Source organism: Perca fluviatilis, chromosome 8 (genome assembly GCF_010015445.1).
Source record: "Perca fluviatilis chromosome 8, GENO_Pfluv_1.0, whole genome shotgun sequence".
NCBI classification, from domain to species: domain Eukaryota; kingdom Metazoa; phylum Chordata; class Actinopteri; order Perciformes; family Percidae; genus Perca; species Perca fluviatilis.
Window position 1 is genome coordinate 2,580,731 of NC_053119.1, and position 69,996 is coordinate 2,650,726.

General features: G+C 40.8%; 3 protein-coding genes across 3 annotated transcripts in view; all 3 read left to right on the top strand.

Annotated features, from left to right (window-relative positions):
• The first annotated feature begins 21,359 nt into the window (after positions 1-21,359).
• LOC120563446 lies at positions 21,360-24,400 on the top strand. Its single transcript, XM_039807612.1, has 5 exons — positions 21,360-21,489; positions 21,609-21,628; positions 21,924-22,032; positions 22,323-22,517; positions 23,005-24,400. The coding sequence occupies exons 1-5, from the start codon at positions 21,487-21,489 to the stop codon at positions 23,647-23,649; spliced, it is 972 nt and encodes a 323-aa protein (XP_039663546.1). The 5' UTR covers positions 21,360-21,486; the 3' UTR covers positions 23,650-24,400.
• An 8,204-nt stretch (positions 24,401-32,604) lies between these two features.
• Positions 32,605-37,753, top strand: LOC120563463. Its single transcript, XM_039807627.1, has 5 exons — positions 32,605-32,668; positions 34,799-34,833; positions 35,109-35,158; positions 35,243-35,625; positions 37,075-37,753. The coding sequence occupies exons 2-5, from the start codon at positions 34,808-34,810 to the stop codon at positions 37,216-37,218; spliced, it is 603 nt and encodes a 200-aa protein (XP_039663561.1). The 5' UTR covers positions 32,605-32,668; positions 34,799-34,807; the 3' UTR covers positions 37,219-37,753.
• Positions 37,754-66,921: 29,168 nt separating this feature from the next.
• The window catches only part of LOC120563473, a 3,086-nt gene continuing 11 nt past the window's right edge, over positions 66,922-69,996 (top strand). The window contains exons 1-5 of the mRNA XM_039807645.1: positions 66,922-67,021; positions 67,142-67,185; positions 67,483-67,594; positions 67,897-68,070; positions 68,773-69,996. The exon at positions 68,773-69,996 is cut by the window's right edge and continues 11 nt beyond it. Of these exons, the coding sequence (XP_039663579.1) occupies positions 67,019-67,021; positions 67,142-67,185; positions 67,483-67,594; positions 67,897-68,070; positions 68,773-69,414 (975 nt within the window). The 5' untranslated portion in view covers positions 66,922-67,018 and the 3' untranslated portion in view covers positions 69,415-69,996. The remainder of the gene's footprint in view (positions 67,022-67,141; positions 67,186-67,482; positions 67,595-67,896; positions 68,071-68,772) is intronic.

Below are 69,996 nucleotides of genomic sequence, written 5' to 3' on the forward strand. Positions count from 1 at the left end.
TCAACAATAAAGCCCCTGCCCTCCATGAACTAATCCTCGACAACACTCTTGACTTCCTTCTGCTCACCGAAACCTGGCAACAACCCAACGACTTCTTCTCCCTCAACCAAGCACCCCCCCCTGGCTACAACTACGCGCGCAAACCCGCCCTCCCGCCCGTGGGGGTGGCCTCGCCGATTATTTTCAATCAGAACTTCCGGATCACAGAACTCACCCTCCCCTCGTTATCATCGTTTAAATATCCCGCCTTCAAAACTCTTTCCTCCGTGACAGTCATCCTCATTTACCGGCCACCTAAACCAAATCCCTCCTTCCTCTCTGATTTTACTGAACTCCTACCCCGCCTCATCTCTCTCCCCGTCTGCTGCTACTCGGTGACATAAACATCCACATGGACTCCCCCACCTGCAAGCTCTCATCAGAATTCAACATTTTACTGGATAACTTCTCTCTCACCCAACATGTCACATTCCCCACCCATGAAAAGGACATCCCCTCGACCTGGTCTGCTCCACAAACCAACCAGTGCTCGACCTCCATCCATGCCTCTTTCCCCTCTCTGATCACAAAACGATACGGTTCATCCATCCCTTCTCCAACCCCGCACCCCGCCTCCTCAGAGAAATCACCTTCCGCAACCTCAAATATATTGATCCCCACCATCTCTCTGACCTGCTCTCCACCACTCCCACCTGGACTCAACCCTCACCTCACCCGATGACCTCACAGACCACCTCAACTCCACCTTGTCTACCTCCCTCAACACCCTGGCCCCCTCAAAACAAAAGCTCGTCACTTTAACACCTCTTCACCCTGGTACACACCTGCACTCCGGAAAAATGAAACAAACTGGCCGCCAACTTGAACGTCTGACAAAGAAATCATCCCTCACAGTCCATCACGAAGCCTATAAATCCCATCTCGCCAGCCTACAAAGATGCCCTCATTGCTGCCAAATCTGCCTACCTCTCCACCATCCTCACCGACCCCTGCCAAAACCCCAGAACCCTCTTCTCCACATTGAACAACCTCATCAAGCCTCGGACCAACAGCCTCCCTACCTCTACTCCGGATCTCTGCAACTCATTCCTCCACTTTTTCACTGACAAAATCAATCTCATTTACAAATCTCTATCCCCTGTATCTGACCTCCCAGGATCTACTCCAGCACCTACCTTGGACCTTCCTCTCCCCATCCCTCCAGACCTCCGACCCTCCTCCACACTTCCTCCTCTCCCAGTTTGACCCAGTCACTCCTCCTGAAATCTCCAAACTCATCAGCTCTTCCAAACCCACTATCTGCTCCCCTACCCCTCCCTACTCCACTTCTGAAGTCCTGCCTCCGGTCCTATGCCCCTACCTCACTAACCTCTTCAACTCCTCACTGTCCCTTGGAACTGTCCCCTCTGCTTTCAAAACTGCCGCTGTCACCCCAATCCTTAAAAAACCTGGTCTGGATCCCTCCTCTCTCAACAACTACCGCCCAATATCCAACCTCCCCTTTCTGTCTAAAACCCTGGAACGCATAGTCGCCTCACAACTACAAACCCATCTTCATGCCAATAACCTATTCGAACCTCTCCAATCTGGTTTTCGCCCCCTACACAGCACAGAAACCGCTCTCCTCAAAGTCCTCAACGACCTCCTCACCTTTGCTGACACCGGTTCCCTCAACATCCTCATCCTCCTCGACCTGAGTGCAGCCTTCGATACTGTGAGCCATAACATCCTGCTCACCAGACTCAAAGACCTCGGTATTGAAGGTACTGCACTCAGCTGGCTCCACTCCTACCTTTCCAACAGATCCCATTTCATCTCTCTCCACAACCACACCTCTGCCACAGCCACAGTCACTCAAGGTGTTCCCCAAGGCTCCGTACTTGGCCCCCTCCTCTTCATCATCTACATCCTCCCTCTTGGTCAGATACTCCGCCACTTCAACCTGGACTTCCACTGCTATGCTGACGACACCCAGATCTACCTCAGCACCAAATCCCCCCACAATCCTCCCCTCTCCCACATCAACTCCTGTCTGTCAGCTATTAAAACCTGGATGCAACACAACTTCCTCAAACTCAACAGCGACAAAACAGAATTCCTTCTGATCGGCTCCAAATCCACACTCAGCAAAACCAATAACCCCACTCTCACCATCGACGGCACCATTGTCTCCCCATCTCCCCAGGTCCGCAACCTTGGCGTGATCTTTGATTCCACCCTCTCCCTTGAGCCCCACATCCGTCAAGTCATTAAAACCTCCTTCTTTCACCTCCGCAACATCGCCAAAATCAGACCCTCTCTCACACCCCCCGCTGCTGAAAGACTCCTTCACGCCTTCATCTCCTCCCGATTGGACTACTGCAACTCACTTCTCCTCGGCATCAGCTCTACCAACATCAACCGACTCCAAGTGGTCCAGAACTCTCTGTTTACCCGCTCCAAATCCTGGCACCACATCACTCCAGTCCTAAAACAACTCCACTGGCTTCCTATTTCCCACCGGATCACCTACAAAATCCTGGTCCTCACCTATAGAGCCCTCCACCATCTGGCCCCCTCATACCTCACTGACCTCCTCTCCCCCTACCAACCCTCACGGTCCCTCAGATCCACCTCAGCTGGTCTCCTCTCCATCCAAAAGTCCAACCTGCGCTGTTTTGGGGACAGAGCCTTCTCCAGAGCAGCTCCCAGGCTCTGGAACTCCCTCCCCCAAGAGATAAGCACCTCTGAGTCCCTCACCATCTTCCAGTCCCGCCTCAAGACCCATCTCTTCACCTCAGCCTACCCATAGTCCACCTGCCCCCCTCCCTTTTTCATCTGTATCTTGTTTTGTTCTACTTGTTTTGTTTGCTCGTTTTGTTTTGTTATGTTTTTATAATCTACCCTGCCTGTAAAGCGACTTTGAGTCTATGAAAAGCGCTATATAAATTCAATTTATTATTATTATTATTAGTAGTAGTACATGGGACCATAGAAACAGTGTCTGATAAACAGTAGTACATTACAGTAGTAGTACATGGGACCATAGAGACAGTGTCTGATAAACAGTAGTACATTACAGTAGTAGTACATGGGACCATAGTAACAGTTTCTGATAAACAGTAGTACATTACAGTAGTAGTACATGGGACCATAGAGACAGTGTCTGATAAACAGTAGTACATTACAGTAGTAGTACATGGGACCATAGTAACAGTATCTGATAAACAGTAGTACATTACAGTAGTAGTATATGGGACCATAGTAACAGTGTCTGATAAACAGTAGTACATTACAGTAGTAGTACATGCAACTATAGTAACAGTGTCTGATAAACAGTAGTACATTACAGTAGTAGTACATGCAACTATAGTAACAGTATCTGATAAACAGTAGTATATTACAGTAGTAGTACATGAGACCATAGTAACAGTGTCTGATAAACAGTAGTATATTACAGTAGTAGTACATGGGACCATAGTAACAGTGTCTGGTAAACAGTAGTACATTACAGTAGTAGTACATGAGACCATAGTAACAGTATCTGATAAACAGCAGTACATTACAGTAAAGGTAGTACATGGGACCAAAGTAACAGTGTCTGATAAACAGTAGTACATTACAGTAGTAGTACATGGGACCATAGTAACAGTGTCTGATAAACAGTAGTACATTACAGTAGTAGTACATGGGACCATAGTAACAGTATCTGATAAACAGTAGTATATTACAGTAGTAGTACATGGACCATAGTAACAGTGTCTGATAAACAGTACTACATTACAGTAGTAGTACATGCAACTATAGTAACAGTGTCTGATAAACAGTAGTACATTACAGTAGTAGTACATGGGACCATAGTAACAGTGTCTGATAAACAGTAGTATATTACAGTAGTAGTACATGGACCATAGTAACAGTGTCTGGTAAACAGTAGTACATTACAGTAAAGAAGGATGATGAAATATTACATCCATAGATACTGTATTCTGATTGGTTCATGCTCCACGCTAACTGGTGACAATGAATCTCGTTATCTTGAAACTTTCATGATCTAAACATGGAATATTGTTTGTCTGTTTCCATACAACCATGTATTAAGAGTAATGCAACAGTTACTTATCATTTTGACAAGTCGTATGGATTAATAGTTAGATGATTGTAATGAAACGAATAGACAATCATCTGAACTGTAATGTGTGAACTGCTTTTTGAAATAGTAGTACTTTGATGTTAAGTTGTGTCATATTGAACAGATGATCTTTGTTAAATGAACAAATGATCTTTGGTTTATGTGGATTGTATGAGTTTTGAAAAATTTGCATTTTGATCATCGGTTGTAAGTTTTGTGTCTAGAGTTTGACACTATAAATAAAGTTGAATTAAATACTGGAACAACCAGGTTGTAATAATACAGCAAGTAAAGCTGGGATACTTGTTTAATAAAAATCAGTTCTTGTTGATAACAATCAGTTATTGTGCAACTTTTAATAACCGTGAGAAAGAGAGTGTTCACCTCTATAGGAACCACACCTGTTAAAGAATGATATGTGTTCTTGGCAGGAGTTTAAGGAAGAAGACAAACACACACACACGCGTGTGCATGCACACACACACACACACACACACACACCCTTTCAGAACATCCAGTCTAATCCTAGCATCATTTATCACAGCATCAATAATTCCATAATGACAGCATGAACTTTCTTCATGTGTCTTTCCTGGTATCAGACCTGATGATCCAGAAGATCAACCTTTGGTTTGTTGTTGTTCAGCAGAGTCAAAGCATCAGCTGTAATATTTGGCTTTTTAATCTGCTGGCTGCATTGACTTGTGTGGTCAGGACCTCCTCTATCTGGAAAGGGTCCAAAATAACTCCTGTTGGGATTTGAAACTATAAATAAAGTTAAATTGAATACTGGAGCAATTTCAAAGATAGTTGTTCCCATCAGTCATAGAAGTTAACCTTTAACTCCACTTATAGAGACCTGGAACATGACAACCGGGTTGTAATGCAGTTTCATATTTTAACATCATGAAATACAGCAAGTAAAGCTGGGAGACTAGTTTAATAAAATCAGTTCTTGTTCAACTTTTAATAACTGTGAGAAAGAGAGTGTTTCCTTCTATTGGAACCACACCTGTTAAGAATGATAAGTGTTCTGTCAGATGATAAATTCATAGAGTTCATTTCAGCCCAAATACAATTTTTTTTAGAGACCAACACTTCCCCAGATATTTCATTTGCTACGTTGTGGGAGACGCTTAAAGCGTACCTTTGAGGCCACATAATAGCTTACTCTTCCGCTATCAAAAAAGAAAAACATTCAAAATTAGGTAATATCTCTCGTCAGATCTTAGACATCGAGTCGAAATACGCTCAGTCTCCAAACCCAGATCTCTACAAGGAACGGTTGAGGCTACAAACCGAATTCAATCTCTTATCCACAGACGATGCAACGCGTCTCATCTTAAAATCCAGGCACAACGTCTACGAATTTGGAGATAAAGCCGGTAAACTACTGGCTCTACAAGCACGGCAAACTGCTACCAACTGCTCAATTATTAAGATTCAATCACACTCAGGTGAAGTATTGACAGACCACGATGACATAAACAAGGCATTTTTTCAATTTTACTCGAACCTGTACACATCCGAGTGCGACAAAGACCTTGACCCCTCGCACGTTTTTTTTAAAGGTTTAAAACTTCCCACTGTCCCGGAGGAACAAAACTCTAAGTTGGCCGCAGATATCACAGTACCCGAAATTGTTGCAGCTATTAATTCCATGCAGAATAACAAATCGCCGGGCCCAGATGGTTTTACAATTGAATTTTATAAAAGATTCTCCTCTCATCTAGCACCAACCCTTCAAGCAATGTTCAAAGTAGCACTCACCATAGGCATCCTTCCTGTGACCCTAAGACAGGTGTCAATCTCTTTGCTGGCGAAGAAAGATAAGGACCCACTGCTATGTACGTCATACCGTCCCATCTCTTTGTTAAATGTGGACTTTAAAGTGTTGTCTAAGGTACTAGCCAAACGCCTGGAAAGCGTGATTCCAAACATTGTCTTGCCTGACCAAACAGGCTTTATTCAGGGCCGACACTCTTACTCAAATCTAAGGAAATTATTCAATGTTATCCACTCGTCCCCGTCCAAGTGCCCTGAAGTAGTTGTTTCACTCGATGCGGAGAAGTGTTTACTCTGCACCCTCCGAATATTTGGCTTTAAAGATGAATTCATAGCATGGATCAAATTGCTCTATTCCTCCCCCCTTGCAGCTGTGATCTCTAACGGTACCAGATCTGACTATTTCTCCCTAGGCAGGGGGACAAGGCAGGGCTGCCCGCTCTCCCCCCTCCTGTTTGCCCTAGCAATTGAACCCCTAGCGGGGGCATTGCGCCACTGTAGGGATTTTAGGGGCATTCGTCGCTCTGGACAGGAATTCAAGGTCTCTCTCTATGCGGACGATTTATTATTATACGTTTCTGATCCAGCTCAATCACTCCCCTACATTTTGAATATTCTAAGCCAATTTGGCAGTATCTCGGGGTATAAGCTAAATTTGCAAAAGAGCGAGCTTTTCCCTCTGAACCATGAAGCAATAGCCCTTTCCTCCGGCATCTTCCCCTTCAAGAAAGCCATAGACGGTTTTAAATATCTGGGGATTGAGATTACCCGTTCACTCTCATCGACCTTCTCAAAACATTTCGCTGCGCTCGTGCATCTGTGCAAACAGGATATGAATCGCTGGGCTTCTCTACCACTGTCCTTGGTGGGGAGTGTCAATTTGATTTTTCAATTGGAGTTTTCATCATGCCGAGACAATCTGCGTTCAGTGGTCTGCCCAACTCTGCCCCTGCTTGGCAAAAACTTGAGCTCCAATATCATAGTTAACCATTCAATACGCATATGGGTTCAATTTAGGAAACACTTTGGGCTTCAAGGAACCTCTATCCTATCCCCTATGAGGTCTAACCACATGTTCCCCCCCTCCTGCACGGATCCTGCATTCATGCTATGGTCCAACAAAGGGATTAGAGCAATTTATAACTTATACATAGAAGGTACGTTTGCGAGTTTTTCCCAATTATCTGAACTTTATGACTTGCCTAAGAACCATTTCTTCCAATATTTGCAGGTCAGGAGCTTCACAAAAAAGACATTTGGTTCATTCCCAGATAAACCCGCTCACATATTGATGATATCCTTGCATTGAAACTAATCAGCAAAGGATTTATTTCGCGGATTTATGATCTCATCAAAAATATTAGCTCATACCCCACCAATCACTTTAAAGAAGCCTGGGACTCCGATCTTGGATTAGTTCTAACAGATAACCAATGGGACTCCATATTGAACCTGATACACACTTCTTCTACATCCGCTAAACATGGCCTAATACAGCTGAAGGTTGTGCATAGGGCCCACTTCACTAATGCCAGACTGGCGAGGATCTACCCAACCCATGATCCCTGTTGCCCTTGGTGTAGGGGCCAACCAGCAGACCTAATACATATGCTCTGGTCATGCCCAAGTCTTAATTCATTCTGGATGTGTATTTTTAGTTCTTTCAGCAAAATGTTTAAAACCCAATTAGACCCCGACCCACTTTGTGCTCTTTTTGGCGTAGCACCAGGAAAATCTCAGGCTCAGCTACCTGATAATGCAGATGTGGTCATAGCATTTACTACACTGATGGCTAGACGCTTAATCCTTTTGAAGTGGAAACAGCAAGCTCCCCCATCCTTTGCTCAATGGGTGAAGAATGTGATGCACTTTCTACAACTAGAAAAAATTTAATATACGCTTTAAAGGTCTTCCCAAACATTTAGAATTATATGGAAGCCCTTCTTTACCTTCTTTGACTCTCTTCGAGTCCCCCTTGATGAAGAATAGAGTGGATACCATATCAATTTTATTATAGCGAAAGAGTGAAACCCTCCCCCTATCATTTACTTATTTATTATTATTAATTATTATTTTTTTTTTTATTAATTTACTTTTTTTTCTTATTATTATCTTTTCTTTCTCTGTGTTATATACATATCGTGTCCGTTTATCTTACCTATTAATTGTTTAAAACAATTGATACAATGATGTCTATGGAATGGAGGTACTGTATGTTTGTAGCCCTGTGGGTAAGAGGGTGGTGGGTGGGAGTAGTGGAGTTTTCTTTTCTCTCTACTTTTGTACTAACTTTGTTCAAAAATCAATAAAACATATATAAAAAAAAAAGAATGACAAGTGTTCTTGGCAGGAGTTTAAGGAAGAAGACGAACACACACACACACACACACACACAGTGATTGGCTCGTGAAATTCATGGGGCTGATTCTGATTAGTTTAACTGAAAAGTGAATGCCTCTAAACAGCTAACTAGTTTTAAGAAGAGAGAGCGGTGATTGAAGTTATTAGAAGTCTTCCTGAAAGAATTTACGTTATGCTTCATTCCTCTCCCTCCTCTGTCTGCAGCGCCTCCTAGACCCGACAACAATCCACGGAGAGCCCGGCGGTCTCGCTATGTCCTCTGGGATGTTGTGCGTATAATGAAAGACACTCAAAATAGATATCTGGTGCTGGTCACGATGTCCAAAAGGTTCTGGCGGGTGTAGCGGATGTTGGCAGATCCCATAGTAGTAAAGCCATTCGTGATTCGTGAGATTTGAGGGCGCCTCCCCCAAACTTGCATTGCTGGTTTGGTCAGCGGCGTCTCTCCCCTGCTTTGCAATCGGGATGATTCACCCTACTACGAGTTTCTTTACCATCGAAATTACTTCAAAGCTGTTATATTAAGGTACAAATCTTTAAAGAGGTTATTTCCATGAACTGGTTTTATATTTTCAATAGTCACCTGTGTTTTCTTTACATTCACGATTGATGAAATTGGTGAAAAAAAGCTTCAAAACTGGGTCAAAAAATTACAAAATGCCAAAACAAACACGCCAAACCATTTGAAGAGGTAATTTCAACAAAGAAAAGACAGAAAGAGGAGGAAGGGGCAAACATATTGGCTCAGAGGAGATAACATCTACAGCAGAATACATATTTAAACTGCATTATATATATGTTTTTATATTTATAACTGTCACTTGAGATTTGCTTTACATAAATTAAGAAATGTCTACCATAAATTCACCAGAATGCACAAAGTGAAGTGTTTAAAGTTATTTTTCCTGCCAAGAACACTGTTAATCTTTAATGGGTTTTACTTCCTCAGAACTGATCAAACCTTTAATTCACTTATAGGGACCTGAAACATAACAACCGTGTTGTAATGTTTCGTATTTTCAAGAAATCAAGAAATAGAGCAAATAAAGCTGGGAGACTTGTCTGATAAAAAACAGTTCCTGTTGATAATAATCAGTTCTTGTTGATAAAAATCAGTTCTTGATAATAATCAGTTCTTCTTGATAAAAATCAGTTCTTGTGAAGATACATGTTTAGTATCTGGTTAAAGGGGAAGACTAAGAGGAAGATGGCGGAGTGGAATGGGTGGGAATCTATGTGTACTGTTTAAAAACAAGAAAAATTTCAAACCAGCTTCCTTTTGAACATCCCTGATACAATCTGTAATGTTTGGAATGCTTTTTGAGGTTTGATTAATAGACATATATTTGAAAAAAAATCGGTTCTTGTGCAACTTTTAATAACCGTGAGAAAGAGTGTGTTCACTTCTATAGAAACCACTCCTGTTAAAGAATGATATGTGTTCTTGGCAGGAGGAAGAAGACAAACACACACACACACAACACACACACACACACACACACACACACTCACACACACCCTTTCAGTACATCCAGTCTAATCCTAGCATAGTTTATGACAGAATTCCAATGAATAATTCCATAATGACAGCATGAACTTTCTTCATGTGACTTTCCTGGTATCAGACCTGATGATCCAGAAAATCAACCTTTGGTTTGTTGTTGTTCAGCAGAGTCAAAGCATCAAAAACACCCACACACAAGCTACCCATAGTTTCACTGTGGCATTGTTGGTACAATCATTAAATATTGTAGTACAAAATAGGTACATGTTTCATTATGGTACTAGATGTAAAAACATCCATGTAAAAGTACTGCAGTAGTAGAGAGAATACTACAGACCAATGTGGTACGAGTATATTTATATATAGTATATTTATTTATTTAACCTTTATTTATCCAGGTAAGTCGATTGAGAACAAATTCTCATTTGCAACGACGACCTGTCACATTCACACAGTTCCACATTCATACCTGGAAGCTGCCCAGTACCACCACAGTCTGATCTGATCACATTCATACTGGAAGCTGCCCAGTACCACCACAGTCTGATCTGATCACATTCATACTGGAAGCTGCCCAGTACCACCACAGTCTGGTCTGATCACATTCATACTGTAAGCTGCCCAGTACCACCACAGTCTGACCTGCTGGCCACTGAGCAGTATATATATATACACAGTACTTTATATATAGTATATATAAATTATACATCTCAATTATCAGTAACGAGTTGGCAGAATTGGACAAGTAATTCCAAAGGCCTGAATTCATACAGTGCAGTACTGTCAATACTGTAAATAGTCTTAAAGTGGTAAATGGGACCATAGAAGCAGTGTCTGATAAACAGTAGTACATTAAAGTAAAGGTAGTATGTGGGACCATAGTAACAGTGTCTGATAAACAGTACTACATTACAGTAGTAGTACATGGGACCATAGTAACAGTGTCTGATAAACAGTAGTATATTACAGTAGTAGTACATGGGACCATAGTAACAGTGTCTGATAAACAGTACTACATTACAGTAGTAGTACATGGGACCATAGTAACAGTGTCTGATAAACAGTAGTACAGTATTACAGTAGTAGTACATGGGACCATAGTAACAGTGTCTGATAAACAGTAGTACATTACAGTAGTAGTACATGGGACCATAGTAACAGTGTCTGATAAACAGTAGTACAGTACAGTAGTAGTACACCATAGTAATAAGGGACATAGTAACAGTGTCTGATAAACAGTAGTATATTACGAATAGTAATACGTGGGACCATAGTAAATGTAAAAAGTGTAATAAAGAAGAACATTACTAACAGTAAAGGTAGTATGGTATAGTAATAGAAGTATACATTACAGTAATGGTATTATGTTTACATAGAACAGGAATAACTGTATTAATGATAATACGTCAGGTACTTATCATTTTGAGTAGTTCTATTGATTGACAGTTTGATGATTGCAATGAAAGTACTTGAAATAGTAGTACTTTGATGTTAAGTTGTGTCATATTGAACAGATGATCTTTGTTAAATGAATAAATGATATCAGCTTTATGTGTATTGTATCCAAGCAATTAACATTTTTTTGGGATAATTTGCATTTGGAATATTGGTTGTGAGTTTTGTGTCTAGAGTTTGACACTATAAATAAAGTTGAATTAAATACTGGAGCAATTTCAGAGATAGTTGTTCCCATCAGTCATAGAAACTAACCTTTATCTCCACTTATAGAGACCTGGACCATAAAAACTGGGTTGTAATAATACAGCAAGTAAAGCCGGGATACTTGTTTAATAAAAATCTGTTGTTGTTGATAACAATCAGTTCTTGTTGATAATAATCAGTTATTGTGCAACTTTTAATAACCGTGAGAAAGAGAGTGTTCACCTCTATAGGAACCACACCTGTTAAAGAATGCTATGTGTTCTTGGCAGGAGTTTAAGGAAGAAGACAAACACACACACACGCGTGTGCGCGCACGACACACACACACACACACACACACACACACACACACACACACATACACACACACACACACCCTTTCAGAACATCCAGTCTAATCCTAGCATCATTTATCACAACATCTCAATGAATAATTCCATAATGACAGCATGAACTTTCTTCATGTGTCTTTCCTGGTATCAGACCTGATGATCCAGAAGATCAACCTTTGGTTTGTTGTTGTTCAGCAGAGTCAAAGCATCAGCTTTAATATTTGGCTTTTTAATCTGCTGGCTGCATTGACTTGTGTGGTCAGGACCTCCTCTATCTGGAAAGGGTCCCAAAATAACTCCTGTTGGGATTTGAAACTATAAATAAAGTTAAATTGAATACTGGAGCAATTTCAAAGATAGTTGTTCCCATCAGTCATAGAAGTTAACCTTTAACTCCACTTATAGAGACCTGGAACATGACAACCGGGTTGTAATGCAGTTTCATATTTTACAGTTTTTTACAATCACTTTGCTACTAATTTCAGAACCTTGATGTGATTTTTCAAAACTCTAGACACAAAACTCAAAACAGTCATCACTTGTAACACAGGCTATCCAATGTTCAAAACATTGGATTGTCCATTCATATCTCTAAAGAAGTCTTGCACTTGCACAACCACTGGTTCAAAAAACAAATTTATTGTGAAATACCATTGAAACATTACTTTAGATCACCCACACACAAGCTACCCATAGTTTCACTGGGTCATCGTTCGTACAATCATTAAATATTGTAGTACAAAATAGGTGATACATGTTTCATTATGGTACTACAAGTAAATACATCCCTGTAAAAGTACTGCAGTAGTAGAGAGAATACTACAGACCAATGTGGTATAAGTATATATATGCTTATATATATATATATATATATATATATATATATATATATATACAGTACAGGCCAAACGTTTGGACACACTTTCTCATTCAATGAGTTTCCTTTTTATTTTTCATGATTATTTAATACATTAAATAGACGAATAAGCATTAGTAAAAAAAACATGTATCTTATATTTTAGATTCCTCAAAGTAGCCACCCTTTGCTTTTTATTAATAAGGGAAAAAATTCCACTAATGAACCCCTGACAAAGCACACCTGTGAAGGTAAAACCATTTCAGGTGACTACCCTCATGAAGCTCATTGAGAGAACACCAAGGGTTTGGAGAGTTATCAAAAATGCAAAGGGTGGCTACTTTGAAGAATCTAAAATATAAGACATGTTTTCAGTTATTTCACACTTTTTGTTAAGTACATAATTCCATATGTGTTCATTCATAGTTTTGATGCCTTCAGTGAGAATCTACAATGTAAATAGTCATGAAAAATAAAGAAACACATTGAATGAGAAGGTGTGTCCAAATTTTGGCCTGTACTGTATGTATATATATATATATATATATATATATATATATATATATATATATATATATATATATATATACACCATACACAGTATATATATATATTTATCCAGGTAAGTCGATTGAGAACAAATTCTCATTTGCAACAACAACACACACACACACACACACATATACTGTATATATATATATATATATATATATATATATATATTTATATATAAATATATATATATTAGGGCCGGGACTTTAACGCGTTAATTAAGATTAATTAATTACAGACTTTAATGCGTTAATTAATTACACACAAAAATTTATTTTTTACACATTTTAATCACACTTATTTTTGCACCGCGGGACATTTCTCACTGGATGAGTTTCAGCGGACCGATTCTACTGGAGCACCAACTAGCTTTCATGACTTCAGACAACAACAAACCACAGTGAACATGAAAGAAGGAGCTGACGAGACCGCTTTGGTTGGCCCCGCGGATGGGACATGTTGTTATAAAAAACCAACGGATGGAAGCGTCGATAAGAGAGCATGGTTGTGTGCAAGCTATGCAACAAGGAATTCACACATCACCGCAGCACATCGAGCCATTTAGCAGCTAGCGTGGACGTTAGCCCGACTCCGAGTACAAGGACCCACACCCAACCTACACTCCACCAGATGACTGGTTTAAGGACCAGGGGAACTAAGTCTGAATGGACTTGAAAGTATTGTGTTTTACTAAAGAAGGTCTACCTACCTATAGGCTACCTGAATTTTTGAAATGTACTATATTTCTAAATATGCTATTGCTACACTTAATGGCAAAAATTGCACTGGTCTGCTGGACTTGGTTGAACAAAAGTAAACAATATTTTGTTGCTTAAGCTTATGTATTCAGTCATTCAATGGTATACTACTAAAATCCATGTGAAAAAAATTACTTCTCACTTGTTCCGAGGTCAAATATTTATGCAATTAAAATGCGATTATTTTCGATTAATTAATTACAAAGCCTGTAATTAATTAGATTAATTTTTTAATGGAGTCCCGGCCCTATATATATATATATATATATATATATATATATATATATATATATATATATATATATATACATATATATTATTATGGTTGAAGGGTATGTGATGATGTGGGGGGTATGGTGAAGGGTATGTGATGATTTGGGGGGGCTATTTTAATTCCAAAGGCCAAGGGAACTTTATCAGGATGCATAGTATCCTGGATCCATGAAATAACTGGCCTTTATAAATAAAAATCTGCCGGCCTTTATGGGAATTTAACATAGGGGTGTACTTATTTATGCCCCCTGTATTTTAAGGAAGAACATCTATTTATTTACGATACATTATTCATTCACAAAGAAAATTGGTGTCCTTAAAGATTGGATTTTTCCTAATTTTTTTAATTAAGGCATTAAGATCAATTTGCAAAAGATGATTTTTTTATTCCTCTTTTTAGTCAACTTTAGCATGGGTGTCCTAATTTTGTAAATTATATATCTCAATCATCAGTAGCGAGTTGGAAGAATTGGACAAGAAATTCCAAGGGCCTGAATCCATACAGTGCAGTACTGTCAATACTGTAAATAGTCTGAAAAGTTGGTACATGGGACCATAGAAACAGTGTCTGGTAAACAGTAGTACAGTACAGTAAAGAATGATGATGAAATATTACATCCATAGATACTGTATTCTGATTGGTTCATGCTCCACGCTAACTGGTGACAATGAATCTCTGTATCTTGAAACTTTCATGATCTAAACATGGAATATTGTTTGTCTGTTTCCATACAACCATGTATTAAGAGTAATACATCATGTACTTATCATTTTGACCAGTTGTATGGATTAATAGTTAGATGATTGTAATGAAATGAATAGACAATTATCTGAAATGTAATGTGTGAATTGCTTTTTGAAATAGTAGTACTTTGATGTTAAGTTGTATCATATTGAACAAGTGATCTTTGTTAAATGAACAAATGATCTTTTGTTTATGTGTATTGTATCCAAGCAATTGAAAAAAGTGTTAGAGTTTTGAAAAATGTGTATTTTGATCATGGTTGTGAGTTTTGTGTCTAGAGTTTTGAAAAATTACGTCAAGGTTCTGAAATTAGTAGCAAAGTGATTGTAAAAAACTGTAACATCAAGAAATACAGCAAGTAAAGCTGGGATACTAGTTTAATAAAATCAGTTCTTGTTCAACTTTTAATAACTGTGAGAAAGAGAGTGTTTCCTTCTATTGGAACAACACCTGTTAAAGAATGATAGAGTTCTTGGCAGGAGTTTAAGGAAGAAGACGAACACACACACACACACACACACAGTGATTGGCTCGTGAAATTCATGGGGCTGATTCTGATTAGTTTAACCGAAAAGTGAATGCCTCTAAACAGCTAACTAGTTTTAAGAAGAGAGAGCGGTGATTGAAGTTATTAGAAGTCTTCCTGAAAGAATTTACGTTATGCTTCATTCCTCTCCCTCCTCTGTCTGCAGCGCCTCCTAGACCCGACAACAATCCACGGAGAGCCCGGCGGTCTCGCTATGTCCTCTGGGATGTTGTGCGTATAATGAAAGACACTCAAAATAGATATCTGGTGCTGGTCACGATGTCCAAAAGGTTCTGGCGGGTGTAGCGGATGTTGGCAGATCCCATAGTAGTAAAGCCATTCGTGATTCGTGAGATTTGGAGGGGCGCCACCTCCCAAACTTGCATTGCTGGTTTGGTCAGCGGCGTCTCTCCCCTGCTTTGCAATCGGGATGATTCACCCTACTACGAGTTTCTTTACCATCGAAATTACTAGTAGTACATTAGAGTAAAGAATGATGATGAAATATTACATCCATAGATACTTTATTCTGATTGGTTCATGCTCCACACTAACTGGTGAGAATGAATCTCGTTATCTTGAAACTTTCATGATCTAAACATGGAATATTGTTTGTCTGTTTCCATAGAGTCATTAAGAGTAATGCAACAGTTACTCATCATTTTGACCAGTTGTATGGATTGATAGTTAGATGATTTTAATGAAATGAATAGACAATTATCTGAACTGTAATGTGTGAATTGCTTTTTGAAATAGTAGTACTTTGATGTTAAGTTGTGTCATATTGAACAGGTGATCTTTGTTAAATGAACAAATGGTCTTAGGTTTATGTGTATTGTATCCAAGCAATTGAAACAAGTGTTATAGTTTTGGAAAATGTGTATTTTGATCGGTGGTTGTGAGTTTTGTGTCTAGAGTTTTGAAAAATGACGTCAAGGTTCTGAAATTAGTTCCAAAGGCATAGTAAAAAACTGTAATGTTTGGCTTATTAATCTGCTGGCTGCATTGACTTGTGTGGTCTAGACCTCTTCTATCTGGAGTGTGTCCCAAAATAATTCCTGTTGGGATTTGACACTACAAATCTATCTATCTATAAATTGCAGGAACGTCTGTCTGTCTGTCTGGGTGTGTATGTGTGTGTGTGTGTGTGTGTGTGTGTGTGTGTGTGTGTGTGTGTGTGTGTGTGTGTGTGTGTGTGTGTGTGTGTGTTGGTTTTAAGCACATATCTCTCGAACCGTTAGTCCGATGGATTTCAAACTTGACAGGTGTCTTGGAACGGGCACGTCTAAGTGCAGTGCCAAGTTTGACGTTGTTTGGATAAGAAATGCAAAAGATATTGTTACATACACTACTGGCCAAAAGTTTTAGAACTCCCCAATTTTTTCAGGTTTTTATTGAAATTCATGCAGTTCAATGTCTTATTGTACTCTGAAATGAAAGAATAGAACAAATGAACAATTTAAGTGCAGAAATCATGGAATCCCCCTTTGGCAGATATAACAGCTGAACACACTCGTGGCATTCTTTCTACAATGGAAATCAAATATTCTTCAGAAAGTTCTTCCCGAATCTGTTGCAGAAGTTCCCATAAATGTGTGTCCCTTGTAGGTTGCTTTGCTTTCACTTTTCTGTCCAGTTCATCCCAAAGCAGCTCAGTGGGGTTTAAGTCTGGGGACTGTGCTGTCCACTCCATTTTTTTAAGCTTACCATCTTGTTCTTTTTTCCTAAGGTAGTTCTGACATAGCTTGGACTTATGTTTTGGGTCATTATCTTGCTGTAGGATGAACCCCTGACCAACTAGGCCCATACCAGAGGGTACTGCATGGCGCTGCTAAATGCTGTGGTAGCCGTTTTGGTTCAGGGTGCCTTTCACTCTGTACAAATCACCGACCCTGGATCCAGCAAAACAGCCCCAGACCATCATGCTTCCTCCTCCATGTTTGACAGTTGATGTCACACACTGAGGAACCATCCTTTCGCCTACTCGATGGCGTACAAAAATCCTGCGTGATGAACCGAAGAGTTCAAATTTTGATTCATCAGTCCATAACACCTTCTTCCAGTATTCAGTAGTCCATTGACGATGTGTCTTGGCCCAGGCAAGCCTCTTTTTCTTATTCTGACGTCTTAGCAATGGCTTTCTTGCTGCAACTGGACCTATCAAACCTGCAGCTCCAAGTCTTCTCTTTACAGTGGAAACTGAGACTTGCTTATTACGACCACTATTAAGCTGTGCTTGAAGCTGTTGTCCTGTGAGACGCCTATCACGCAAGCTGTTGACTCTCAGAAACTTGTCTTCTGATTCTGTTGTGGCTTTGGGTCTGCCAGACCTCTTCCTGTCAGAAACATGTCTTCTGATTCTGTTGTGGCTTTGGGTCTGCCAGACCTCTTCCTGTCAGAAACATGTCTTCTGATTCTGTTGTGGCTTTGGGTCTGCCAGACCTCTTCCTGTCAGAAACTTGTCTTCTGATTCTGTTGTGGCTTTGGGTCTGCCAGACCTCTTCCTGTCAGAAACTTGTCTTCTGATTCTGTTGTGGCTTTGGGTCTGCCAGACCTCTTCCTGTCAGAGTTTCCCCCAGTTTCTAAGTGCCTTTTGATGGTGAAGAAGACTGTACTCACTGACACCTTGACTTTCTTCGCAATTTCTCTGTAGGAAAGACCAACATTCTTAAGTGTTATGATGGTCTGTCTCTCTTCCATTGTTAATTGCCTTTTTCCCGCCATTTTTATAGCAACACACTACTTTCTGCAGTACAATATTGTTCAAATAATGCTCACGAGGGTACGGTACCACAGTGTGTTCCAACAATCCTTTTATACAAACAGAGGGGGTTGTAAGTAATCCAGACCAGTGTGAACACCTGGGGGAATTAGTAGCACCAACTTTCAAAGCTTGATCAACCTCCATTGCTGCAGAACAGCTTTACATTGTCAACCCATTTCTTGTTCCCCAAAAAAGGCCTTTTTGTAAAATACTGAAATGTACATTATTTTCATTTTAACCTCAGGCAGTTCACCACTTACCTTTGTACCATTTCAAGCTATTCATTGGACTTCAACTGCTAAAATTTCAATAAAAAACTTTAAAAAATTGGGGTGTTCTAAAACTTTTGACCAGTAGTATATATATAGGTAAACAAAGCACACAATGGCTTTTGCTGCTGTAGCCGCTGGCCACTCCCCCTCTCACACTGCATGCAAACACTGACTGAGCACCTGTTTGTGTCGTGACTCACTCTCTCTGTCTCTCTCTCTCTCTCTCTCTCTCTCTCTCTCTCTGTGCGCGCACACACACACAGGTTCTAGTGGTTGATGAACCCAGATATGTGCTGTTTAGCGAAGGACCGGTGGGTAGCGCGCTGCCATGAGTCCATGATGCTAATGTCTGATTACTCCACATTTTCATTGTGTAATTTCTGATTGCACACCATTGACCATCTGATTCTGCAATGTTCTCTGTCAGGTAAATCTGTAAGTTAGTAGTAGGCCTACCACCTCGGGCTTGGACCCCTCACACGAGACAACACCATCTCTCTCTCTCTCTCTCTCTCTCTCTCTCTTTCTGCACACACACACACACAAACGGTCCAGTTCTGGTGGTTGATGAACGCAGATATGTGCTGTTTAGCTCTCATAACGGGCAAGCGGGTAGCGCACTGCCATGAGTCTGATTACTCCACATTATCCTTGTGATATTTGGTGATTACATTCTGAATCTGCAGCCTTCTGTGTCAGGTAAATCAGTAAGTCAGTAGTAGGGTATACAGGGGAGGTGCATATGAAGTGGTTTGGGGTCCTTCTGTAAGTAATTTTAGGGTAGGCTACAATTTGGTTTTGATGAATTCTACAAGCAGCAATACCACAGGCCAAGTAATCGCCCATTCCAAACAGGCACATTTTCAACAGGCACTGCACTAGTACTGTTTAATTGAATACTGGAGCAATTTCAGAGATAGTTGTTCCCATCAGTCATAGAAACTAACCTTTAACTCCACTTATAGAGACCTGGAACATAACAACTGGGTTGGAATGCACTGTTTAATATTTTAACTAGGGCCGGGACTCGATTAAAAAAATGTATCTAATTAATTACAGGCTTTGTAATTAATTAATCGAAATTAATCGCATTTTAATTGCATAAATATTTGACCTGAGAACAGTGAGAAGTATTTTTTTTCACATGGATTTTTAGTATACCATTGAATGACTGAATACATAAGCTTAAGCAACAAAATATTGTTTACTTTTGTTCAACCAAGTCCAGCAGACCAGTGAAATTTTTGCCATTAAGTGTAGCAATAGCATATTTAGAAATATAGTACATTTCAAAAATTCAGGTAGCCTATAGGTAGGTAGACCTTCTTTAGTAAAACACAATACTTTCAAGTCCATTCAGACTTAGTTCCCCTGGTCCTTAAACCAGTCATCTGGTGGAGTGTAGGTTGGGTGTGGGTCCTTGTACTCGGAGTCGGGCTAACGTCCACGCTAGCTGCTAAATGGCTCGATGTGCTGCGGTGATGTGTGAATTCCTTGTTGCATAGCTCGCACACAACCATGCTCTCTTATCGACGCTTCCATCCGTTGGTTTTTTATAACAACATGTCCCATCCGCGGGGCCAACCAAAGCGGTCTCGTCAGCTCCTTCTTTCATGTTCACTGTGGTTTGTTGTTGTCTGAAGTCATGAAAGCTAGTTGGTGCTCCAGTAGAATCGGTCCGCTGAAACTCATCCAGTGAGAAATGTCCCGCGGTGCAAAAATAAGTGTGATTAAAATGTGTAAAAAATAAATTTTTGTGTGTAATTAATTAACGCATTAGAGTCTGTAATTAATTAATCTTAATTAACGCGTTAAAGTCCCGTTCCTAATTTTAACATCAAGAAAAGTAAAGCTGGGAGACTGGTTTGATAAGTTCCCGTCAAATATTGTGTTAGATCACGTTATGACCGCAGTCCTCACTTCCCTAATTATATGCAGATTTTTGCAACCCGTTCGTAATTAAATTATTATTATAATTATTATAAATTATGAGTATTATGAGTCTTGTTGCCCAGGGCACAGGAAATTGTTAATCCGGCCCTGCACACACACACACACACACACACACACACACACACACACACACACACACACACACACACACACACACACACACACACACACACACACAGACACATAAATAGAATACTCCCCCTAACAACAAGAACCAAGAGGGTTTATAAATGAAGACATTTTCACGATAAATTGGTGAAAAAAGCCTCAAAACTGGGTGAAATAATTACAAAATGCCAAAACAACACCCCAAACCATTTGAAGAGGTAATTTCAACAAAGAAAAGACAGAAAGAGGAGGAAGGGGCAATCATGTTGGCTCAGAGGAGATAACATCTACAGCAGAATACATATTTAAACTGGATTATATATATATATATATATATATATATATATATATATATATATATATGTTTTTGTATTTATAACTGTCACTTGGGTTTAGCTTTACATAAATTAAGAAATGTCTACCATAAATTCACCAGAATGCAGAAAGTCAAGTGTTTTAAGTTATTTTTCCTGCCAAGAACACTGTTGATCTTTGATGGGTTTTACTTCCTCAGAACTGATCAAAACCTTCAACTCCACTTATAAAGACCTGAAACATAACAACCGTGTTGTAAGGTTTCATATTTTAACATCAAGAAATACAGCAAGTAAAGACGGGATACTAGTTTGATAAAAAACAGTTGTTGTGCAAAGAGAATTAGAGTTTTTTAGAGAATTATAAGACTGTTCTTGGCAGGAGTTTAAGGAAGAAGACACACACACACACACACACACCGACCCTCCCATTCTCTTAATTAGACAGACACACCCACCAACCCCCCAGTATAAAGTTCAGGTCCCTTACGTAGCTCCAAAGAAACTCAGCGTGGAGTCTCCACACAACCAGAACTCAAGATTTAAGGCGCGGCCATTTGAAATATCAGAGAGGACAGCTTCAGTTCTTTCATTTCATTCATAACTAACAATGGTGAGTAGCTGCTTTGACATGAATGTTTGAATATTTTACAGCATTATGATTCAATTCTACATGACTAAATTCATTTATGTTGTCGTGTTGTAATGTACCTTTTATTTCTGATGCATCAGGCTGATCCTGAACTGCAGAGGTGAGTGAAAAACATAGAAACATGTTATTGTAATTATTGACAAAATGTATATAAATCAACAAACAAATTATTATGGAGGATTCTCTTCAAGAGAAACTTATGAAAGGTAAAGACACAATGTAGAGAAAATGAAATGGGAGAGACTGATATAATCTAAAACTTAAAGTAGTGTTTGAATGTAGTAATTAACATGTATGTATGTAGATATATGGATCTATTGTATGTTTGATTTACTGAACCATGTTATCGCTGCATTCTGCTTTTAATTCTCCATTTTATATGTTTATTATTTTAGACAAGAAGAATTGCTGCAACAGGCAGAGTCTTTCAGATATAATGCTCACACGATGATCAATGACATGGAGTTGATGAGTACAAGAAATACTAGCTGGTTAGTGGATGAGGTATGTCTGATGGAGACTTTTTATAAACTATTGAAATGTGTTTGTGAACATAATGCATGACCCTGTCAGTGTATTTAGGATCCATAAAGCTTCTCAGTTCAGCCTGTTCTCATGATGTCTGCTTCCTTGTCAACTAAACTTTAGCTGGCGTCACGTGACCCTCCTAATTTCGTAGGATATCGTAGGAATTGGTGTGCATAACTTTTCATCGTAGGAACCAGTTCATGAGAATGTGTTGCTCGGTTACACACACAATGATATATCTCTCTGAATGTGTTTTGACTTCACAGGTTCTTCACAGCATCTTCTTTTTGGGAAAGATCAACAAGCCGCCATTTACCCCAAAACAGATTCTGAGTGATGATGTTGAAGTGATAAGTCACTTTAAGAACAAATACCCTCGGCCTTTTGACCTCTATTCCTCTAAGGAACCCAGGAGCATTCCAGTACCCAGGCGGGGTCCATTTTCATGTTTCCTCGACATGGTAAGAGGATAGTTTCTCAAAGATAAGACAATTCTTCTTTGTAAAGTTGTAAAGCGTTGCTGCTTCACCTAAACATCTCCAAATATAACTGATTGTTATTTATCTCTCAGTAGAGCTCTGCTAGTAATAAAACTTTAATCGTGATTTTAAATCCATCTCCTAACGATCACAAAAAAAGATTATTCAAGGAAAAAGATTATTTTAAACATTACGTTCAAACAGTAAAAGTATGAAGGAAAATGTCTCATATGTAGGTGTTTTCACTGTTGATTTATTTAACAGCTTTCACTGTTTATTATCTTCAATAAATGCAACATTTGCTAAGGAATCCTGTTAGATAATCCTGATTTTTATAGTGACTAAAATAACCGTGATTATGATTGTTTCTCTGATCGAGCAGCCCGACTGTACATTAACAGACACAAAGCATGACTCGGTGAACGATTGGATGTATCAGCAGATTAATCATATTTGGGATTTCTTGCAGGTGGTCCACCTGACTGGACAAGACAACAAAGAAGAAATCATACAGGAGCTGCAACAGTTCATCGGTACACTGAAGGGGAGTGTTAATGAAAAGCCTCTGGTCTCCAGAACCATCTGTGTCTCTCAGAGTAGAAGCCCAGGTTCAGTCAGGTACTACGGAGTCTCCATGTCCGCTAATGCTGCTAGACGCAAGAAAGTCCTGATTGGTGCTTCCTGTCTCAGGAAGTGGGATAGTTATGTAGCTGACGCAGTGATGACCTTCTATCCAGAGAGAGGTACTGAGGGATTTGCCAGAAAGACATATTTCGATGGAACCATCCAAGTTCCAGAGCAGCATGTCCGGTGCGAAACGTTTGATCTTTATAACGGAGAAGTTAAGCCTCCTTGTAAATCATGTCATGAGTTGTTTGGTTTGACAGGACATACAGGAAGGGTAAACCCCTATGGCAACTGTGCCGAAGCTGAAAGTCTGAGCAACTTGTTTCAAGGTGATAAAGCAGTTAGAAGAAAAGTACTACCACCACCTGGTGGTGACAGAGCGAGGGCTGAAAGAACCGTCAATGATACGGTTAGATCTTTGGTGCGCTCCTTTAAGGCATTTAATAAATGGACAGGTGGAGAAGGTGGTTTCTACACCCCACAGTAAGCCAGATCTTAAAAATAGAAAGACTGAATCAGGGCAGGGATGATGTTCTTTAGTCCTGATTTCATTCTTTCCCGATACAGGAGTGTGATTTTCATTTATTGTGATTCGATAGGAGTATTGGGATTTTCTTTTCCTTCTTTAACAAAAACTAGAATTTAATAAAATGCTTGTAGAGACAATATATCATCTGATGTTGATTTGCTTTGTAGAGAAGAACATGACATGGATCTTCTGCTTTTCGCTTATGTTTTTGTCACCCGTAGATTGAATATGAAATATTGATGAGTAAACTTCATACGGTCCTTTATTACACAGTGAAGATGATTCTTGATCATAAAGCAGAGCTCAGTGTAGAACTGGTTACTGAATGTGGAGGTCATGTGATCCCAGCTGTTAATATATCCTGCTAATGCTCCAGCTACTTACTACCATAACAATAAAGATATGAATGCATTCATGGAAAACATAGTAAACCAAATGTGTCACCAACACATCACTTCCTACTGAACTCTGACTAACAAGATGATGATATTAATAATAATCCTTTCATGTGTCTCTGTGTGTGTCCTATCTGAAGCTGATGTTCTTCTCTCTGATTCTGGCTGTTCTCAGTTTTATCTTCATGGTTCAAGTCTTATTAGAGTCCCTTCACATCAAATCAAATGTGTCAACTGTTTGAGTAAAGCATGCAGAATATATAAACCATAAATATATCATGTTGTTTACAATAAAATGATGGTGATGAAAACTCTGGTTCATAATTAGTTTTGATTTGATCTCCTGACCTCCTCTTAAGAACTGATTCTTTGCCTCTGTGTACAAACCTATTTATTTCTTACAAAATAATTCCTGTTGGGATTTGACATTATAAATAAAGTTGAATTGAACACTGGAGCAATTTCAGAGATAGTTGTTCCCATCAGTCATAGAAACTAACCTTTAACTCCACTTATAGAGACCTGGAACATAACAACTGGGTTGTAATGCACTGTTTAATATCTTAACATCAAGAAACACAGAGACACAGACAGACATACACACACACACACACATACACAGATATACAGACACAGAAACACACACACATACATTTTCTAATGAAGTGTTTTACAGCAATCAGTTGTGTAGAAACCTGCAAAAGAATGCCAGTGTTGCTGAGAGGAGTTTAATGTCATCGCTGCTGACTCAACACACATTTATTCTTCAAACTGCATTCATTAAAGGGGTGATAGAATGCAAAACCGATTTTACCCTGTCATAGTTGAATAACGACAGTTCGGTGGGTAAATAGGACATACATAGAAGCTCAAAGTCCCACTGACACCCCTTTACTATGAAAATCTCATATTTTGAAATTGCCGCTGAAAACGGGCAAATCCCAACAAAGCTGGAAGTTGACTTCAACCTACCAAAATCCAGAACCTTAAGAGAACGGTTACGCCCCAACATTTACATAGGCTACACAACTGACCTGAGATCAGGTAGTCTTCTGAATCTAGCTAGGTCACGGAGATCTCTGCTATTCCATTACAAAATTCACTTCTGAAACTTTTTTATGTGACAAATCAACTATGTAAAGCTCAAATATGGGCCGCTTTACAAAACTTGATGGCTAATTGCAAATTTTGTCCGACTGTCGGTCGGAAATAAGCCCCCCCCCCCCCGCCGCCCTGCTGTGAGCTCGGTCCGACGCTGGCAGCCATACCCGCACCGAGAGTCACCGGTAACACCGCTAATGGACCACTAAACGGCAGCTCTGACGCGCGCTCCCCCTCTTCCTGCTAGCTAAATGCCGGTATGTGTGAGTGAGGGCGCGGTCAGCGAGCTTGTTACACCAGCAATCTGTTACCACAGGTTCCAGTTACTCTTTTAATGTGTGTAATTATAATGTGTTGAGTTATTTAAACAAACGTTTGGGGAAATAAACGCGCTTGTCCCGCGAAGTCTCATTGCATAGCGCCTGCGGCTGGATGTAGCTCTATCAATGGAGCTACGCTAGCCTCCTCTTAGAATTCCTCTGGAATTCACAAATATTCATTAACTTGAAATCGGACACCGTTGTTAGCTTTATAAGACATTTAGTTAGATGTTGTGTAAGTGGCGTGACGAAATTCAAACTATAAATGTACTCGAATTACGACCAAAAATGAAGCTAACTATCCGTGATTTGTAGCTAGGATTGAAGGGACAGCCGCAGCTAACGAAACGCCTAGTTAGTCTTCACAAATATTAACTTGAAATCGGACACCGTTATTAGGTTTATAAGACATATAGTTAGATGTTGTGTAAGTGGCATGACGAAATTCAAACTGTAAATATACTTGAATTAAGGCGAAAAGGAAACTAACTATCCGTGGCTTGCAGCTACACATAGCTAGGATTGAAGGGACAGTCACAGCTAACGAAACACTTGTCTTCACAAATATTCATTAACTTGAAATCGGACACTGTTGTTAGCTTTATAAGATCTTTAGTTAGATTTTGTATAAGTGGCGTGACGTGTGTAACATGAGGTAACAGATTGCTGGTGTAACAAGCTCGTTGACCGCTCTCACTCTCACACAACGGGCCATTTAGCTAGCAGGAAGAGGGGAGTTGAAGGCCCTGGAGCTCTGTCAGGGCAGCGGTGTTTGTAGTCCCTGCTGTGGGCTGCCGTGACGGAGCTCTAAGCACTCATAGCACGCCGGGGTCTGTGAAGGAAGGCAGGCTGGGCGGGGAGGCAGCACCGGCCGCTGAACTCCGACACACAGTCTTACCAAATTTGCAATTAGCCATCAATTTTTGTAAAATAGCCCATATTTGAGCTTTATATAGTTTATTTCTTGTTTAAAAAAGTATCAGAAGTGAATTTAATAACGAAATAGCCCGATAAACAATGTATAACTTTGCAGTGTCTGAAATATGAGAGTCTCCCATGTGTTTCTATGTAGTTTGCTCAAACCAATCAGCGCGTAGCTCATTTTGAATATTCACGAGCATACCATATTTGGAAGAAAAGCTCTTGTTCCAAACAGAGCCATATTCACAGGGTAGTTAAGGGCCTAATAAAATAGCATTCAGGCAATTTTACATACCCCATTAGGGGACCTTAAGGAACAGTGTAAAATACCCTATATAATCATTCTATCACCCCTTTAATTACATGTAGTACTTTCAGGAATGTACAACAATTACTGTAATAGTATCTCATGCATGAGAACAATATGTTAATGAATGCAACTGGTATCTCAATCATCATGATGACATGATTTACAAATATTGGAGCGTTATATACGGCAGCGTTTAACAGAGCATTAGTAAAATGCTCCTAGGCATACTTCCTGCTTCTTACAGTGCAGACGCTCTATTGCTCGCTCCTGCTTCTGCTTGCATATTTCTGCTGATAATCTTGCTTTTCCTCTGAGAGAAACTATGAGCAGCGGCTCTTAGATACTTATAAATCACTGGACTATAAATTTTTTGTAGACATAGTAGGCTATTGTCATATTTGAAAATTCTTCTGCGTGAGCGTGGCCTACCAATAGCTCAAGCCTGTCCTAAAATGACTGTAGCTAAAGCTAATTAGCAGCAAGATGCCACCCTTCTCCATAGAGGACTACTACAAACTCCTTCAGAAGATTGCAGTTCTGGAAACCAAAATTTACCGGTTAGAAGTAAATATGGAAGTGAACGGATCATGTGGAAATGACACCACTTTACCAGTAACCCAAAACAATGGACAAAAGCATGCTAACACACGGCTAACTAGCACCAGCAAGACCACAAAGAAACAGGAGGGCTGTGGAACGGATAATAAAATTCAGCAGGCGAAATCACTTCACAGGCCCTTTGGTGCAGGCACCAGAAATCGGGCACCACCGGGAGACCGGAACAGCAGGGCAAAAGAACTTTCGAGGTTTGCTGCATGGTCGGCAGAGCTGGCTTGCATTATCCGGGCACGGCACCTCTTCGGCTTCACGCTGCTGGGACTTTGGCGTGAACGGCTACAAGAAAATCAACGGCAAAATACCTCCGGTGAAGAGTTCAAGGAGTTGCTCCTGCTGCGGGACTTACCGGTGCGGGCACCTGGACCCATTCTGCTCAAATCTTTGGCCGAAGATAAGGGACTTTGAGGACATTCAAAAACCAAAAGGATTGCAGGGGAGAAAGCTTAACGGGACTGAAGCTTCGGACAGCCGGGCCGTACTGCTGCTAAAGGATAAGCAAAAACACCAAAAATACTACCTGTTTTCCCAGTACGCCGAACATGCGACCTGGCTTCAAAAGAATCCCGATATCCATGGCAGCTTTCCGACATGAAAGGCATTGCTGCATAGGAACCAAAAGCTCGAACATTTTAAGCTGGAAGTCAGAACCGCTGATGGCGGAAAAACTTTACCGGTCTGCTGGCTTTTGCGATAAAGCTAATGCAAAGGTGTCGACTTTGCCCTCGGTGAAACTGCTCGCCGATCAGGAGAACTGCAGGGAACTTGACGGGCTGAACGGTGACTTCGATGGCAACGGCCAGCCATGGGTTAGGCGGAGCAGGCTGCGCTGCGTTTCCGCTGCGGCTTTGAACGTATCTTTTCGGAACGGATCGCTACTTCGCTACGAAACCGGACAAAGCGTTGCCTCTACTTTCGATTTACAAAACCCGCTGGCCGGAGCGCGGTCAGGACTCGGGCACCGAGAGCCAGGAACTGGCTAAGGAACAGAGCAGGCCGAGGCACCGACAGCGGAACCGAAGGGAACTCTAACGCTATCCGGCAAACTCTCGATTTTGGAACAGCGCCGACTGGCTTTTTGGTTTATCGCAGGGTCATTAAAGCCTCACCTCTAGCACCACATACATGTTGATTCCCGCGTACCGGTGAAACGAACGAAGATGCTGGAACCGAGCAAACCTTTACGCCCCATAAAACCGGCATGGGAGCACTTTCAGCGGCGGCTAACTTCGCTACTACCCAAGCCCCGACAAAAGGTTCGCTTCGTAAATGCAAAAACAAACGGCAAACTTGTCTGAGGGCGGTTCCGGAAGCTGCGCCGCCACGCAGCACTTCAGCGACTGCCGGGAGGGCAAACTTTGGAGCACAAAACGACCCAGACCCTTCGAACACCGCTGACGCGTTAAGAACAGCACCGAATGGCGGGAGATAAACTGCGGCTTTTCGAGCTTTGTTAGCATCTGACTACCGATCAAACGCAATGGGTCAAAAAACCAGCTTTCCAGCAAAACACCGCAAAGCGTTCAGGATTCTTTGGCGGAAATCAAGCGCATTCAACCGGTTTAACCACTTCAGCTTTATTCTTGGGGCACTGCGCGCTGTTTTAGCGAAGCCTGAGTTGGCGCTGGCGATGCGGGAATTAAACTTCACCGCTTTGGTTTTACCGGTAGGGCTTTAAAGAAGGGAGATTTGGAGCAGCGGCTGTTCGAAGACGCGACTAATTTCCGGCTCTGCGCGGAAGCGCTTCGCTTTGGTCGCTAACCGGCCGGACTCCTTCCGAAGCTTACCGCCCACAAAGCTATCACGAATTTTTCAGGCACGTAAAATCGCGCGGCTGGGGACTTTTTAAACCGAACTTCCGCGCTCCACTGTTCGCGTATTGACTTTGACCGTGTAATTATTGCTGGTGATTTTAACATTCATGTTGACAACCCCCAGGACCGAGGGACCAAAGAACTGTGTTGTGTTTTTGAGAGCTATGGACTGACTCAGCATGTGACACAGCCCACGCACAATAAGGGACACACTCTGGACTTGATTATCTCCAAGGGTCTGAACATTCCCAAGGTTGTGGTGAATGATGGGTCTCTCTGATCATTCCTGTGTTTTTCTTTACGGCACTATCTCGGTGCCCAAAAGTGTTCAAACAAAGTTAATCGAGAAAACGGTATATCACTGAAAACACCAGTGAATCATTCATTCAGCTTTTCTCCTCTATACACGCCCTCACTGGGGCCTCAGTCACTGAGCTGGTAGATAATTTCAACTGTAAAATTACAACTGTTATTGATGCTATTGCTCCCACTAATGTCAAAGCTGTCTCTGGTAAGAAAAGATCTCCATGGAGAAATTTTATAGGTGTGAGAACAGAAAAAAGAGTGTCGAAAAGCTGAACGCACTTGGCGAAAATCTAATCTCCAGGTCCACTATAACACTTATAAAGAGAGACTTCGCATTTATAATCTGGAACTAAGAAATGCAAGGCGGTCCTTTTTCTCTGACATTATCTCCGGAAACAATAATAATTCACGTGCTTTGTTTGCTACTGTCGATAGATTAACCAACCCTCCAGTACCAATAGCATCTGAACTGTTGTCTACCAAGGCTTGCAATGACTTTGCCTCTTTTTTCACAGACAAAATTCAGAAAATTAGACAAACAGTCAGTGCCTCCATATCAAGTACAGGATATGTGTTGTTACAGTGTGCACGCAAAACAAATTCCAACATGACACAATTTCATACGATCAACCTTAAAAACCTGGAGGACATTATACAACATCTGAAAACCTCCTCCTGTTGCCTTGATATTCTACCAACGGGTGTTTTCAAAAATGTTTCCATTGTTTGGCTTCAGATCTTCTACAGATTGTAAACACATCTCTGCTCTCAGGTATCTTTCCACAGGCCCAGAAAACTGCAGTCATCAAGCCACTCCTAAAAAGAACAATCTAGACAGCGACACTATTGAGCACCTATAGGCCAATATCAAACCTTCCATTTTTAAGTAAAATCATAGAAAAAGTGTTTTGTCAACAACTCAACCTTTTCTTATTGCTAAACAACAGTTTTGATGCCTTCCAGTCAGGTTTTCAACCACACCACAGCACTGAGACGGCTCTTGTTAAAGTCTTTAATGACATCCACTTAAACACAGATAGTGGCAAAATTTCAGTCTTGGTATTACTTGATCTCAGTGCTGCATTTGATACAGTAGACCATGACATATTGCTTGACCGATTGGAAAACTGGGTTGGTCTTTCTGGCTCAGTACTAAAGTGGTTTGAATCCTATTTAAAGAATAGGGACTACTTTGTGTCTATAGGTAATTATGCATCTGACCATACAAATATGGCGTGCGGAGTTCCCCAAGGCTCAGTTCTGGGGCCTCTTCTGTTCAACATCTACATGCTTCCACTGGCTCAGATTATGGAAAACAACAAAATAAGTTACCATAGCTATGCAGATGACACACAAATTGATATAACCTTATCGCCAGGGAACTATAGCCCAATACAACAATTAAATAAGTGCATTGAACAAATTAATGATTGGATGTGCCAGAACTTTCTTAAATTAAATGAAGAAAAAACGGAGGTGGTCGTTTTTGGAGCAAAAGAGGAACAATTGAAAGTCAGCGCTCAGCTTCAAACGACAATGTTAAAAACAACAGACAAAGCCAGAAATCTTGGTGTAGTCATGGACTCAGACCTGAATTTTAAAAGCCACATTAACATAATTAAAAAATCAGCCTATTATCACCTTAAAAATATATCAAGGGTTAAAGGACTTATGTCTCAGCAGGATCTGGAAAAACTTGTCCATGCTTTTATCTTCAGTAGACTTGACTACTGTAACGGAGTCTTTACAGGTCTCCCTAAAAAATCAATCAGACAGCTGCAGCTGATTCAGAACGCTGCTGCTCGAGTCCTCACTAAAACCAGGAAAGTGGATCACATCACTCCAGTTCTGAAGTCTTTACACTGGCTTCCAGTGCCTCAAAGAATTGATTTCAAAATACTTTTACTTGTTTATAAATCACTAAACGGTTTAGGGCCAAAATACATTTCTGATCTGCTGCTACATTATTTTATACTTTCAGGTGGTCTGGGACAGGTCTACTACATTATGACCTACCCAGAAATCTCAGGTGGTCTGGGACAGGTCTACTACACTATGACCCACCCAGAAATCTCAGGTGGTCTGGGACAGGTCTACTACACTAAGACCCACCCAGACCTCTCAGGTGGTCTGGGACAGGTCTACTTGTTGTCCCCAGAGTCAGAACTAAACAGGGGGAAGCAGCGTTCAGTTTTATTGCTCCACATATTTGGAACAAACTCCCAGAAAACTGTAGGTCCGCTGCAACTCTCAGTTCTTTTAAATCTAAGCTAAAGACCTATCTTTTTGATGTTGCTTTTCTTTAAATAATCAATTTTATTAACTTTAATTTCTTATACAGCACTTTGAATTGCCCTGTTGCTGAAATGTGCTATACAAATAAAGCTGCCTTGCCTTGCCTTGCCTTTCTACCAGCAGATAGACTTTATTCTCCATGTAGGAGATGCTTTCTACCAGCAGATAGACTTTATTCTCCCTGTAGGAGATACTTTCTACCAGCAGATAGACTTTATTCTCCCTGTAGGAGATGCTTTCTACCAGCAGATAGACTTTATTCTCCCTGTAGGAGATGTTTTCTACCAGCAGATAGACTTTATTCTCCCTGTAGGAGATGTTTTCTACCAGCAGATAGACTTTATTCTCCCTGTAGGAGATGCTTTCTACCAGCAGATAGACTTTATTCCCCTGTAGGGAGTTACTTTCTACCAACAGATACTTTTATTCTCCTGTAGGAGATGCTTTCTACCAGCAGATAGACTTTTTTTTCCCTGTAGGAGATGCTTTCTACCAGCAGATAGACTTTATTCCTCTCCTGTAGGAGATGCTTTCTACCAGCAGATAGACTTTATTCTCCCTGTAGGAGATGCTTTCTACCAGCAGATAGACTTTATTCTCCCTGTAGGAGATGTTTTCTACCAGCAGATAGACTTTATTCTCCCTGTAGGAGATACTTTCTACCAGCAGATAGACTTTATTCTCCCTGTAGGAGATACTTTCTACCAGCAGATAGACTTTATTCTCCCTGTAGGAGATGCTTTCTACCAGCAGATGGGAATATTTCCACAGTTTTCCCCTGAACTGATGGCTGATGGGAAATGCTGCAACATCTGAAGAGCACTTAAAGGCAGCACAGAGAGGGAGCGTTGTCATATCTCTGTGAGGACGGTGAAGCCTTCAGTCTACTCTTCAGCTCAGGTAACACATCTTATTCCAGCTGGTCTGATGAGGAGTTCTCTCACCCTTTCAATGGATTAGTTTCAGTCTTAACTATCGCTGTTAAAACAATGTAGGAACATTATTGAAAAGAACTGCTGTTCTGTTTTTGTGCCTTTTACATAACTTACTGAACATTGTTTAGAATTTAACTTTCTTAAACATTTGATTTGAAATGAAAAGAACAAAGATGTTTCTGCTGATTCTTTGTTGTGAAGCCACATTTATTAGTGTTGCAGCTGTAAGCAATCCAACAAAGAGCTGCCGCGAGGGACTAAATTCTGATATATATAGTATAGACCTACTTACCTTTTATTATAGTTGTGAAAACAAAAAATCTGAATTTAAGGCGATCATTTAACAAATCTTCTGTTAACCCTTGTGTTGCCTGTCCCCCGACCAACAAGCAACTTTTTGTTTTTCTAGGTCAAAATTTAAAATTAAAACTTTTTAGTCATATTTTTCGACACTTTTGTCGTATTTTCAGACATTGTTATAATTTTTTTCCACGTTTTTGTCACTTTTTTCAACATTCCTTTAGCAATTCTTTTTTTTCAAATGCATCAAATTGAATAAAACACCCAGAATTAATGCAAGTAGTGAACTGATCATGTTTTTTACTTGTGAAGAGCATTGTATGGAATCATCCACGTTATTTTTTTTTTTTGACAATTTGGTTGAAAGAAACCCAAATTTCTTATCTAGAAACCTTTTGAAAACGGGTCAAATTTGACCAGAGGACAACAGGAGGGTTAAAAAGATGTCTGTGAGTTCTGATCCTAGTAGCAGACACACACACACACATATATATATATATATATATATACATATATATATATATATATATATATATATATATATATATATACATACACACACACACACACACAGATAACAAATGTAATCCTAGTAGAATAGAAACCAGAATTTCCTTTTCAGTTTGTGATTAACTGGTGAATACTAACAAGTCTCTGTGTCAACTGATTATTTTATTGAGTATTTGTTAAATCTCTTAAACAACTGCGTAAGGGAAATATAATAATTGGTAAGGTAGTCAGAGTTGTGTTAATACATTTAATATTTTGTTTAAATTTCAAAATAAATCATTATTCATTAACTATTAGGCTTTTTTTTCTTTGAGCCCCTGCCGCCCAAAATCTCTGTGCACGTCCCTGTGTGTGTGTCTGTGTGTGTGTGTGTGTGTGTGTGTGTGTGTGTGTGTGTCTGTATCTGTGTGTGTCTTTGCCTGTGTGTCTGTGTGTGCGCCTGTGTGTGTCCCTAATTCTCTTCCATAATATATGGACTAATTATTTATTTGTGCAAATATTTTGTGTGCAGGATATATAAAAATATATTTATTTAGTTTTATTTCTATGTAATTGCATCTGTCAGATTTAAATGGGTCGCTTTCTTTTGGTACTATATACAGTATATACAGTATAGGCCAAAAGTTTAGACACACCTTCTCATTCAATGTGTTTCTTTATTTTCATGACTATTTACATTGTAGATTCTCACTGAAGGCATCACAACTATGAATGAACACATATGGAATTATGTACTTAACAAAAAAGTGTGAAATAACTGAAAACGTGCTTTGTCAGAGTTAATTAGTGGAATTTGTTCCCTTATTAATAAAAAGCAAAGGGTGGCTACTTTGAAGAATCTAAAATATAAGACATGTTTTCAGTTATTTCACACTTTTTTGTTAAGTACATAATTCCATATGTGTTCATTCATAGTTTTGATGCCTTCAGTGAGAATCTACAATGTAAATAGTCATGAAAATAAATTAAAAAAAACGCATTGAATGAGAAGGTGTGTCCAAACTTTTGGCATATGTGTGTGTATGTATATATGTATGTATATATGTATGTGTGTGTGTATATGTGTATATGTATATATATGTGTATATATATATATATATATGTGTGTGTGTGTGTGTGTGTGTGTGTGTGTGTGTGTGTGTGTGTGTATATATATATATATACATGTATATATATGTATATATATATGTATTTATTTATTTTTTCATATATCAGTACTGGAGTAAATGTTTGAAGTATTTTTCCACCACTACTTTTAACGATGAACACATTTTGTTTTCTACAGAGACCCAGAATGGCGACAAGTCGAGTGGCCATCCAGTAAGAACCAGTTTTCTGTTCTGTTCAGGGAAGTTAAAATGATTAATGAATGACTGACAGGTGTATGAAGTTATACTTAATTATTATAAAGTGTTACATGCTGGGACTCATTGACTTTATTTAAACATCTTCTTTATCCATTTATTTATGTGTAGTCTGTTTTTAGCTAGTTTTCTAATTGATTTTATTAGTTCAGTTTGACATAACATCCCCGAAAAATGCTCTCTGTTTTTGTAAACTCACTTTTGTTTTTATATCACTTTTCTACCTTTCAGGTCAGCTGGTCAGCTGTTGGATCTGCTTAAGGAAAGCACCAAAGTAAAAGGTAGACTACACATGTTATAAAACTATCTATGGTTAGTGTTTTACATGTTCCATCATAATTCCTCTTGTCCGCCATGGGTTGCAGATCCAGATTACCTGAAATGGGTTTCAGACTTTGTGTCCAAGAATAAGAAGACTTTCACCTTAAAGAATCCAGCTGGAGCCAGGTTGAAGATCGGAGGCCTGGAAGACACCATGTACAAAGGGAATGATGGCAAGTTGAATGGGTGGGGGAAATTCTACCTTCCTGAGATAGTAACCATGAAGGTTGTAGGAGTAGTGGAGGGGACGTCGTGCCCATGTGATCAGCTGGTCCTGATGACCTGTGAGGACAGAAAGGTGTATGCCTTCGATGGAGAGGAAGAGGAGCTGCACATGGTGGCTGAGAACCTGAAGGAGCTCGGTGAGAAGGGACTGATGTATCCTTCATCACAGAGCTACTACAAAGGAGAGCCCTTCAAACATATGGTGAGAAGTTGAGGCAATTCAATTTCAATTTTATTAACAGTATCAAATCATAACAAGAGTTCTCTCAAGACACTTTACAGATAGAGTAGGTCTAGACCACACTCTATAATTCACAAAGACCCAACAATTCCAGTAATTCCCCCAAGAGCATTTAGTGCAACAGTGGCGAGGAAAAACTCTCTTTTAGGGAGAAACCTGGGCCAGACCCAGGCTCTTGGTAGGCGGTGTCTGATGGGGGTGTGATGAGCAGTGGCAATAATAGTCACAAAGATAATGGATCTATGACTAGAAATAAAAGTTGTAGTAGTTCAGGGCGTTATAGGATGTAGCAGAGCATCGAGCAGGACCAAGGTGCCACCCTAATCCAAGGAAAACTAAGGACTCTGGACTCCAAGGACTCCAAGAAAAGATAAGGACTCTGGGGAATAAGCTCCCCAGAGCTAGGTTAGTAACAAGCATTTCTGGGACATGGATGTACAAAGATGGAATAGAAAGGAGATCAGTGTGTCAAAGGAAGTCCCTGGCAGTCTAAAACAGCATAACTAAGAGCTGGTGCAAGGCAAATCTGAGCCAGCTCTATAAGGGTTGATAGTTGAATCTGTCGACTATGAAGAGAAGCAGAGGAGAGAATGGGTTGCCATATCTGTAGCTATACACCCTCCCCCGCTGGTCTAGGTGGACGCTGCAACTCCTCACTCCGTAACTATAAGCTTTATCAAAGAGGAGAGTCTTAAGTTTATTCTTAAATGTTGTGATGGTGTCTGCCTCCCGAACCCAGACTGGGAGTTGGTTCCACAGGAGAGGAGCCTGATAACTAAATACTCTGGCTCGCATCCTACTTTGAGAGACTCTAGGAACCAGGTGAAAAAAGGCTGTTCTTGAGTATTGTTTTAGATGGGCGTTAAAGGATATATCCTGATCAAAAATAACTCCTAAATTTCTGACAGTAGTGCTGGAGGCCAGGGCAATACCATCCAGAGTAGCTATATCTTTAGATAATGAAGTTCTGAGGTGTTTACGGGCCCAGCACGATAACCTCAGTTTTGTCTGAGTTTAGCATCAGAAAATTATAGGTCATCCAGGATTTTATATCTTTGATGCGTGCTTAAAGTTTAGCTAACTGACTGGTTTTGTCTGGCTTGATTGCTAGGTATAATTGGGTGTCATCTGACATCTCAAAGTTAAATGAGTGTTTCCTAACAATATTGCCTGGAGGAAGCATATGTATTGAATTAAATGCTGTTGGAATAACTTCCTTAAATTGAGCTATAACACTGTCAGATAGGCATCTAGTGTAGAAGCTTTTATCTAAGTTTGTGTAGTCGGGTAGTAAGAATTCAAAAGTGATTAAAGAATGGTCTGTTAAGCTGCTGGAAACAAGCAGAGCTTTGTACTTGTTGACTCTGATGATTCATCACCTGATTTTCTGATATTTTCTTTGGTGTGTAGACGAAGGAGGACTGGGACAAAGTGAGGAACAGTGAAGTGGGGAAGAAGCTGGACAAAGAGCATCGTAAACTGGTGGATTCAAAAAAGTTCAAACTTCTGGAGAAACTCAAATCAACCAAAGGTGCTGCCCCAGGTGCAGTCTGAGCTGTTGTTTCACTATGTGTTAGGAGGAGAATAAAAAGGTGTGAGGTTCAGGTACCCTGTACATTTAATCTTTGGTCTGTATCTTAACTATCCACACAGCCACTTCTGGCCCAAAACAATTTAAAAGAAATGTGGCTGGTTAGTGAGCGCTCCATGTTTAAAAGGCTCAGTCCGTCCTGTCTTTACTGCATGTCATCCCCCCCTCTCTCGCTGATCTTTATTGTCTTCAGCTTTCCTGTCAAATAAAGGCCCAATATGCCCCAAAAACTAAAAGAAATCAGTCTGGAGCCGCAAAACATGAAGGTAGATTCTCTCTGCAGATCAATCAGCAACAACCCTAGCCCAGCAGCGTTGGCGGTGAAAGCAAATTCATCTGTCCTGTAAAGAGACTTCTTTATTTGGATTTGGAAGCTATAGCTAGTCTAAGGACACTCAAGACAGCCAACTTTAAGCCTTAAACAACAATTAATGTTAAAGGTGACTCCTCCCATCCTCAGTCCATGAACCCAGTAAACACATGAATGAAGTAAACAGGGACTGTCCTTCCTTTGCTCTACCTGAAGTTGCTGCATTCTGGCTGCTGTCTGGAGATTCCTTCATGTACAACTCGTATTCTTTCAGATGTTTCAGACCAGATGTTGTAACAGCGGCCATGTTGTGTATAGTTTAGGGTCCTCGCCACCACCAGACCAATCAGCATTGAACAGATTGAACATGTAGCTGGACTTGAATGGCCTTCTTTTCACTGAAAGTACTGCCAAACAACTTTTTCTGCTCACCAGTTCCATGTCCACTTTCTCACAGCCTGCTGCATTGAACGCTCCACCTACGTAAACACCTTCCCGTGATCAACGGCGCCGTCACTACGGTGACCAGCGTAGCGCACCTAGTGGAAGCGTAGAGTTCAGTTCACTGGGAAAAAATTCTAAGGTTCGGCAGAAACCCAACCCCGTCAAAAAGTCCAATATTCGGCTGAATCAGAAGCCAAATCCTGGATTCGGTGCATCCCTGATAAATGACATAAGTCTTTGTGAAAGCTGCAGGGAGCCTGTGGAGAGGGCTGAAGGCTGCAGACTCCTGGGGCCTGTTTCACAAAAGCAGAATATATAATCTGCATATGCAATATGCATCCTGGCTTGGTGCGTTTCACGAAGGCCAAGCCAGGCTGAGGATGAGAGACTAGGTTGAGCCAGGTTGAACTAATTCAGATAGATGCGCGTCCACGGCTTTCCTCAAAAGACCGCGAGGTCGATCACAGATTTACTGATGCCAAAATGGAGAATACGCATTGTACATACTTTATACAGAGTGAGCAGCAGCTTCTTGTGGAAGTATGTTGACGTGAAACACATTATTTGAATAAAAAGAAAATAACACGGCTGCTGTAATGAAACAGCGAGAGAAAGCGTAGCAGACGATCACGGACCGACTGAATGCGTAAGCAGCCTAAATATATACATTAACTGACCTCTGCTCTGAATGGAAACCGTCATAATCATTCCATTCAAGGATTAGGCTACTAATCATTTGCACAAATTAACAATTGCACTCTTTGCCTTAAAAGTAAGCAGAAGATAATGTTACTCAGGAAATTTACCATGAAGATCCATAACGCTAGAATATGAAGCATAAATATCTCTTTCACTCTGTTCCTCCCTCTCTCTCATTGGCTAAAATATTAATTTCCTAAGTCATATTAACTTCCACTACTCGCTTTTATTGCAAAGTGTACAGGTGTTCGTTTTTGCAAATGACTGACACATTGAATGGTTTCATTTAAGAGCAGTAGTTCATAAATGTATATTTTTAGACTATCATTTAGTCTGTCCACTATTATCCGCGATTTTTAATAGAGGACGAGTTTCCTTCTCTACATATTATATGCCTTGCTCCCTGGTATATATGGACAGAAAATAAAGACACTGAAGAAATTGGACTCAAAAATCTAGAAACTATAAAGATAATAAAATGATAAATTCCATGCACACTGTAAACATGAATGGAACAGAGTATATTCATCAGTTATTTCCCCCCAGGCAAAATATAAGTTCAAAAACCATTAAGGTGTCCTCTCCCTGTTGTTACATGAATGTACAGTAGCCTACATCACTAGATAGTTACTGGTCCAGTGAACTAAGTCTATAATTTGGGAGGATTGTACAGTTAGGATATGTTCTTAAAATTGTACAATCCTCCCAAATTATAGTCCCAGTTTACTGGACAACACAAATTGTGTGCTAAGAATGCCAAATACAATGCACATGGAAGCAGAACAGACATGATCCTTATTGTTAAAGAATAAAAAAAGAAATTACCAGGCTAACAGCCAGTTAGCCTGGTAATAGTTAGCCAGTTAGCCTGGTCAGGACCAGGCTAACTGCACAGAATAAATCTCCATGGTGATTTATGTGCCTCTGCTTTCGTGAAACCGAGTCAAGGCTAAATTCATCCAGGATAACCAGGAAATCCCGGCTTAATGCCTTATCTTGGTTTTGTGAAACAGGCCCCAGGTCTACATTCACCAGGTTGTTTTAAGGTTCTTTTGTTCATTAAGTCAGTTAAAGCTTTTTGTTTCAGAGAGATTATTCAGGCCAGATTTATTATATTGTTTCCTCCTCCACATTATAAAAACCTTTCTGTTTGCAAGATGAACTATTAATAAAACATTTTATTCTCACTTCTACTCTGACTCATCAAATCATTGATTGGTACCAATCAACAGAACCTTAGCTCAGGTTAGTTCTCCACATAACCTGGAGCTGCATCAGCCACAGGTTATCTTCAGTGTTGGTGAATGCAGACCATGAAACACATTCTTTAATTGTTATAATGCTGATATATCACTAAATGCATGTGAGACACATATTTGTTAATTCTGGTATGTCACTCAACATCATGACTTCATGTAAACATACACACCACGTTCCTAAAGCCAAATGGCCAATCATACATGAGATCAGTCTGCTTATGTAAATATATATAAAATATAAAAATATTTGTTAATTCTGGTATGTAGTGCTTTTTAAAAACAAAGATATTATTCCTTTGTGGTTTTGATATGGTAAAAGTGTTTTTCTGTAAAAACAAAGTTGTGTTGTGTTAAGGGAGGCTGTAATAAACACTGACAGATCACAAGGTGGGAGGATGATGGTTGTAGACTCAATCTAACTTCAATGATTCATTCAGATTCATTCTCTCTGGCAGACTCATAAGAGGCTCTAGAGCAAACACAGGAGAAGACATTGAGGATCAAAACCTAATTCATCATTTATTAAAAAACATTCATGTAGCAGTCTCGCCAGTGTTTTCAACTGAATAAATAAAAAGAAACTAATCTCTTCAGATAAATAAACTAAGAATACATAGTGATGTCTGAAGTCAAACAAGGTCAATCTAAAGTAGATGTTACGAACGGCACTAGAGGTTGGACCCAAAAACAGACATGACACAGGGGGGCGGCTGTGGCTAAGTGGTGGAGAGGTCACCTGCCAATCGGAAGGTTGGTGGTTCGATCCCTGGCCCTGCAGTTCCATGCCAAAGTGTCCTTGGGCCAGACCCTGAAACCCGAGTTGCCCCCTTGATGCTGCTCCATCAGAGTGTAAGTGTGTGTGAGTGTTTATCTGATGAGCAGGTGGTACCTTGTACGACAGCCTCAGCCACAGTGTATGAATGTGTGTGAATGGTGAATGGTTCCTGTACTATGTTAAAGCTAGAAACTAGAAAAGCGCTATATAAAAACAGTCCATTTACAGGAAATACGTTTAAGTGATTTAATAAAGAAAAAAAAATATATATATACAGTGTTGTGTCCAGGGACAGGACGCGTAACAAGCAAACCAGACTGCAACAGAAGAAAAAACAGATCACATTAGCCACACAAGCTAGAACACCAGGAAACAGAATTACATAAGGAGGCAGGAGTTACATCTGTACCACACTAGTAGACTGAACGACCTGGCAACGTCGGCTGTGTGGCATGTTGAATATAAAAAAAGTTAAAACCATTGGTAATGTCTGGTAAAAAATATACTTTTAGTTAAATGAACACTGTAGCTAGAAAAAAATCACTGAATCAATATCACACCAAACTTAATTAGTATTTGTCTGACTCACACCTTCTCTAGCTTCTAAAGAATCATCAGGTCATATCTGTCACTTAGCATACTGGAGGAGACTCATTGTCCACCCAGGAAAGGTCTGCTTTTTGGGGAGCCACTCCCTGCTGGGCCAGACTGGATTAGAACAAAGGAAATGCATATCTCTGTAAACTTGAATAGAATCGCCACTACCATGATAAACGACCTTAGTCTATGACCTGGAGTAAACCTGAAATCAGGGGTCCTTAACTTGGGACAGTTTTCATTCAAGGAAACACCCACAATTACACAGGAATATAATGCAGAAACAGAGGTGAATTCAGGGCTGCAACTGTGGCCCCGCAAGGGAAAGCATGTTTGCAGTCCACTGCTGGCAGTGTTTCATGTTCTATATTTGATTGTTTTTGTCATGTCGTTTTCATCATGTTTATTAAACCTTTTGCCTATCTTTCAATTCGACCCAAGCTTCTCCTTCCTCCTCAGAAATCAAAAGAACACGTCCTTTAGATTTTCTTAACAGACGTGAGCGTGGCGGCTGCGGCAGCAGCACCACCGCGTCAGACCCCTTTCTGGTGTGTAAAGATATAGAAAACGCCATGCAGCCGCCACGCAACAGAAACACCACGCTCACGCCACGCAGCCTGTGTGTAGCCGGCCTAACCTGCTCAGGAACAGGTTATGTTAAAGATTAATGATCATCCGGTGTTAAAGCACCACCTACCGACCAATCAATACTCGATTGATAACAGCGTCACCGTTCTTAGAAGATCAGGCGGAGCCCGTTGCGCGGAGAGAGAGAGAGCGAGAGAGAGAGAGAAGGTGGGAGAGAGAGAAAGAGCGAGAGACAGAGAGAGAGAGCGAGAGACAGAGAGAGAGAGAAGGTGGGAGAGAGAGAAAGAGCGAGAGACAGAGAGAGAGAGCGAGAGAGAGAGAGAGAGAGAAGGTGAGAGAAGGAGAGAGAGAGAGAGAGAGAGAGACAGAGAGAGAGAAAGAGACAGAGAGAGAGAGAAAGAGAGCGAGAAGGTGGGAGAGAGAGAGAAAGAGAGAGAGAGAGAGACAGTATTAGATAGGATTTAGTATGTAGAATTGATTTAATTCACTAAATGTCGTTCTTTTTCTCTTACCGAGTGAATATTTTAATTTATTTATTTATTCGGGACAGTGCACATTAATGAACAATCTAACATTTCTGTACAGACTGTAAATGAGCCAGGTTATAGCATAAATGATAATTTTTACCTGTAAACAACAACATACAAGATAATGCAAAACAGAAAAATATTACAATATACAATATCAAACATTAGCACACATTCAGACAGATTACATTACATCAGTACAATTAGTCAAAATGATGACATAACTGGGAACTTTTAAGAAGTTGTTTAAAGTGCTTTTTAAATGTGCAGTAAGTTGGACATTGTCTAATGTTCGTTGGGATGCTGTTCCAGAAATGACCTCCTCTAATAGACTAGTTCTTCTATGGGGGATCTCCATGTCTCCTCTAATAGACTAGTTCTTCTATGGGGGATCTCCATGTCTCCTCTAATAGACTAGTTCTTCTATGGGGGATCTCCATGTCTCCTCTAATAGACTAGTTCTTCTATGGGGGATCTCCATGTCTCCTCTAATAGACTAGTTCTTCTATGGGGGATCTCTATGTCTCCTCTAAATGAGGCTCTGGTACAATTGGTTTAATGTATGTCGAAATTGAAGCTGGAGCAAGTCCATGAAAAACTTTATAAATTAAACAGCAATTTTTAAAATGAATACAATTTTCAAAATTAAGCATATTGTATTTTCCCAAAATATTACATTGATGGAATGACAGAGGTTTTTGATGAAGTATTTTTATAGATTTTTTGAGTAATATTTCTATGGGTTTTAAAATTGTATTTCCAGTAAGTGACCAGGGGTCTTATTTATAAATGTGGCGTACGCACAAAACGGGGCTGAAAAACGTGCGTACACCACTTCCAACGCAAAGGTTGTGATTTATAAAAAAAAAACTTGACGGGAGAATGTGCGGTCCTCCACGCAAATTCTGAACCATACTTACGCACATTTTGGAGACAAAATTGGAATTGGCGACGCAGATGGTGAGGTGGTGAACTGAAGTCAGACTGCAGAAAGTACATGTGGGAATAACGATTAGGCTACTCTTAATATGTTTAAGTATTAAAAAAGAATGCCTCACGCACATTTCTTCACACCATATGAAGATTAAATGTAAATGGACTGTTCTTATATAGCGCTTTTCCAGTCTCAACAACTACTCAAAGCGCTTTAACATAGTACAGGAACCATTCACCATTCACACACATTCATACACTGTGGCCAAGGCTGCCGTACAAGGTGCCACCTGCTCATCAGATATTCATTCACACACATTTACACTCCGATGCGCAGCATCGGGGGCAACTCGGGGTTCAGTGTCTTGCCCAAGGACACTTCGACATGGGACTGCAGGGCCAAGGATCAAACCACCAACCTTCCGATTGGCAGGCAACCGCTCTACCACTGAGCCTCAGCCGCCCCACAAATCATTAAATTAAAAAATTAAGTGTTATTTGCGCTTGTACTGAGTGATACAGTTGTGTTCAAAATGATTCAACCCCCACTGAAATTGATTGTTTTGGCCGGTTTGACATTGATTTTGATCATTCAGTCATCCTGCTTACAATTAAATCAAAGAGGCACGTGTAGGTCAGACAAATATAACATAACATTCATAATGAAATAACCACAAATGTCTTTTCTGTGCTCACATTATTATCAGTTTTATTCAACCCCCAAGTGACATTCAATCTTAGTACTTAGTACAACATCCTTTTACAGTTATAACAGCTTTTAAACGTGAAGCATTGCTTGACACAAGTGTCTTGCAGCGATCTACGGGTATCTTCGCCCATTCATCATGGGCAAAAGCCTCCAGTTCAGTCACATTCTTAGGCTTGCGCACTGCAACTGCTTTCTTTAAGTCCCACCAGAGGTTCTCAATCGGATTTAAGTCTGGTGACTGCGATGGCCACTTCAAAATGTACCAGCCTTTAATCTGCAACCATGCTCTAGTGGACTTGGAGGTATGCTTGGGATCATTGTCCTGTTGAAAGGTCCAACGTCTCCCAAGCCTCAGGTTTGTGACGGACTGCATCACATTGTCATCCAATATATCCTGGTACTGAAGAGAATTCATGGTACCTTGCACACGCTGAAGCTTCCCAGTACCTGCAGAAGCAAAACAGCCCCAAAGCATGATTGACCCCCCGCCATGCTTCATAGTAGGCAAGGTGTTCTTTTCTTCATAGGCCTTGTTCTTCCTCCTCCAAACATAGCGTTGATCCATAGGCCCAAACAGTTCTAATTTTGTTTCATCAGTCCACAGAACACTATCCCAAAACTTCTGTGGTTTGTCCACATGACTTTTGGCATACTGCAGTCGACTCTTCTTATTCTTTGGAGACAGCAAGGGGGTGCGCCTGGGAGTTCTGGCATGGAGGCCTTCATTACGCAGGGTGCGCCGTATTGTCTGAGCAGAAACTTCAGTACCTACATCCGACAAATCTTTTCTCAGTTCCTCAGCAGTCACACAGGGACTTTTCTCCACTCTACGCTTCAGGTAGCGCACAGCAGTCGAAGTCAGCATCTTCTTTCTGCCACGACCAGGTAGCGTTTCACCAGTGCCCTTTGCCTTGAATTTGTGAATGATGCTTCCTATGGTGTCTCTTGGTATGTTTAACATCTTTGCAATCTTCTTATAGCCATTGCCCTTCCTGTGAAGAGTAATCACCTCTTCTCTTGTCTTCCTGGACCATTCTCTTGACTTCACCATGTTTGTAACCACAGCAGTAAATGTCTAGAAGGAGCTGAGTATCACAGTCATTTTAAAGCTGCCTAATTGGTGCTTATTAGGCTTTATTGCTGCTCCCTGACATCCACAGGTGTTTTCAATACCTGATTGAAAACACTTCAATGAACCTCTGTTCTTCAGAGTGGTAGTCTTTAAGGGGTTGAATAATTGTGTCAATGAAGAATTCACAAAATAAACATTTACTACTGTATTACAAAACCAATTGATGTCATTTTAGTTGCATATGGTTCTTTAAGAAGTCCTTGTAGGATTTCATTATGAATACAATTACAAATGTACACTAAATTCCCTAAAACCATTTACAGCATTGGGGGGGTTGAATAATTTTGAACACAACTGTAATTGTTCCATAAACACCTCAAACTCAAATCTTAAATAAAAACTCATTCTTAATATTTAATCGCCATCACATTGTCCACTACGGAGAGCAGGAGGAGGAGATGGCCCGACTGCATGGAATACAGGATATCATCAAATACCCTACCATTAGATAACTGCACAACACAGTGTAAATAACTAAATATCTATCTTTAAAACTGTGCATATATCATCAAATGTCAAAGTCTGGAAATACAGCCGTTAAGCTCTCGCGCAATCGTTACGCTCTATGTCCTTGTTATCGGTCTAAAATGTAATACTGTTTATAACAAACCCTGCATGAAGAAAAGTGTGTTTGCCTATTACATTTCGATTTCAAATTGTATTTCGGGGTAGGGATACGAGTTGATGCTGTGATTTTAAATATTATATATAATCTTCAACTTCATCACTAAGGCTTGTTTGGATATAATATATAGTTCTGTTAAATCTTATTATATACGTCTGGTATATCGAAGCTGTCCCCGAGTGCCGTACTGCCTGCTGATTTGGAAGAGGTTATTAATAAAGGTAGTCTATAGATCCGGTTTCCATACGCTGTGCGACAACAGGCCGAAATTATAATTCAATTGGCAGCAATTCCCGAGCGTCTGAGAGTTTTCTCCGCCATTCGTCATGATTCGGCATGTTTCGGTGTAACGAAGAACACCTGCCAGGGTCATTAACATACTGATCAGCATTCACGAGGTGCTTTACATTGACTATTTATGGTTAAAAATGGGTGTGTACAGGGCGGGATAAGAGGTTGATCCACGTACGCACACTTGTAGTCAATCTGTGATTTATAAAGGGAACATTGCTTATAAATAGGGTTGGGTACCGAAACTCGGTGCCAATAGGGAACCGGTGCCGACGTAAGCGGTAGTAACGAGACCGAATAAGAACGAAAGTTTCGGTACCTCATTTCGGTGCTCGACTTTACACTGCACCTGACAGCAGGTAACGTTAGCCTACCTTTAGCTAGCAGCTGGATTAAACACCGGTAAAATACTGACAGCTAACGTTAAACAGTGTAAAGTGTGACTGTATTTCACTGTGGAGGACTTCAACAGCGGGATGTAACAGTCTGCACTGCAGCGCAGCAGCTGCCGTTGTCGCAATTCATAGATATACAGTAGTAGTACTACTAGTACTAGTAGTACTATGTTTATATGGTCAGAATTAAACAACACAGACGGTGCGTTCACTTGCAGCTGCCGTTGTCGGAATAAAACAACACAGACGGTGCGTTCACTTGCAGCTGCCATTGTCGGAATTAAACTACACAGATTCACTTAAAACAGGTAGCCTCGTGGTGCATTCACAGTAATTGTAAAATACCCTTTTCCCATCTGGGGTTCAACAGCAATTTACTGGTGAAATAAGTTATTGTTATTGTTATAGTTATTACATTATTATTAAATCTTTAATTTTGACCATGGCCTTAGCAATAAACAAGTCACTGACTGTTGTTTACTACCCTTATTTTTTTTCTTCTTCTTTTTTTAACTTTATTGAAAAGTACCGATTCAGGCACCGTTTAGGAACCGGCACCGTTTTAAAAGTATCGATTTAGCACCGGAACCGAAAAAAAAACAAACGATACCCAACCCTACTTATAAATCTGACTTTTTTTCGGCATACGCCAATTTGGGCGTTGGGTTTTATAAATGAGACCCCAGGTTGTGATGCAGTGATCTGTGTGTGAAAATATCATTGAATGTAGGAACATTTTAGCAGAAGTAATTGTCATTGATGATCTGATTTGTTTAAAGTTTTGTAAATTAAATTTGATTCTGTTCGCTGTAAGTTTGATGTGTTTTTTAAATGAAAGTGTTGGGTCCAGTGTGACGCCGAGGTACTTGAAGTCCTCAACAATGTCAAGTTCTATTCCCCCCAGGAACACATTGGACCGCTCCAGTTTTATGGGTTTTTTTGTGAAAATCATAGCAACAGTTTTCTTTTTGTTCAATAACAGGGAGGATTTAAGCAACCAATGCTGTATATTCTCCAGTGCTGATGTAAAGGTGGATGATGCTTCCTGTGTGCTTTTAGCAGGTGTAAAAATAACCGCATCATCAGCATACATTTGAAAGTGAACTGTTTGACAAACATTTGGCAAATCATTTATATATAAAGAAAACAATACTGGTCCCAAAATAGAGCCTTGTGGAACCCCTGCTGAACATTCAAGGTCAGACGAGTTAGTGGCACCAACACTCACAGATTGTCTTCTGTTGGACAAGTAAGATTGAAACCAAAGTAGCGCATTTTCTGCAAAATTGAAGTGAGTTAGTTTAGACAGAAGGGCTTGATGATCTACTGTATCGAACGCCTTCTTTAAATCCAAAAAGACTGCACCAACACAGGTGGTTTTATCAAGCAAGGATTTCACTGTTTCTATAAAGACACAGTTTGCCGTCTCTATGGAGTGGTGCTGGCGAAACCCAAATTGCATGGGATGCAGAAGAGGATGGCCGTTGTAGAGGTGTTTATTCAGCAGTTTTGCGATCCACTTTTCTGCAACCTTAGATACAACAGGGAGGATGCTGATGGGGCGATAATTTGAAATGTTTGATTTGTCTCCAGATTTAAAAATTGGTGAGACTATAGCCACCTTCCATCCTGATGGAACAACTGCCATTTTAATTGATAAATTTATCAGATGAGTTATCGGGCATACCAGCACGTCTTTGTGTATTTAAAAAAAATGTGTATCAAGGCCATACGCATCTTTGGCCTTTGAGGGTTTCATAGACTTAATAATGTTAGCCACTTCCAGATCAGTTATTTGTTCTAACCTGAAAACTGGCTGTCCAGGATTAATAGGCTTACAGGTTATCTCTAAGGGACTAAACATTTGTGTTATTTCATTGACAGCGTTAATAAAGAAATTACTGAATTCAGTTGCTAATTCTTTTGGATTATGTATCAGCTTGTTGTTAACTTTTATTTCCAATTTATCATTGTCCATTTTATTTTGCTTTCCAATTAGTTTATTAATATTTTGCCATATTAGTTTGCCATTTCCATTTGCACTTGTAATAACATCCAAGAAAAAATTTGCCTTGGCTTTACGTAAGGTTTGAGTTGTTTTATTTCTCATGGAAGTAAATCTTTGCCTACCAATGATAAGACCAGATTTTAAAAACACTTTAAGTAAGATGTCTCTTTCTTTCATAAGTATTTTGCATGATTATTCAGCCAAGGTAAATGATTTCCCCTTTTTTTACCTTTTCCTCTTTTTATAAATGGTTCCATAACATCTGTAATTTTAGCATTAAGTATCTGAGAATTGGTTTCAATATCATTATCAGAAAACAATTCAGACCAATTTACTTCATTTAGAATAATATCAAGATTTTGATGTAGATGTTTTGGAATAAAATTGTAATGATTATTAAATGTAGATGAATTAAATCATTTTTTACTTAATTTTCGTGAAACAAATACAATATTATGATCAGAAAGCCCTGTAATGAGATTGTATGTTTTACCAGTCCTTTCAGCATGGTTTGTAAATAACAAATCTATTAAAGTTTCTGAGTGATTTCTTATTTAGGTTGGTGTTTTCATCATTTGTCTTAAATTGAAATAGTCAGTAATTTATTTAAGGGTTGTTCGTTCCTTCTTTACATTCCAGTTAATATTAAAATCACCCATTAAATAATTTCCTTGGTTTTATCACAGTGATTAAGAAGAAGTTTAAGTTGTTCATAAAAATCTTTTTTTGCAGTGGGCTTTCTATATATACACACTATAACAAAAGACACTGTTGCAGAAAGTGATATGTCAAGACCTACGCATTCCAACACAATTTCACTTGGCCATTTAATCATTGTGCACTTTAGAGTGTTTCTAACATACATTATTACTCCCCCACCCCTCTCAATATCTCTGTCCCTTCTAAATACATTATACCCAGGCATATTTACAACAGCATCGGGGGAAGAATGGGTTAACCACGTCTCTGAAAGTCCTAGAAAGTCAATATTGGAACTGCACAACAAATGTTCCAGTTGTTCACGTTTTGGTTTCATACTGCGTATATTTAAGTGTCCGCCAAATAGTCCCTTTACTTTTGACAACGGATCCCAAACTAACTTTGCCTGATTTAATGTGCAAAATATTTTTTGGGTTCTGTGCCATTTGAAGACTGGATTCCTATGTTTTATTCGAAGAGTCTGTTGATTAATATTGCAAAAGTCAGGGCTGCCTCTCCGGTGAGTGCGTCGCCACTGGGATAATCCTCGCAGAATCCACGGAGAGTCCCAGCCCAACGAAGCCAGCAAAGTGCTCCACACACGGCGAAACAGCACCTCCAAGGCCGCCCACGTCCTCGCACGCCACACCACCAGCCAACAACACGCCCGCGCCGAACCAGGGAGAAGCGCCGGCAGGGCCACGAGCACACAACAGCCCACGATGCGGAAACCCCACAGGCCACAGCCCAGAACTCGGGAACTCCAAAGGGCCCACGGCCCCCAAAGGTGGGTCAAACAGGCAATTTGTCAGTGACCAGATGGTAGTACATTGAGGGCCGCTGTTTGTTGTCCCCGTCGTTTCCTCTGTAACGCCAATGATGTTAAGCGCTGGCGTTGGGCCCGGGTTAACTTCGATGTCTCCAGCCAGAAGTAGCATAATCACCAATCGAGTAGAAATCCCATAAATGTTGTTTGATTGAGATCTCGCACACGCCTTAGATGAAGTTTTAAGAGGAACATTATTGAGGAATTTGATGGCTGCATTAGATAGTCTGGAGGTTTTAAAAAGGAGCGCACAGCTCCTGCCAAACTGTGCATGCCCCCAGCCCCCATTTTTTTTTCTGTCTGTCTGAATAACGGCAGCCCATACAACGTTCCGATGCAGGCGCCTCGTGAGGAGACGTAAATCTAGCGATCTAACGTAGCCTAGTTGAGAGCTGATTGGTCAGCTCATGGACCCAAGTTCACCCATTGGCTTATTTATAAGCCAGTCAAAGTTAACAATAATGGCATCCCTATATTATTTTATTTTATTTTGAGACATTCGTTTTGTTTTCCAAGTTATTAAAATGTGGTCAAAAGTAGTTGTAAGAGCTATGGGAGAAAATAGTGGAAAATGATTTAACTTTCACTTAGCTTTGATGGGCTTGTTAATAAGCCAATGGGTGAACTCGGGTCCGTGAGCTGACCAATCAGCTATCAACTAGGCTACGTCAGATCTCTAGATTTACGTCTCCTCACGTCCCTTTTGGCGCCTGCATCGGAATGTAGGAGGCTGTCGTTATTCACTTGGTAAGAGAAAAAGAATGACATTTAGTGAAATAAATCATACTACATACTGAGCAGATCCACCAAAGAGCTCTCGGAGGAAGCGGAGAAAGCAAGCCCCTGGCTCTGGCTGAAACGACAAGACAAGACTTGGGGAGTAACATCTAATTAGGTTTTGCTGCAGGGGGTCTCAGGGAGACGTCCCTGTTCACTGCCCCGCCACCAGGAGATGTTCTGGGCTAAGGGGCGAAACATCAATGAGCGGTGGTCCCCAGCTGAAGACCCTGCAGCAAAACCTTGCGGTATGCGGTTAGGTTTAGGCCTGCCTCAGGGAAGAGGACGCCCCTGCCATGCATAGTCCACCACAGGCACCGTTGGAGGTGCGACAGGCCAAAAGCCCAGCAGAAAGAACGAATGAATGATATCTATTACTGGCTATACTTTTTTTGTAAATAGAGCAAAAGAGAGCTGTGCCTGAATCCACTGTCGTCACGGAGTTATAGGCAGCAAAATGGTGAGTCACTCCTTAACACTAGAGTTTGCTAGCATCCATGCTAATCGGTGCTAATAGCGCTAAGCTAACGGGTTAGCTAAGGTGCTGTATTCATATGCTAATAGGGTAATTAGCCACAAAAGGCTAGCAGACTAGCTACTGCATATTGCCTGTGAAAAGGCTAATGATTCTACCTATTGGTTATGGAAAGTAATGTTCCTTTTCAACACTATTGCTAGCTGTGGGTTTTTTGTTGAATGAATGTTAGTACAAGTTGTGAGTTTAATTATTTAACTGGAGTTTATGGTGAAGTAGCTAACTTAAAGAGGCTAATTTTTAGTGCAGCCTTTCTACTGTTACCGGTGCAGGGAGGGATAAATAAGCACGCATGTCTTAATTTCTCTAAATTACAACACTGTAACTTAAGTTATGGGAAAATAATAAAATTTTAAGGGGTGTTTACATGCAATTTATGCAATTATATTTAGGATAGTGTTAATGTTACTAAGGTTCCATACAATTTGAATTAGAAATGCAGTTTTTTTGTATAAAGGTTGCCTATTAATATAAATGTACTTTTGATACCTGAAAGGGATTTATATACTTTTGATACTTAAGAGAAGAAATTTAAGAACGGTTTTACAACTGAATAGAGATTTAGATATTTCAATATGGGTTAACTGAAATATCACCTCATTTTATTTTCATTGTAGCCTACCACGATGGTTGATGTTAGTGATATAAGGACGGATAAGTTATCTACATATCTGATGGACTGTGCAAAAATGTGGAAATAAAAATACATTTAGTCGGGACTCAATATCATCTCCCGACGTAAACTCTCTGTGAAGTAATACTTTATTCATGCAGATAACAAACTGCATTAAAATGCGCGTGATACAGACTGAAAGAATGAATTCAATTCAATTCAATTTTATTTATAGTATCAAATCACAACAGAGTTATCTCGAGACACTTTACAGATAGAGTAGGTCTAGACCACACTCTATAAATTCCAAAGCCCCAACAATTCCAGTAATTCCCTCAAGAGCAAGCATTAGCAGTGGCTGTAGCGACAGTGGCAAGGAAAAACTCCCTTTTAGGAAGAAACCTCGGCAGACCCAGACTCTTGGTAGGCGGTGTCTGACGGGCCAGTTGGGGGGGTGATGAAGATAATGGAACAGTGACTTTGAAGGTCATCGTGGAAGTTCATGTCATGTCGGATGTGGCGGACGCAGCAGGACGCAGCAGGACGCAGCAGGATGCAGCAGGACGCGGCCGGGAATTGCAGAGAAGAAGAACAAACATAAGGACTCCGGGGAGCTAGGTTAGTAACAAGCATTTCTGGGACAAGGATGCATAAAAAAGTAACAAGTAGAGATGAGAGAGCAGCTCAGTGTGTCGTAGGAAGGAAGGAACTTCCCCTGCAGTCTAGAATTATAATAGCATAACTAAAAGAGGCAGGTTAAAGAGAGGTGCCTGGTCGGCTAGAACTCTCCCCAACCGGATCGGGCTATACTGGCTTGCCTCCCTCTACTCTCGCTATATTATTAATTATATAATAAATAAAACTGATGACTATGAAGAGAAGCAGGTGGGCCGGTTAGGCGGACGCTGCAACTCCTCACTCCTTAACTATAAGCTTTATCAAAGAGGAGGGTTTTCAGTTTACTCTTAAATGTGGCGACGGTGTCTGCCCCTCGAACCCAGACTGGGAGCTGGTTCCACAGAAGCGGAGCCTGATAGCTGAAGGCCCTGGCCCCCAGTCTACTTCCAGAGACTCTAGGAACCACAAGTAGCCCCGCATTCTGGGAGCGCAGTGCTCTAGTGGGACAATAAGGTACTAAGAGCTGTTCTAGATATGATGGTGCTTGACCATTTAGAGCTTTGTAGTTCAAGAGGAGGATTTTAAATTCGATCCTAGATTTCACAGGAAGCCAATGCAGAGAAGCTAATACAGGAGAAATATGATCTCTTTTCTTAGTTCTCGTCAGAACACGTGCTGCAGAATTCTGGATCAGCTGGAGAGTCTTAAGGGACTTATTTGAGCAACCTGATAATAAGGAATTGCAGTAATCTAGTCTAGAAGTAACAAATGCATGGACTAGTTTTTCAGCATCGTTTTGAGACAGGATATTCCTAATTTTGGCAATGTTACGAAGATGGAAAAAGGCTGTTCTTGAGGTTTGTTTTAAGTGGGCGTTGAAGGATATATCCTGATCAAAAATAACTCCTAAATTTCTGACAGTAGTGCTGGAGGCCAGGGCAATACCATCCAGAGTAGCTATGTCTTTAGATAATGAAGTTCGGAGGTGCGTTGGTCCCATAACAATAACTTCAGTTTTGTCTGAGTTTAACATCAGGAAATTGTGGGTCATCCAGGATTTTTAACTTTAATACATGCTTGAAGTTTAGCTAACTGCCCACTTTCGTCTGGCTTAATTGACAGATATTATTGGGTGTCGTCTGCATAACAGTGAAAGTTAATTGAGTGTTTCCTAATAATATTAACTCACGAGAAGAAGCATATATAAGGAAAATAGAATTGGTCCAAGCACTGAGCCTTGAGGAACGCCATGGCTAACTTTAGCGTACTTGGAGGGTTTATCGTTAATGTTAACAAATTGGGATCGCTCAGAGAAATAGGACTTAAACCAGCTTAGAGCGATTCCTTTAATGCCAACTAAGTGTTCCAGTCTCTGTAACAGGATTGAATGGTCAATAGTGTCAAATGCAGCACTAAGATCTAGTAAAACAAGAATGGAGACAAGTCCTTTGTCTGCAGCAGTTAGAAGGTCGTTAGTAATTTTCACCAGTGCCGTCTCTGTGCTATGATTCTTTCTAAATCCTGATTGAAAGTCATCAAATAAAATATTGCTATGTAAAAAATCACATAACTGATTAGCAACCACCTTCTCAAGGATCTTGGATAGAAAGGGAAGGTTAGATATAGGTCTATAGTTTGCTAAGACCTCAGGATCGAGGGTGGGTTTTTTCAGAAGAGGTTTTATCACAGCTACTTTAAATGACTGCGGTACATAACCTGTTAATAAGGACATATTGATCATATCTAGTAATGAAGTGTTTACCACGGGTAATGCTTCTTTGAGTAGTCTCGTTGGGATGGGGTCTAAGAGACAGGTAGATGGCTTAGCTGAGGATATCTTTAACATTAACTGTTGAAGGTCTATAGGATAAAAGCAGTCTAAGTATATGTCGGGAATAGTCGTTCTTTCTAGCGGTCCTGCGTTTAAAGGTGAACCGTTAGAAGTTGAGGGCAAAAGGTGATGAATTTTATCTCTAATTGTTGTAATTTTATCATTGAAGAAGCTCATGAAGTCATCACTACTCAGAGCTAGAGGAATAGATGGCTCAGTAGAGCTGTGGCTATCTGTCAGCCTGGCGACAGTGCTGAAAAGGAACCTTGGGTTGTTCTTGTTTTATTCTATTAGTGAAGAGTAATAGTCTGATCTGGCCTTTCTTAGGGCCTTCCTATAGGTTTTGAGACTTTCTTGCCAATCCAAACGAGATTCTTCCACTTTGGTGGAGTGCCACTTACTTTCGATGTTTCGCGAGATTTGTTTTAATTTGCGAGTTTGGGAGTTATACCAAGGAGCTGTTTTCCTTTGCTTCATCATCTTCTTTTTGAGGGGAGCAACGGAGTCTAAGGTCGTCCGTAGGCAAGTCGTAGCACCGTCCACAAATGTATCAATTTGAGAGGGACTGAGGTTAACATAGCGGTCCTCTGTTATGCTAAGGCATGACATAGAGTCGAATGCTGTTGGAATATCTTCTTTAAATTTAGCTATAGCACTGTCAGATAGGCATCTGGTGTAGAAGCTTTTATCTAATTTAATATAGTCAGGTAGTAAGAATTCGAAAGTAATTAAAGAATGATCTGATAATACCGAATTCTGCGGAAATATTATTAAATCCTCAATTTCAATACCATATGCCAGCACAAGGTCGAGGGTGTGGTTAAAACAGTGCGTCGCCTTGTGCACACTCTGACTGAAACCGATTGAATCCAGTAATGAGTTGAAAGCAGTAGTAAGGCTATTGCTGTCAACGTCGACATGGATATTAAAATCACCTACAATAAGTACTTTGTCTGATTTAAGGACTACACATGATAAAAACTCTGAGAATTCAGATAAAAATTCAGAATACGGACCTGGAGCCCTGTAAATAACAACGAATATAATTGGCTGTAATGTTTTCCATTTTGGATGTTGAAGATTAAGAACAAGACTTTCAAAAGAGTTATAATTTAGTTTGGGTTTAGGGTTAATTAACAGGCTTGAATCAAATATGGCTGCAACTCCCCCTCCTCGGCCTGAGCCTCTAGGAATTTGAGTATTAATATGACTGGGAGGAGTGGCTTCATTTAGACTGAATGAGGAAATGAGAGAGAAGAAACCTCGAGTTTCTCTCAGTCTCCTCCCTCTGACACTGTGTCAGAGGGAGGAGACTGTGTTTACACCAAAACGATCTGAAGAGAAAACGCAAAAGTGGCGTTGCGTTATCACTTTTTATTCCGCGTTTAGACGAGCGTTATGGGAGGGAAATCTGCGTGCATATGGTGACGCAAAAGTGTGTGAAATTCGATGTAGTGTGCACGCCAGGCGACTAGATGGCACTGCCACACAACACCACCAACCACCAAGTCCACGCACCTGCGTAGAACCTTCCTTCTACTTCTCTCCTTAGTAGCGCAAAACCAAAACATGGCAAAGTGAAGAGCTTGTCTGGAAAGACGAGGAGGTGGAGATGCATGTTTGTCTGATGATGACCGGCACAGTTGACCGTGATAAGCCACAGCACAGCACCCACGGGAGCACTACCAATACCCTGAGCATCGCGGCCCTTCAGCCGCTGCTTGAGAGCGAGAGGCAGCGGGCAGAGGAGGCTGAAGCAGACCCTCCTCTGCCCGCTGGCCGCTGCCACTCGCTCTCTCTCTGTCTCTGTCTCTCTCTCTCTCTCTCTCTCTCTCTCTCTCTCTCTCTCTCTCTCTTCATCCGTAACGTTGTCGCCTACTCTGTCTCAAATGAATAGCCTACATATGGTCATCGAACTAACAACCTTATCCACATTGTCGAAATCATTTAAATATTGAGCCATTACATTGAAATTATTTTAGATAACAGGAGCCTATAATTTCTGTAGCCTACTCTGTAACAAAAGACTACCTGGACGCCTTTTTCTCGTCTCTCTCTACGCCGCTGTCTTCAGACTTTGCGTTTTTACCCTTTAGATGGGAACGCGACGGTGGAGCGTTTTTAAGATTTCCACTCTGGAGGGTGGTTTCACTTTTTTGCATTGTTAAGCCCCAAAAACGCCGTCGCCGTTTAAACAAAAGGCACATCCGATAAAATATTTTTTCGTTTTCACTCACGAGCGTCATCGTGTAAATAGAGCCTGAGAGAAGAAAACCTGCTCCCGACCAGGGGCCTATACCATGAAGCTGGTTTAGGTGGCTAGCCAGCTATGTTTCAGTTTAGTTTCCACCAACCCTGGCTTTTAGGTACTATGAAAGTAGCTCGGCTTTAATCAGAGGTCGTTGCCATGGTATCTTACGCTGCACGGCTAACCTGCTCCGGGGCAGGTTATGTTCTGGATTTGAGATCTCAGTCAGAAGTTTGACCAATCAGCGGTGAGAAAAGAAACATATAAGTGACGTAATTAATTCCCAGCTTCTGTTCTCTGCTGCAATCATTGCAATGGCTTCACCTTTTCTTCCAAATCCTGTGGACATCTCAGCGCAAATTGTTAGACGAGCACTTCGTAGAGAAAGAGTTTTTAGGGACAGACAAAATCCCCTTGACTTTCCTGATACTTACTTGTATGAAAGATACAGATTTTCCGCGGAAGGAATAACTTATATTTGCGAACTTCTTGAGCCGCACATAAATGTGACTCGTCGAAGCCATGCACTTACTGTACCGCAAATGGTATGTATTGCGTTGCGTTTTTTTGCAAGTGGTACATACTTGTATGCGGTCGGTGATGCGGAGAACCTACACGGTTTGTCGAACCATTCGCAAGGTGGTCCTCGCACTGCAGGGGTACATAAATAGCTTCATTGTGTTCCCTGGACATTTATAGACCATGTCCATAAAAGAGGGATTTTATAAAATTACCGGTAAGATATATTGATATGGTGACATGAACAAATTTAACCTTTCACAATCTTTTGTTTTCCTTCAAAAAGCAGCTTGCACTTAGGACTTAAGTATTATACAATAGTCTACAGTAGCTACATGTTAAGAATGGTTTTTTATATATATATTTTTATTTTTTCGTATGAAAGGATTCCCTAGAGTCATTGGAGCAATAGACTGCACACATGTTGCAATATCCACAGCTCTAGGAGAACATGAGGCAGATTACGTGAACAGAAAGTCCTTCCACAGCCTTAATGTTCAGGTAGGGCTACTCTATATATATATATATATATATATATATATATATATATATATATATATATATATATATATATATATATATATATAATTTTGTTTAATACATTTTTAATATGATTAGCCTATATTCATAATTTTACATTAATGTATTTCTATAACTTACGCATTAACGCAATCAGCAATCTTCCTCCAAGATTGTTCTCTTGCTTTGGCAGCAGAGACGGTATTACTGCGTGCTTGAAAAACATTTTTATATTCTTCATATTTCTGAAGGATGATTTCTTGCTCCTCCGCGGAAAAATATATAGCTCTCGCTCTATCCATATCGAACGTGATTGGTTGTTCGGTGCCGACGTCACTCTTTTATGTGCACGCGCGTGCGGAGTAATCAGAGTTTAAGGATCAAAGCCTGAGTTAACAGAGAAAGTTGATAAGCTGCGTCATGGTACCAATAGAGCCTGATTGCATCGGTTTGGTTTTGTCAACTCTGAACCAATCCTGCAACCCTGAGTTTGTTAAACTAACATCATGGTACAGGCCCCTGGTGAGGTTCACAGACTCAGTTACCATAGTAATGACTCCAAGGTTAAGTTACCTCTCTTTCTGTAACAGAAAACCCAGAGTTTCCCTCATCTCAGGGTTAACCAACTCAGAGTTTTCACTAAACCTGCTTTCTGGAACGGGCCCCAGGTTTCGTAGTCTCTTTATTGATGTTCAATTCTCTGGCTCTTAACAACAAACTGGTAGTAGGGTGAATCATCCTGATTGCAAAGCAAGGGAGGGACGCCACTGACCAAACCAGCAATGTAAGTTTGGAAGGTGGCACCCCTCCAAATCTCACGAATCACAAAACGATTTACTACTATGGGTTCTGCGAACATCCGCTACACCCGACAGAACCTTTTGGACATCGTCACCAGCACCAGATATCTATTTTGAGTGTCTTTCATTATACGCACAACATCCCAGAGGACATAGCGAGACCGCCGGGCTCTCCGTGGATTGTTGTCGGGTCTAGGAGGCGCTGCAGACAGAGGAGGGAGAGGAATGAAGCATAAATTGGTGAAAAAAAGCCTCAAAACTTTGTCAAAAAATTTCAAAATGCCAAAGAAATGACCCCAAACCCACACACACACAGACACAGACAGACACAGACAGACACACACAGACACACACAGACACAGACAGACACACACACACAGACACACGCACACACGCACACAGACAGACACACACAGACAGACACACACACACGCACACACACACACACAGACAGACACACACGCACACACGCACACACACACACATAGACACACACACAGAGACACACACACACACAGACAGACACACACACAGAGACACACACACACAGACAGACACACACACAGACAGACACACACACACGCACACACACACACACAGACAGACACACACGCACACACGCACACACACACACATAGACACACACACAGAGACACACACACACACAGACAGACACACACACAGAGACACACACACACAGACAGACACACACACACAGACACACACATAAACACAACAGTCACAACATCTGTTCTGTCTCTTGAATGCACTTTATTATGTTGTTGTATATACATCCATTTCCACTGATGTCTTAGTATAGAAGTATAGGCTATATGCTCTTGATGATAGCGACTTTGCGATTGTTTGTTTTGGGGGGGGCACACACAAACACACACACACACTGGGCTGGACTACCTGTTAGGGCAAGTTGTTACTTGCCCAGGGGACATCTAAGTTCCCTGGGCATCATAAAATATTGTGTTAGATCATGTTATGAACACAGTCCTCACTTTCCTAATTATATGCAGATTTTTGCAACCCGTTCGTTTAAAATATTATGTTAAATCACGTCAAAAACACTATAAATAAAAGTCAGTTGAATACTGGAGCAATTTCAAAGCTAGTTGTTCCCATCAGTCATAGGAACTAACCTTTAACTCCACTTATAGAGACCTGGAACATAACAACCGGGTTGTAATGCAACGTTTCATATTTTAACAACAATAAATACAGCAAGTAAAGCTGGGAGACTGGTTTGATAAAAATCAGTTGTTGTTCATAGAGAATTAGAGCGTGTTCACTTCTCTAGAAACCAACAAAAGAATGATAAGACTGTTCTTGGCAGGAGTTTAAGGAAGAAGACACACACACACACACACACACAAAGACAGACACACACACACACACTCACACACAGACACGTTTTCTAATGAAGTGTTTTCATCAGTTCTGTAGAAACCTGCAAAAGAATGACATTGTTGCTGGCAGGAGTTTAAGGAAGAAGACAAACACACACACACACACACATAAGCACACACACACACATAAGCACACACACACACGCACACAGACATAAACACAACAGTCAAAATATGATTGATTGGCTACATATTGAAACATTTAATAATTACTCTGTAACCACCAAGTTCTGTGAAATATTCATGAGACTCATAAGTCAGATGCATTTGTGCGTCTGTTCTGTCTCTTGAATGCACTTTATTATGTTGTTGTATATACATCCATTTCCACTGATGTGTTAGTATAGAAGTATAGGCTATATGCTCTTGATGATAGCGACTTTGCGATTGTTCCTTTGGGGGGGGGGGGCTGACGTGATGTTAAACTTTTTCAGGCTGGTCTTAATATTGTCCTTAAAGCGTTTCTTTGGCCCACCAGGGGCTCGCTGTCCTTCTTTTAGCTGGGAGTAGAGGATCTGTTTTGGGAGACGGTTGTTGGGCATGCGGATGACATGTCCTGTCCATCGGAGTTGGTACTGCATTATGATGGTGATGCTGGGCATATTAGTTTCCTCCAGAATGCTGGAGTTTGTGCGTCTGTCTTCCCAGTTGATCCTCAAGATTTTTCGTAAGGCTCTTTGATGGAATAGTTCCAGGGCTCTTAGGTGTCTGCTGTAGGTGGTCCAGGATTCTGCTCCATACAGCAGAGTTGGGAGAATCACAGCTCTATAGACCAGGAGCTTGGTTTGAGCCCTCAGGTCTCGGTCATCAAAGACTCTTGTCCTGAGTTTGGCATAGGCTACGCTGGCACAGCTCAGGCGATGGTTAACCTCAGAGTCTATATCAACTTTGGACGAGAGAATGCTGCCAAGGTAGGGGAAGTGTTCCACGCTTTCCAGAGTGGTGTTATCCACTTTGATGATGATGGGCTGGAGTGATGGCTGGTTAGGTGGTGGTTGATACAAAACCTGTGTTTTCTTGATGTTCAAGGCTTTGTAGGCCTTGGCAAAGGCATTTAGAATGCCCTGGAGGTCTTCAGGGGAGAGTGCTACAATGGCGTTATCATCGGCATATTGCAGCTCCATAATGGTGGTATTTCTGACTTTGCTCTTGGCTTTGAACCTGTTAAGGTTGAATAGCCTGCCGTCAGTCCTGTAAAGGATTGTAATCCCCTGTGGCAACTCTTGACCAGTAAGGTGAAGTATGGCTGCAATGAAGATGGTAAATAGGGTGGGAGCAATGATACATCCCTGTTTGACCCCTGTTTCTACAATAAAGGGCTCAGATTCAAAGCCACTGTTGAGCACTGTGGCTGACATGCCGTCATGCAGTAGCCTCAGTACACGGATGTATTTGTCATGACATCCATACTTTGATAGTATGCTCCACAGTGCCTGACGATCCACGGAGTCAAAGGCCTTTGTCAAGTCTATGAAGGCCATATACAGAGGCAGTCCTTGTTCCCGACACTTTTCTTGTAGTTGGCGAACAGAAAAGATCATGTCAGTTGTTCCCCTAGATGGGCGGAAGCCGCACTGTGATTCAGGGAGTACCTCCTCAGATAGTGGTAGCAGGCGGTTGGCAAGGACACAAGCGAGGATTTTGCCTGTTGTTGACAAGAGCGAGATGCCCCTGTAGTTACCACACTCAGCCTTGTCCCCTTTCTTGAATATTGTGACAATTTGGGCATCCCGGAGCTCTGAAGGGAGCTCTTCCCTTTCCCAGACCTTGATGAGTAGATTGTGAATGTGGTGCCAGAGCCTTTGTCCTCCTTCTTTTAAGATCTCCGCGGGGATCCCATCAGGACCAGCGGCCTTGTTGTTCTTGAGATTCCTGATGGCATTGTGAACCTCAGTTAGGGTAGGAGGTTCCCCCATGTCTTCTTTGATGGGACTCTGCGGGATGTGGTCGCCGATGTCTGGTTCGGCTGAGCTGTCACGGTTCAAAAGTTCCTGAAAGTGCTCCTTCCAACGTGCGTTGATGGAGTCATTGTCTTTTATAAGAGTCTGTCCATCTTTTGAGCGCAGGGCATTTAAGCCGCGATGGCTAGGGCCATAGACAGCTTTAGTGGCAGTGAAAAAACCTCTGGTGTCACCTGAATCTGCCAGTCTCTGGAGTTTTAGAGACTTTTCTGTCCACCAGTTGTTCTTGAGCTCCCTCACCAATCTCTGAACGTCAGCCTTGGCTCTGGAGTGTGCTGCCCTTTTGGCCTCACATGTGATATCATTTTGCCACACTCTGAAGGCTTTTCGTTTTCTAGAGATAAGTTGTTCTATCTCAGTGTCATTTTCATCAAACCAGTCCTGATGTTTCCTGGACTGATACCCAAGGGTGGATTCACATGAGTCATGGATGGTGGATTTGAGAAGGCCCCAGTGCTCTTCAATGTCATCAGGATATTCTTGCTGAAGACTTTCCTCGAGAGAGTCCTGAAGTAGCTGCTGGGTGGCAGTTTCATTCAGGCTGTCTAGGTTCAGTCTTCGCCGGGTCTGCTTCTTCTGAATCCTCCTCCTCTTTTTAAGTTTGATGGCCATTGTGGATCGGATGAGGCGGTGGTCTGTCCAGCAGTTATCAGAGTCTATCATGGCCCTTGTGATGTTCACATCACAGCGGTCCCTTGCTCTTACAATGACATAGTCAATGAGGTGCCATTGCTTGGAGCGAGGGTGCCTCCAAGATACCTTGAATTTGTTTTTCTGTCGATAGAGAGTGTTGGTGATGACGAGATTGTGCTGAGCGCACTTACTCAGAAGCAGCACTCCGTTGGAGTTGATGTTACCAATGCCCTCCTTGCCAATAGTGCCCTTCCAGAGGTGTTGGTCCCGGCCTACCCTAGCATTGAAATCTCCAAGGGGGATGATCTTGTCCTCCCTGGGGATTTTTGACAGGGTTTCTTCCAGGCAGGCGTAGAATGCTTCTTTTTCCTCCACATTGGAGTCTAGGGTAGGGGCATAGGCGCTCATTACTGTCGCTGTCTGGTTGTTGGCCAACACCAGACGGAGAGTCATGAGGCGCTCACTGATCCCCACAGGAAGTTCGGAGAGGTGGTTGACAAGCTGGTTTTTGATGGCAAGACCAACTCCATGGTTTCTAGCCTCATGGGCTGGCTTTCCTTTCCAAAAGAAAGTGTAGCCACCTTTCTCCTCCTTCAGCTGCCCTTCACCTGCCCGTCGGGTTTCGGAGAGAGCAGCTATATCAATCCGGCATCTCTGCAGTTCTCTGGCAATGATGGCGGTTCGTCTCTCAGGTCTGTCACTGGAGATGTTATCCATCAGAGTGCGCACATTCCAGGCTCCAAAATTAAATTTAAATTTCTTTTGTTTCTGACCGCAAATGAGGTGTTCCCTCTGGACGCGGTAATCCAGTCGGGAGATTATAAGGCAGGCTACTTTTAGGGCACCTTTTCTAGCCCCTTCCCCATGTGGGGTAAGCAGAGCGGATCCTAAATAGGACTGCTTAGTCATGGGTGTAGCTGCCGAAGAGCTCTTCTGCCTCGTTCCAAGAGCCCAGCGACTGACTCTAACACCCATCGCCTAATGTGCCAGCTCATGACTAGGGACTTCCAGACTACACAAACCTGCCCCCGTTGCCACTTGCTGGTCGCCATAGGACTTTATCTGGAGTGGTAGGGTGGATCCTTTGTGGAGGACGCCTGTGCGTGGCGTTGTTTAACGTGGGGAGGCTGGTGCACAGACAGCCACCACACGGTCCTTGGCAGGTCTGGGTCAGGGTCCAGTGGCATGGAGTCCAAGACGACTGGGGACCCATCCCTGCTGCAGCCTTCATCCGCCTTCCCAGCCGTTGTGATGCTACACTTAAGTAAGCCATCATCCTCCGCCTGTTCCGCCGTTGAGGTCTTTTGTCTTTTTTTTCAGGGTGTGCTCCCTTAGCCTTTGCCTCTATAGGCTACCCACAAGGCAGTGGGACTATTTACCCATAGCTGGGGCAGTGGTTGGCAGTTGCCAGGGCGTGTCCACTGCTTGGTGGGCCTGCACACCGCGCCTCTGGGGCCCACTGCTGCTCCGAGATCCCCTACAGTTCAGCCTGGGTCCGCTAGGGCCCAGTTACCGTGTGTGGCCACAAGGAGGCACTGTAGGAGTCTTGGCGGTGGAGAGGCTATGTACCGACAGGAGGAGACTTACGATCTCTGCTCCTCTTTTTGCCCTTGCACAAGGGCTAGTCGGTGGCAGTAGCTGTAAGCAGAATGTAGCAAGCAGAAGCAGCATGCAGTAACTACTAAACTACAGACACTACTATCCCAGTACTACTGCACTGACTCATCACACACGCCCTGTGTGAGTTAACACACACACACACAAAGACAGACACACACACACACACACGTTTTCTAATGAAGTGTTTTCATCAGTTCTGTAGAAACCTGCAAAAGAATGACATTGTTGCTGGCAGGAGTTTAAGGAAGAAGACAAACACACACACACACACACACACATAAGCACACAAACACACATAAGCACACACACACACTTTGTGATTGATCCTTTGGGGGGGGGGGGGCTTGAGCAGGGTGGACTGAGGCTAAAAAAATGCCCTGAACTTCCTCCCTAATAGGCCCATCATCCGGCCATTTGCCCCTAGCCGTGTGTGACAGACACTAGCCAGGATGTCCTGATACAATGCCACAATACTGTAGTCTATCAGACAAGGTACTCACAGCAAGTAACATCTCAAAACCAATGATGAGAATTGGTATTGTATTTATTAATGAAGCCTCAGCCTTCAAATAAAAACTAAAAATGTACAATGCCATTACATCTGCATTGAAATTAAAATACAAATAATGAAATGTCACTGGCTACAGAAACCCCACTTAGAGAGCCGAAGTCCCGCCCCCTTCTACTTCCGGTCCATGGGACCTATCTTTCGAAAAAATATGAACGAGGGTCAATGGAGAGATAATAATAATTTTTTGATCCAGTTTGAATTGAGCCATGGATTACAAATATGATGTTCGTCAATTTAAAACATTATTTTTCAACCGAAGAAAGTCTCTGTTTATTGTTAAACTCTTGAAGTATAAGACTGTGAAAATACGTCATTAGAAAGACTACAAACTTCATGGATGACGTCCCGCTGAAGCTACGATGTCTGTGTGTATGGTACCGGGGATGTAACGTTACTCTAATGAGCAGAGGATCTCGCTCGTTCTTTTGCTTCTCTGCTGAAAACTCTTGACTGGATAAAACACAGCAGTTAAAATAACGTTACATGTGTTGTGGAACAGAGCTAAGCTAGCTAGCTAGCGAACCAAGCATCAAGCTAGCTAGGTGACGTAGATGTGTGAAACGGGAGATGTAGTCCACTGAGCTGTTTCACACAAAACTAAGTGTTACTATGACAAACCTACGGCTAACTGAGACTTTCTTCGGTTGAAAAATTATCTTTTAAATTGACGAACATCATATTTGTAATCCATGGCTCAATTCAAATGGGATCAAAAAATAATTTGCCTCTCCCCGTTCACTACTGCTCATATTTTTTCCAAGTTAAGGTCCCATGAGGTCCACCGGAAGGGGCGGGACTTCGGCTCTCTATGACACAAACTTGTAATTATAAAACAGTACAGAGTATTACTGACAACACTTTCAGAGATAAAGTAGGTTACTGGCTGTACCTGAACATGGGGATTTGATATATTGTAGGCCTGTACCAAAACTACACTGAGAGTGTTAGTTACTATATATATATATATATATATATATATATATATATATATATATATATATATATATATATATATTAGTAACTATTCAAATATAAATGTATATAACATGTTGCTTTGTGTTAAACAATTAGCATTGAATAACCTATTTAATATTTTCTCAATGTTATATTACACTTTTGATTCATATTAAGGCTGTAAAATGATGAAAATGACGAGGCCCTATCAATGTTGTCTGTGAAGCTTTCACAACCAACCGCCAGGTCTTTGCCAGTTCCACAATAGTAAACCAAATATGAAAGACAAGGAAAAACTGCCCTCTGATGGAAGACAGACAGAAAGTGAAAGCTAGGATTTTTATGGTTAAACTTTTGGTAACATTTGGTGAATTATTTCACCCCCTTCCCTGTTTGTTAGCATGTTTAGAGTGGTACCAATGCATGCCTGATGTTTTCCCATTTAATTTAATACCATAATCTTCATACTAGCAGCAAAAGTGAGTTCAATACAACCGCTCATACACAACCAAGTGAAATCGTGGTCAACCCGCGATTCATTTCTAACGCGTTTAATGTTTCAAATTAACCTAACAGAAATTATTAAATACGGTAAGTTTGACAGCACTAAATGGCACGATCATTTTTATAATCATGATGCACACTCATGTTGAGCTGACTGTGCAAGTCGCTAAGATAGGGATAAAGGCGTCTAATGATGTAATGCAACGTTTCATATTTTAATATCAAGAAATACAGCAAATGAAGCTGGGAGACTGGTTTGATAAAATCAGTTGTTGTTGATAATAATCAGTTCAGAGAAAGAGTGTGTTCACTTCTGTAGAAACCTACAAAAGACTGATAAGGCTGTTGTTGGCAGGAGTTTAAGGAAGAAGACACACACACACACACACACACACAGACACACAGAAAGACACACACACACACACAGACACACACACAGAAAGATACACACACACACACACAGAGACAGACACACACACACACACACACAGACACACACACACACACAGACACACACACAGACACACACACACACAGACACACACACATACACATCAACACACACACTGACACACACACATAAACACACACACACACAGACACACACACAGACAGACACACACAGACACACACACACATGCCGGCCCTCCCATTCTCTTAAAGAGACAGACACCCACCAACCCCCCAGTATAAACTTCAGGTCCCTTCGTAGCTCCAGAGAAAGCTCGGAGTCCACACAACCAGAACTCAAGATTTAAGGTGCAGTCGTTTGAAATATCAGAGAGGACAGCTTCAGTTCTTCTTTCATTTCATTCATAACTAACAATGGTGAGTAGCTGCTTAGACATGAATGTTTGAATATTTGACAGCATTATGATTCAATTCTACATGACTAAAGTCATTCATGTTGTCGTGTTGTAATGTGCCTTTTATTTCTGATTGCATCAGGCTGCTGCTGATGATGCTGTTGTTGCTTTTGCTGACTTTTGGAGGTAGGTAAAAAACATGGAGACATGTTATTTTAATTATTGACAAAATGTATATAAATCCGCAAACAAATTATTATAGAGGATTATCTTCAAGAGAAACTCATGAAAGGTAAAGATACAATGTGAAAAAAATGAAATGGGAGAGACTGATATTATCTAAAACTCAAAGTAGTGTTTGAATGTAGTATTTAACATAAATGTATGTAGATATATGGATCTATGATATGTTTGATTTACTGAACCACGTTATCGCTGCATTCTGATTTTTAATTCTCTTTTTTTATATGTTTATTATTTTAGACTAGTAGATTTCCTGGTAGAGCAAGAGCCTTTCAGACAGAATACTTTCCTGATCATCGATAAAATGGTTGAACTGGAGTGGCGGAGACCTACTACGGGGTTAGTGGATGAGGTATGTCTGATGGAGACTTTTTAGAAACTATTGAAATGTGTTTATGAACATAATGTATGACCCTGTCAGTGTATTTAGGGTCCATAAAGCTTCTCAGCTCAGCCTGTTCTCATGATGTCTGGCTCCTTGTCCACTAAACTTTAGCTAGCGTCACATGACCCGTCTAACTTTATAGGATACCGTACAGATTGGTGTGCATAACTTTTCATAAGATATGGTAGGAACCAGTTCATGAGAATGTGTTGCTTGGTTACACACAACACACAATGATATTTCTCTCTGAATGTGTTTTGACTTCACAGGTTCTTCACAGCATCTTCTTTTTGGGAAAAATTAACACGCTGCCATTTTCCCCTCAAGATATTCTGAGTGATGATTTATTGTTAAATACATTTAAGGACCAATACCCTCGGCCTTTTGACCTCTACTCCTCTGAGGTACCCAGGCGGAGTCCATTTTCATGTGTGCTCGACATGGTAAGATGATAGTTTCTCAAACAATAACACCTTACCTTATTCATCTGTATTTCTGTGTTTATATACTGTCTGTTTATATAAGGGTGCTTATTGTGTAAATATATTTGTTTTATTACTGTTATTATTATAACTAATTTTATTTTTTCTATTTCTCATACTTTCTGTATATTTTTTCTCCTATATCTACTTAATGTGTATTTGTGTTATTCTGATGTGTGTAAAAAACAATCCTGCAGCAGGATTCTTCTTTGTAAAGTTGTAAAGCATTGCTACTTCACCTAAACATCTCAAAATATTACAGATTGTTATTAATCTCTCAGTAGAGCTGTGCTAGTAATAAAACATTGATGGTGATTTTAATTCTCCTAACGATCACAAAAACAGAGTAATCAAGGAAAAAGATTATTTTAAACATTACGTTCAAACAGTAAAAGTATGAAGGGAAATGTCTCATATGTTGGTGTTTTCACTGTTGATTTATTTAACAGATTTCACTGTTTTTATCTTCAATAAATGCAACATCTTTCTTAAAGTCAAGGAGGAATCCTGTTAGATAATCCTGATTTTAATAGTGACCAAAATAATCATTATTATGATTGTTTCTATGATCGAGCAGCCGTACTGAACATTAACAGACACAAAGCATGACTCGTGAATGATTTGATGCATCAGCAGATTAATCATATTTGGGATTTTTTGCAGTTTGTCAACGAGCATGGACGAAACAATGAAGGAGCAATCAGACAGCAGCTGAAAGACTTCATCCGTACACTGAGGGGGGATAATAAAAAAAAGCCTCTGGTCTCCACAGCCATCTGTGTCTCTCAGAGTAATCCCCCAGGTTCAGACAGGTACTACGGAGTCTCCATATCCGCTAATAGCCCTTTAGCCCGGAAAATCCTGATCGGTGCTTCCTGTCTCAGGAACTGGGAAAGATATGTACCTGATGCAGTGATGACCTTCTATCCAGGTGTTAATGAAAATAAATATTTCGATGGAACCATCAGAGTTCCAGAGAATGTCCGGTGTGAAACGTTTGATCTCTATGACGGAAGTTTAAAGCCTCCTTGTAAAGCATGTCGTGAGTTGTTCGGTTTGACAGGAGGGGCCACAGAGGACATAAATAAAAATGTCCCCCATGGCAACTGTGCCGAAGCTGAAAGTCTGAGCAACTTGTTTCGAAGAGAAACAACAGTTAGAGATCAAGCAAAACCAAGATCTGAAAAGTACACAGAGGTGAACAGATCTAAGGCTGAAGAAAGCGTCCGTAAAATGCTTCAAATTTTTTTGTCCAGCCCTAACGTATTTACTCGATGGAGAGATGGTTTCTACACCCCACAGTAGGTCAGATCTTAAAAGGACCATGTGCTTTAGTCCTGATTCTTTCCTGATACATGAGTGTGATTTTCATTAAATAAATTTAATTAAAAAAAAATATATATAGAATCTGCAGAAATTAATTGCTTTTAAAAATTGTCGCAAAAAATCACGAAACATTCGTTAACTGATTGTTTTTGCCACTCGTAGGTTAAATATTAAACTGGTTCCTGAAGGTGGAGGTCATGTGATCCCAGCTGTTAATATATCCTGCTAATGCTCCAGCTACTTACTACCATAACAATAAAGATATGAATGCATTCATGGAAAACATTGTAAACCAAATGTGTCAACAACACATCTCTTCCTACTGAACTCTGACTAACAAGATGATGATATTAATAATAATCCTTCCATGTGTCTCTGTGTGTGTCCTATCTTAAGCTGATGTTCTTCTCTCTGATTCTGGCTGTTCTCAGTTTTATCTTCATGGTTCAAGTCTTATTAGAGGCTCTTCACATCTAATATAATATAATGTGTCAACTGTTTGAGTAAAGCATGCAGAATATATAAACCATAAATATACCATGTTGTTTACAATAAAATGAT

What these genes read in the sequence shown, in the direction of transcription:
- LOC120563446 (XM_039807612.1), top strand. An exon ending in GCTGATCCTGAACTGCAGAG is followed by an intron (nt 21,629 to 21,923) that starts GTGAGTGAAAAA and finishes TTATTATTTTAG; the next exon opens with ACAAGAAGAATTGCTGCAAC. An exon ending in CTAGCTGGTTAGTGGATGAG is followed by an intron (nt 22,033 to 22,322) that starts GTATGTCTGATG and finishes TTGACTTCACAG; the next exon opens with GTTCTTCACAGCATCTTCTT.
- LOC120563463 (XM_039807627.1), top strand. Translation starts at nt 34,808, where the DNA reads ATGGCGACAAGTCGAGTGGCCATCCA. An exon ending in GGAAAGCACCAAAGTAAAAG is followed by an intron (nt 35,159 to 35,242) that starts GTAGACTACACA and finishes CATGGGTTGCAG; the next exon opens with ATCCAGATTACCTGAAATGG. An exon ending in GAGAGCCCTTCAAACATATG is followed by an intron (nt 35,626 to 37,074) that starts GTGAGAAGTTGA and finishes TTTGGTGTGTAG; the next exon opens with ACGAAGGAGGACTGGGACAA.